At 43.3% G+C, this 72,089-nt stretch overlaps 1 protein-coding gene across 2 annotated transcripts; it reads right to left on the reverse strand.

Moving 5' to 3' along the window:
• Window positions 1-1,613: 1,613 nt before the first annotated feature.
• On the reverse strand, window positions 1,614-57,898 carry SLC16A14 (solute carrier family 16 member 14). Of its 2 annotated transcripts, none has more exons than XM_089683508.1 (5): window positions 57,590-57,898; window positions 22,785-23,052; window positions 19,487-19,630; window positions 16,749-17,708; window positions 1,614-7,549 (listed from the first exon to the last, which is right to left on the reverse strand). In XM_089683508.1, the coding sequence occupies exons 2-5, from the start codon at window positions 23,044-23,046 to the stop codon at window positions 7,398-7,400; spliced, it is 1,518 nt and encodes a 505-aa protein (XP_089539634.1). In that variant the 5' UTR covers window positions 23,047-23,052; window positions 57,590-57,898; the 3' UTR covers window positions 1,614-7,397. The 2 variants fall into 2 exon arrangements, with proteins under 2 accessions (XP_089539634.1, XP_089539633.1); XM_089683507.1 differs by lacking the exon at window positions 57,590-57,898 and adding an exon at window positions 41,042-41,063.
• Window positions 57,899-72,089: the final 14,191 nt, after the last annotated feature.

Here is a 72,089-nt window from a genome sequence, read left to right on the forward strand (position 1 = left end):
GGGGTCAGCGCATGATGAAGTGCACAGTGCACAGAAGTCACCAACTGTCTGCAGAGTCAAAAACTAAAGACCTCCAAACTTTGTGTTTCCTTCAGATTAGCACAACAACAGTGCGTAGGGAGCTTAAAAGATGAGTTTTCTTTGGCCGAACAGCTGCATCCAAGCCTTACATCACCAACTGCAATGCAAAGTGTCGGATGCAGTGGTGTAAAGCACGCTGCCACTGGACTCTACAGCAGTGGAGATGTGTTCTCTGGAGGGACGAATCATACAATTAACGTGTCTGGGTTTGGTGGTTTCCAGGAGAACGGTACTTGCCTGACTGCATTGTGCCAAATGTAAAGTTTGGTGGAGGGGGGATTATGATGTGGGGTTGTTTTTCAGGGTTTGGGCTTGGCCCCTTAGTTCCAGTGATGAGAACTCTTAAGGCGCTAGCATACAAAGACATTTTGGACAATTTTCATGCTCCCAACTTCATGGGAACAGTTTGGGGATGGTCCCTTCCTGTTCCAACATGACTGCGCACCAGTGCACAAAGCAAGGTCCATAAAGACATGGATGAGTGAGTTTGGGGTGGAGGAACTTGACTGGCCTGCGCAGAGTCCTGACCTCAACCCAATAGAACACCTTTGGTATGAATTAGAGTGGAGACTGTGAGCCAGGCCTTCTCATCCAACATCAGTGTCTGACCTCACAAATGTGCTTCTGGAAGAATGGTGAAACATTCCCATAGACACACTCCTAAACCTTGTGGACAACCTTCCCAGAAGACTTGAAGCTGTTATAGCTGCAAAGGGTGGGCCAACTCAATATTGAACCCTACAGACTAACACTGGGATGCCATTAAAGTTCATGTGCGTGTAAAGGCAGGAGTCCCAATACTTTTGACAATAAAGTGTATGAGTAGAGTACATCATAGATCTACCCCATGGCATCCTACACTTACATACAATACTGCAGAGACCAGCACTGATATCATCACATCATGTCATCACATTCAAGCTTATAGGCAGTAAAAAAATATACAGTATGTATTGAGACTTTGGGGACTAAAGGCTTAGCAGAATTGCCCTTAAAACCACCCAGATTGTTATTCAGTTAACAAATACATAATTGAAGGGTTTTTTTGCATTCTGGTTAATGCACCATTATGGAACATATATAAGTGCTTTCTGCAGTCACAGTAAAATAATGAAACAAAATTTACACATCTGTGTCTTGTCACAAAGGGGTTGATCTACTAAACTTGGAGCACTCAGAAACTGGGGCAGCTGTGCATGGCAGCCAATCAGCTTCTAACTTCAGCTTGTTCAGTTAAGCTTTGACAATAAAACCTGGAAGCTGATTGGTTTCTATTCAGAGCTCTACCAGATTTTGCACTCTCCAGATTCAGTAAATCTACCCTAAAGTGTCAATACATCAACCAGGAATATAGTATATGCAAGATAAGCAGTGATAGGATGACCCATAAATCTGCATCCCATCCAATATGAAATTCATTATTTTCTACTTTTGTCCCCTTGGCAATTTATATTGTAATAGTTTAGCTTTGCAATATAGTACATGCTGTTCACACATTGATTGGAGGCTCTACCTGGATGCAACTGGCAAGATTTAGTAACTTGGAATTTTATTGCAAAATATAATTGATGCATTTCCTTAAAAATGTATGCAATGTAACCTTTTGCTAGCAGGTATGCATAAGACAGAAGATAATAGAATGCTGCCATACTTATTTTAAAAGACGCTTGGCTTAGTATTCCTGCATAAAAGGTTACGTGTTCAAAAAAAGATAATTTTTTCTATGGGTTATAAACAACTGCCAGATTACTAATATAACAGTCATGAGCAAGCCACACTAATGCTATGGTCAGACGTACACTTTGTACATGAGATCTGTTTTGTATAATTTCTCTAGTTTTATTAATACATATGTTTTACACTGTCATCCGATAGTGCTTTAGAAAGGGGGGGGGGGGGTGTCAATGTATTCAGCATCTTAGTACACTGTTTCTGAATTTAATGGTAGGTGGTCTTGGGCCTCATGCACACTGGCATATGAGTTTATGCTCCAATTATACTGTTTTTTTTTTCTGGCAGAACTTGCAAAAAAAAATGCCTCTAATGTTGTCTATGTATGCTCATATGGTGTTGAGCGTAATTCCATTCTACTGGCCAGGATAATCATTTATTTTGGTAATTTGAATACATTTACCCTGATATGTACATATTTATACGCACTTATGCGTGTACATTATGCTCTAAAGATTCTCTCTGACTGCATCTTTGGTGCATTGTTTATGCCTCTAAATGCTACTCTTAAAATACTGATCTAAACAGAATAATATTATTATAATACAGAATTTATACAGCGCCAACAGTTTACGCAAAGCTTTACAATATAAGGGGGACAGTACAATTGCAATACAGTTTGATACAGAAGGGATTAGAGAGCCCTGCTCATGCAGCTTACAATCTAAAGGGAGCGGGAGGTGGTACAAAAGGTGATAGCTGCAGGGGATGATCTGATGGAGGTGATTCAAGTACAGTTCTTAGGTGGAGGTGGGGTAGGCTTCCCAGAATAAATGAGTTTTCAAGGACCATCTAAAGGCAGACAGGGTAGGAGCTAACCAGACATACTGGGGCAGAGAGTTCCAGAGGAGTAGAGAGAGCGTGGGAGGAGGTAACAAGGGAACTAGAGAGCAGGAGGTCTTGGGAGGAGTGGAGAGGATGGTTTGGGTGATCTCTGCAGATGAGGTTGGTGATATAGCTGGGGGCAATGTTGTGGATGGCCTTGTATGTTGTGGTATTATGAATTTTAAAGTTTGGGCTAGTGGAAGCCAGTGAAGAGATTGGCAGAGAGGGACAGCATTCACTGACTGGTTATAGCCTGTGTAGGGATAGGCCAGTGAGGAGGGAGTTGCAGTAGTCAAGGTGGGAAATAACGAAGGAGTGAAAAAACTGTTTTGTGGTGTTGTTAGTCAGGAAGGGGTGAATTTTGGAAATGTTGTGGAGGTTGAGGTGGCAAAATTTAGCCAGTGATTGGATGTGGAGGCTGAGGGAGAGGTCAGAGTCTAGGATTACACATAGCACCCTGGCATGTGGGAAGGGACCAATGGTCGTGTCTTTGATCTCAATATAACCTCCTCAGGAGTTGTGCTCAAGTTTTAGATGAACTCTGACTAATCCAGATCAACTTCCACTCTCCAATGTCCACCACACCTTGCTGCCCTCCTCAGACTGGTGTAGTCCAAACCCACTATAAAAGAACAAAGCGAGAGTGCGCCCGCTTAGAGGAAAACAGGTGATTATATTCACAAACCAAAAAAAAGGACATGCACATCAAAAATATCCAAACATAAAACTGCCAGAGCCGCTATATATACTGTACTTCTTACATCCTGGGCAGCTGCCACAAGGGTCTGGAGATGCTGATGTGAATCGAGGGGGAGCCCCTCTTTTTCAGAGCTCTCTCTTTGTTCCTCTTTTATAATAAATATTGTGTAAAGATAAAGCACTAGGCTGGGGCACCCTCACTTTATTCTTCTATATAACTGATCTAAACACCTGATGTACATGGCCACATAGGCTAACATAGGACTGTGTTTAGAGGCATAAAACTTTAAATAAATGTATGAATCTGAAAGCAGGGATTTGTATGTACGTGTGCATGAGTCCTTTAATAAGAGCTGTGTTATCCCAAGGCTATTACTTGTGTTTTTTTACCTGCACTAGACAGTTTGCTTTAAATTGACTAGATCAGGGGTGTCCAACCTTTTGACTTTCCTGGGCCACATTGAAAGAAGAGGAATTGTCTTGGGACACATAATAAAATAAAATAATAATACTAATAAGGATAGCTGATGAGCAGAAAAAGTCAGGAGATCACAGGTTAACGAGCTCTGATATAGATAATGTACCTATCTGAATATTAAAACTTCATTTTTTTGTAATATTTTTTATTATAAAAGTAAAAGTCCAAAGGAAATGTGTGATATTTGACACAATTTTTCATCAATATCTGCTTTGATGGAAATAGTAGTAATTCTCAATGAATTTTCAAGGTTCTCAGATATTTTGGTTCTAATTTTGCCCTTTGTGTGCTTCATCCTTGAACAAGGTTGCTCAGAAATATAGGTGCTGCTGAAAACTGATGACACAAAAAAGACATGATTGTGAAGAGTGGGATATTTTTTTTTGGGAAGATAAAACTTATAAAGGAACAGTAATGAGACACTATCACATTTTTCTTTGGCCGCATGTGTTAAGTGTAAGCACATTTTCACTAAAAAATTCTCAAAAACAAATCAACATTTATAAGTAAGTTTTTTGTTGTGATTTTGTGTTGGCTGCATTAATAGCCATCTTGGCCTGCATGTGGCTTGTGGGCTGTGGGTCAGACACCCCTGGACTAGATGTTGTAGAGAAACAGGGACTTCAGTTCTTTCAGGCCCTTCAATAAATGAAGCTACCAGCCATTTATGTAATGCCAGATGAGTTCAAAACTACACCAGGAAATTCTGCATGATCCACATTCATCTATTAATTTATATTCTGTAGTTGCCAGCTGACCTGTTAGAAATGTAGCAATAGCACCAGATTCTATTGTGTAATGTTTGAACTGTCTTAGCTGTAAGATGTTTCACAAGGGCTGGATGCAATCTCTTAGCTTTTTATAGGAGAAAAGGACACCTCTCAATTTGTCAATACAATCATTTTTTTATTCTGCAAGAACATACTTCCTAAACAGCCCTTTTATACTAGAAGATAGGTTTCTTAACAACTTGCGCACACATTTAACATTTTTTCCTCTTTATTCATGCTGGAATTGGAAAAAAATAGACCAATCTTAGAGATTTGGCCTTTTACCATTGGACATTTAAAGGGTTCTCTGTTCTCAAAAAACTCATGACCAACAATGCTGGTCAAGTTCCAGGCAGCATTCATTAAAGTAGAAGATTCTGAATTACTAAGAATTATTGAGCATCTGCCCAAAAGGTCACCCTCTGCTCAGTTTTAAGTGGTTGTTGGCAATCACATGCTAGTTTTATACAACCCTCAGTATCAGCCTTTCTGCCCCTTTCACACGGGCAGTCTGGTTGGGTCTGCCTGTTTTTTGTTTAGACGAACCCGACCGGACTCTCCATTCTCCTCTATGGGTAGCCAGATGTAAACAACCAGCTGACTCCGATCCCACAAAAACAGAAGGTGGATCTGTTTCCCTCAGTCTGGTCAGATCAGATTGGATGGCATTAAGGTGTAAACGGACAGCCGGGCCATTTACATCCAACTGCTCAAAGGGGAAGAGCGGGCTGTGCCCATGTCCGCTCTGCATAAGTGGAGTGGACACAGACCTCACCTGCCTGCTCAGCGGGGGATAAGCAGACAGATCTCCTGCTGAGCAAACAAAGATGTAAGGAAGGTCCTGAAAGCTTGCATCTTTAATAAATTAGGTTAGCCAATAAAAAGGCATCTAATTAACTGCCAAAACTGCATTAAACAATGGATAACACCTCAAATCAGCCCCAATAACTGCACTTTAATCCTCCGGTCAGCCCCAACGCCCGTGTTCTTGCAGTGCCCAGATATGAAGGGAACCCAATGCAGGCAGCTTAAACGTTTTGGAAACCCAGTGATAACATCTTTTTACAGTAGCTTTTGCCTCTGCTTCTTCCAAGGCCAGAACAAACATGTCTCACTCTTGCAGTGCATTCTGCATGATGTAGAGTCCATCAGAGGATTGTGACACCAGAACTAGGCTGGGTACTGCAGCCAAGCAGACTTGGGATTTCTATTAGGCATATCACTTTGGAAGTCTTAAGGAGGCTTAAGAAGCCAGCATGTGATTCTACTTGCTAGATACTGTGTATATTTATCATTTATATCTGTCTGCTAAGGATTTAAAATGCAGCACCCTAACAATCTTTGCTGTGCAGCATGAGAGGTGCCACAGAACAACTTTCCAAAATTTCTTAGTCCTGCACCCTGGAATATCCTCACCTCAAACTGCATTCACTTTAATGGGATCTTGCTTCATCTGCTTGAAAAAGTGTGAAAGAACCTTTTACTGAAGTTTTCTTACTGGAGTTTATGCACTGGGGATGAGGTGCAGGGCTAAACAGATTTTGCTTGGTGTCTCTACAAATTACCAGGGAGCTGAACTTTAGGTAAATGACCAAAATACTGGGACAGAAGGGGCCTGAGGAATACAACTTGCGCTAGAAGAGCTATCGTAAGTACTCTCCAGCGCCTCAGGATATGCACAGCCAAAAGGGAAGCCAAAGGAACCAGGACAGCGACAACCAAAGGAAATACCGTATTTTTCGCCATATAAGACACTCCGGAATATAAGATGCACCCAATTTTAAAAGGAGGAAAATCTAGAAAAAAAAGATTCTGAACCCAATACATATAGAAATTCATCCCCCATATAGTAATTCATCCCCCATAGAGTAATTCATCCCCCATAGAGTAATTCATCCCCCCTATAGTAATTAATCCCCCATATAGTAATTCATCCCCCATAGTAATTAATCCCCCATATAGTAATTCATCCCCCATAGTAATTAATCCCCCATATAGTAATTCATCCCCCATATAGTAATTCATCCCCCCTATAGTAATTCATCCCCCCTATAGTAATTAATTCCCCATATTGTGTCAATTCACTTACCTTTGCTCCGCGCGTTCCTCTCGCCGTGTTTCCGCGCCGTTCCGGTCTTCAGGGCTGATATACGAGCGGAGGGGGTGATGACGTCAGCGCGCACCGCCGGGTGTACTAAGATGGCTGACTGCTCCAGAGATAGGCCAAAGCCGCGGCCTTTCCTACGGCCGTGGCCACGCCTCACGGATTCTCTCTCTACTCGTCGTATAAGACGCACCAACTTTTCCCCCCCCAGTTTTGGGGAAGAAAAAGTGCGTTTTATACGGCGAAAAATACGGTACTTCAGGGGTGCAGCCCTCCTCAGATGGGGAGATCAGCCACTAGATAGAGAATAAACAGGTGGCGCACTAGAAGGGCACCCGCCATGCTTATTTATGACTGTTTCTATATTTACATATGACCCATTATGTGATTATCATCTACTGGCACTTGTAGATGTCTATAAAAACTGTATAGTTTTAGGTGGTCTTAAACCTTTTGAACAAACCAGTTTTTCTTTTTATATTTTAAGTCACCTTTACATTTTTTTAATTAGAAAAGTGCAGGAGACATAAATATAGGAAAGGCAACAAACGGCTGGGTGTGTGTAAAAGTACAGATCCTGACATGCCAAGCCAGGCAGGAAACAGCAGAACAAGTATTTGTACAAGGCTGACTAGCCATAGGATCTTATTTTCTATAATACGAGTTTCAGGGTACATGGCAAACGTCCTCAGACATCCTTATTGCATTTTCAGGATTCCGGGATGTCTGTAGTTTTCTTAGTGTTATTCTCCTTTGGTTGCAGACAGGGCTCCATAAGCAAACAGATCATTCCCATCATGTACAGCAAGCCACACACGTAGAAGGAGTAGTCATATTTCTGGGTAATGTCATAGATCCAGCCTGCAAGAGACAAGTGAAAGCTTAGAAGGGATCTATTACACAGGAAAATACCTGTATAGGATGCTTTAGGTGGAGCTGAATTCTAGGTAAATGACAAATTAGCAAAATACCTGTGTGGGAAGCTTTAGGTAAAAGCTGTAGTGTCCAAACGCATTTTGTTTCTTTTAGGGCCCATTCACAGTATTGTGTTGTGATAAAACATATTATTTGCATTGGCATGAAGCCATTCATTCTCAATAGCATCAAAGCACAACCTACCAATGGACATGTGTTTCAGTGCATGGGCAATGCACTAACACAGGGTTTCTCAGCTGGGGGTTTGCAGAACTCTAGATCCCAGGAATTCAGCCATAAATCAGCAATGTGGTGGATGTATATCTGCCCAATGTTGTTTTTGTGCTCTTTCCACTTCTCTTGGCACCGTTCACAGGGGCAGCAACTATAGAGGAAGCATTGGGTATTATAGCGCACTGACAGTACTCACTGTCAGTGGAATCTAAAAACAACATTGGGTGGATATACAGTACTGATTTGCGGTGAAACCCCTGGATACTTCTCCTGGAACCCAGATTGAGAAACCCTGATTTAATGCTATTTCTACAATAATTGTTGTTATTTCTATAGATCGCTGATGACATTCAAAGTTCCATGAGCTGTAGATCTGAAAATTGCTTTCAGGGGTTCGCCGAATCTCAAACTGCTAAGGGTTCCTCCAAGGTAAAAAGGTTGAGAAACCCCGTACTAACATATGTTGTGCCAAAGTTCACTGCCAGAAATTGGTACATGCATCTTTTTTGATGCATTATGAATGGACTGTCTTAATGTAACGCATGTTAGAATGCAGCATAACATGTACTACAACAGTGTGAATGGGTTTTTATTGGCTTTTGTCACCCACCATCATATTTTTGCATATCTGTCAATGACTGCCAGCTGGTCTCTTCATGAGTCCCCAGATCATCCTTATCCCACCATTATCAGCAGATGTGACTTTTTCTGCTGGATCCTTTACATTACAGACAGTACATTAATGTGGGACTCCGAAAATATTTTTTTTTACCAGAAACCAGTGAAAACATTTTAATAGGGTTAGTGGTTTAATCTTTATCACATGGTCTCTTTTAAGAAAGACAAAACCACAGGGACTTTTCAGATGTTACTTAGAAGTATACAACATATACTGTATACCCAAGTATTTCTCAAACATATCTTCATTATCACAAGAGCTTTCCCATTAAAAAAATCTCATTGTGTTAAAATTGCAGGACTGTCAGATACGGTTAAAAAACGTACCTAACAGGATTGCAAAAAGTTTTTACACATTGTCTGTTGAAGAGTTATGCTTATTGTGTAAAAACGATTTGCAAATCTGTTGAATAGGGGTTGATAAATGTACCGAATACTCCTGCAATTTTAACACAAGAATTTTTAATGGAAGCATTTTGTGTGAAAATAAAAAAGAGAATCTGAAACGTTTTTCTGCTGCAGGGCTTATACACCTGAGTAGAGGTTAGGCCTTTCTGCAAGTCCTGTGGGTGGGGAACCTTGCTACTGCCAAAAATGAGGGTTGTGGAATCGGTATGTACTAATGCTTAGAAGTGATATGTCATGAATAGAGCCTAACCCTTCAATGACATATAAAACATACTATACATTCTGTACATACCTGTACATACACATATTCTTTACATAGAGTCCACAATTATATTAATTTGTCAGTTGTGCAATTTTTTTATTTGTACGGTATAACAAAGTTTGCCTTCTAAATGTGGGGCACTGTGCTTTATAAGATGGTTTGCTTTCAGGTTTGCAGTCTGGTACTCTCATATGGTTTTATACAGTAAGGCACTGTTTCTCAACCTTTCTTCAGTCAAGCACGCTTTAATCAGCAATGCCTTCCACTCCACCAAGAGAGCCTGACACCAACCAACACCACAGCACCGTCCGAAACAGCCTTCCACTAACACCCACCAAAAGCTCCCCACACCTGGCCGAGTGCCTTCCACAACCCCCCCCCCCCAGCCAAGAGAGCCTACCACTACCACCACCCCCATAAACACCCCTCCCCCCCCGGTGAGAGAGAATAAGGCTCCTTGTACACAATCCTACCCTGACCGCCAGCCACGGGAAAACGCAAAACACGGTAACCGCAGTACCACGATTTTGCGTATTCCCACAGTCGGCGGTCAAAACATTCCTATCCTGAATGCGATTCTTCCGCATTCAGGAGAGAGGTTTAACCTCACCTAAACGTGGCATCTCCTAAACTCTGCTAACAGCCTATGTGTACGTGGACGCATAGGCTTTTATGGAGTTGAGTTTAGGAGCTTTGGCAAACAAATGCCAAAAGCTCCTAAACTCGAGTTTAGTAGCTGCTCGTGTACATGAAGACAGAGACACTCACCTTCAGAGCTCCAAAAATCCCCAGGAGAGTTCAAGAGAGTGCTCTGCATATACCATCAAGCAGTTTGCAGTCTCTCTCGGATCCCACCTGGTTTACATACCGCGTATGTCCCTTCTTTTGGGGGGCAGCGCCGCCCCCTTGAAAAATGCTGCCCTAGGCATAGGCCTTGTTTGCCTTGCAGTAACTTTAAATCATGCATGAAAAGTAATCATAATATAACAAAAAATAAAAGCAAAAATGTGATCCCCTGCAAATACACATTGAATTAGTATGTGGGTAATATGTCGACTCACCCAAGTTGAAGGGCGGTGTCCTCAGGACCAAAACATGCAGTGAAAAATAGAACCCATGAGTAAAGAACTCACTGCAAAAGAAGTCCTCAAGAGATCAAAACTGTGGCTTAAAACACAATATTTATTGAAAATGATATGGCGAGTACAAAAACTGACAATGCCCTCCACCCTGCACAATAAAATCATGACATCGTTGCCATATACCCAGGCACCCAGGTCCACACAGCACACACATGCACGCACTCAGCCCACTCATTGGCCGATATAATGAGGAACCATGAAACCCTAAGGGTCATATGACATCATATAGGGATCAAGGGAAGATCAAAAATTGTATGGAAAAGATAGTAATGATGTGACTACGGAAGTCAATGGGACAAAGTGCAAATTGTGGCAGGATCAAACTTCTAAATAGTGAGACAAGTTCAATCAGTCCTCATGTATACCGTGTATATGTATGAGGTGAGCAATTGCAATTGATGGGGATTTCCCCAATATGTTGATGCCTTGATGCAGGAACAATGTCCACTCACCCGTGCCATCGTCCATAATGATCTCTTCCTGCTGCTGAGTTGAAGATGCGGAGGCATGCCATGTGGTTGTCCAGGGATGGGAGGTCTTCCAGATGGTCAGTTGTGAGGTGCATTGCGGTCAGATGGTAGAGCCGCATGGAGGGACGTGGGTTCTGGGGACGCGGGCATCACGAAGCTGTGACGTCAGCGCGTTTCGCCCACTGAGTCACGTGAGCTTCTTCAGGATGATCCTGCCTCAATTTGCATTTTGTCCCATTGACTTCCGTGGTCACATCATTACTATCTTTTCCATATAATTTATGATTTTCCCTTGATCCCTATTTGATGTCATATGACCCTCAGGGTTTCATGGTTCCTCATTGTATCGGCCAATGAGTGTGTGTGTGTGTGCTGTGTGGACCTGGGTGTCCGGGTGGGTTTTTCTCTATGTAGCAACGTTGTCATGATTTTATTGTGCAGAGTGGAGGGCATGTCATTTTCAATAAATATTGTGTTTTAAGCCACAGTTTTGTTCTCCTGAGGACTTCTTTTGCAGTGAGTTCTTTACTCATGGGTTCTATTTTTCATAAAAAGTAATCATACCTAGTTCAGAGTTATCCTGGCATTATATCTACAGCACACAGGTACTCTTCATGCTTGTTCAGACCTGTATAACTACAAGACAAAATTGTCTCTGAACCACTGCTTCACACGTATTGATATTGGGTCATGGTAAATCTTAGATTATGTCGCTTAACTTTTACTTTTCTCGCTATCCTGTAAAACTGTGTGTCCCATAAAACCTTTCCCTAATATTTGCCTTGCAGGAAATACGCCCTGCTTGAGGCACCCATTAAAATTATGGACAGTCTTAAATAAAAGGATACTGCACTATGGAAGGTTTCTTGCTTTATACCCTATATATGCAATCTTGAGTGGAGGTGGAGCAGGGGCGGACTGACCATTTGGAAACTTGGGCATTGCCCGAGGGCCCGGGGTCAGTATGGGGCCCCATGAGATGCCCCTGGTACCTTTTTCATAGGCTTTTTGAGTTTGGGCAAGGAAACAGGGGCCCCATGATCCCCTATTGCCCGGGGGCCCCATGAGTTGTCAGTCCGCCACTGAGGTGGAGTGAATAAGGTGCACTGGACAGAGGTCTTTACCCTATTCCAAAGTCCCTGTGATGAGGAGTGGAGTGGAGAGGATCTGTTACTATTAATTATAGCCCTGTGGCCCTGCGCGGGTCGATGTGTGGAGGTGAGCAGGCATTGCTGCCATTTGAGGATTTCTGTTTAATTTTCACTGGAGTGAAGATCACATCAGCACGGTTTCACTTGCATGGACTTTATGTTTTTAAATAACACAGATATAATTTGATTTGTTTGCTGTTTGGTCACATACAGTGTGTTTTTTAGAGATTGATATATAGCACTGGATGTTTTTTTCTCTTTAAAGAATCACTTCACTACTATTTGTATTATGTCACCATAATAAGGTTATGTTTCACTTCTATATTTGTTGAATGAGATGTATTTGTTTGCAATCATTTTTCATTGAGCACCATTGTGTTTGCATGGCAAGCAATATTTAACACTAATTTACTTATTAGATAGATTTTGTTTATAGCGCTGCACTATTCACAGTTATTTTGCAATATTACTTATTGGTTTAAGTCAAGTGGCAGCAGCTTTAGTTTAGGTTTGTGACTTCCGCAATAAACGCAGGAGGATATTTACTGTTATGACTGACAGTCACTGTTTTCTGCTGGGAGGAGACCAAGAACTGAGCAATCAGTGGGCATGTGATTATTTGGTTCTTGTAAAGGCTCAAGGTTTTTTTACCTTCATGCTTATTATGCATGAAGGTAAAAAACCTTCTGTGTGCAGCAGTGCCTCCCCCCCCAATACTCACCTGAGCCCCATTGAGATCCAGCGAAGTGCATGACAGCCTCGGCTGTCCCAGGTCTCTGGAGAGAGAGGGGGTGGGGCCAAGCTACGGCTCCATATGTGAATGGACACATGAAGCGGCGGGTGCCCCCATAGCAAGCTGCTTGCTATGGGGGCACCCAACAGAAAGGCGGAGCCAGGAGAGCCTGCGGGGGACCCGAGAAGAGGAGGATCCAGGCTGCTCTGTGCAAAACCACTGCACACAGTACGTACGTATAGACATGTTTGTTATTTTATAAGAAAAAAAAAAAGAACCTTTAGTAATGGGCAGCACAGTGGATAAATGGTATAGCACTTCTACCTGGCAGTACTAGGGTCGTTGGTTCAAATTCCAACCACGGCACCACCTGCCTGGAGTTTGCATGTTCTCCCTGTGCCAGCGTGGGTTGACTCCCGGTACTCCGGTTTCCTCCCACACTCCAAAGATATGCCGGTAGCTTAATTGAATCATGTCTAAATTGTCCCTAGTATGTGTATGTATGAATATCAGTTAGGGACCTTAGATTGTACGCCCCTTAAGGGTTAGAGACTGATGTGAATGTACTATATACATGTAAAGCTCTGCATAAATTGATGGCGCTATATAAGTATCTGTAATAAATAAATATTGCTTTAAGCTGTTATGGGACAGCTGCATCTTGACACTAATACTACAGCATAGAGATATGTATGAAAGTGTGTTTTTGTTATCCCATACTTCTGGTTTAATCATTACAGACCTGCCTTCATTTGCCATTTTATATCTGCCTAGTGTTCAGCTTTAGCTCATGCATATAAAGTAATCATACCTAGCTCAGTGTTATCTTGGCTTTGTATCTACAGCACACAGTTACTTTTCATGCTTGTTCAGACCTGTATAATTTCAAGCCAAAAATGTCTCTGAACACTGGCCAATCAAAGAACATCCGGGCTGCAGAATGTACACACAAGATCAGGTGATTTTTCAGGTGAGAAATTTCACAGTGAGAACTGTGAAAATGTGGAATAGACTCCCTCAAGAGTTGGTTCTGGCCAGCTCAGTGGATTGCTTCAAAAAAGTCCTGGATTGTTTCTTAGATACATAGAATATAACTGGATACTAACATTTATAGGTAAAGTTGATCCAGGGAATATCCGATTGCCTCTGGGGATCAGGAAGGAATTTGTTTCCCAGCAGGAGCAAATTGGATCATGCTTTGCTGGGGTTTTTTTTGCTTTCCTCTGGATCGACTGTGTGTGTAGGATTATAACTTTTTTTTTTATGGTTGAACTGGATGAACTTTTGTCTTTTTTTGGCCTGACTAACTATGTAACTATATAAAGCCTTTCCCTATTCAGATACCTTCCAACATGTTTCTCTTGTCATTTAAAAAATAAAAAAATAAATAAATAAATAAACTTCCTTCTAAAAATCTATGTGAGAAAATAATAAAATGTATGTTGGGTGCTGTAATAAGGAACAACTGAAGATTGGTTAAAGTTGGCTGCACTCATTTCTGTACTCAGCCTAATGAATGCTGTCAGTGCTTGACTCTCCAGCGTTAATAATGAAAATCGCCTTGCATATACAAAATCAAGGAACAGCGGGAGACATGCAGAAACAGCAGCCACGATGGATTAGTTTTAACCTCCTGCAGGATAAACATGGTTGGGGCTTCTAATTCTCACAAATGTTCATGAAATGACCTCAAATGATCAGCTTCTAAGATCAGGTGAATAGAGATCAGTTCATATTAGTTCTGTACTGAACAAGCATAGGCAGTACATGTCATGCCACTTTCTCAGTGGTAGAATTTGAGTGTACACAGCAGATCAAATGCTTTCCGATTACCTGACAGCCTCCCCTCTAATCATTAATAAAAATGTAAAATCTGTATAAAACAGCACACCCACATACATGGAAACATGTGCAACCAAGATGTAGTAAAGCAGTAATAAACACCCCTTTGTGACTTATAACAAAGCTTACCTGTAGGTACAAGGAATATCTCCTAAACGTGCACTGTTTAGGAGATATTCACTATTTCTGCAGCTGGTGACGTCACTGGCCCATGCAAACTGCGCTCTAAAGGGACAGCATACTGAGTGTGCCGTCCCTTCAGAACGCTGTGCTGCAATCGTGGCTCCTATGTGCCATAACACCATGATGTCATTGTGGATCAGCCATTTAAATGGCCAGAGACCACAAACCCAGAAAAAAGACCAGATGAAGATGGAAGTCCTGTCAGTGGTGACAGAGCTCCGCTGGAGGGCTTCTTTTTAAAGTGTTACTGAACCCACAACAGTAAAATCAGTCTGTATATGCAGTAAAGCATGCTTGTTATACTCACTGTGGAACCTAAGGGGTTAATCCTCCTCATTGTGTAAAAACGCTGTTTGATCCTGACTTCTCTGATCCTCTCCTTCTTCTACTGCCCCCCTGTTATCTCCTGATAACACATATCTTGTGGAGACACTCTGCACATGCTCAGTTTTGGTGTGCATTGCTAGAGAGGATTTTTTTTGTCTTTTGAGAGTGCATGTGATCAGCACAGGGCCAATCAGCACTGTCCAGACAGAGGTCAGGGGTTCTGCATCCTCCTAGAGAAAAATGAAAACTCCTCCTACACGCTTTAACCAGTGCTCTGCTGGACATGAATAGAAGTCACATGACTGCTCTAACTGATGAGAAAAGGTATTTAGCAGTTTATATTTACTAAAATAATTGCATTTCCATGTTCTGTGTACTGTGGGAGACCAGATATAGTGAATGCAGTGTCCTGGGTTTAGTAACACTTTAAGGTAAGTCTTTCTCGTGCTAGGAAAGAGCTAGATGAAGCTGGACATCCACCTGCCAGAAAATGAGAAGGGCACTGTCTGAATTGCTGCAGCTTCTAATGCACACTGTAAAAAGCTTGCATGGTGTAGTAAAATCAAAGTAAGCAATTTCAATGGAGGTGAGGAGCCTATACAACTTTGCATGACTGCAGGTATGGCTGGAGTTCAGCTGTAGTTTTTTTTAAAGGTATAAAAATAGACCAACAGAAGCAAATATCTATACACATTGGGTGATTCAGACTAGTACAATGAAAAACAAATTAAATGAGAGCAGATGCTCATAACAGATTTGGTTTGATTAGCAAAACAATAAAAAAGAAACCCTTTTGGATCGGAAGAAATGTCTTAAAGTGGTTTTAAACCACATACAGTCTCGTGACATCTATCAGTGTTCTGTAGAGCACTGGTTAAAGCTTGTAGAAGGAGTTCTCTTTCTTCTGTAGGAGGATGCAAAACCCCTGACCTCTGTATAGACAGTGCTGATTGGTAGATTGGTGATTGGTGATCACATGCACTCTCCAAAGAAAAAAAAACTCTTTTGTAATACACACTAAATTGAGGATGTGCAAAATGGGTAAGGTTCAGTCTGTTTTACCAGGAGATAACACATGGACATTTGAACAAGAGGAGGAGCAGAGAAGTCATAATCAAACAGCGTTTTTACACAATGCAGAGGATTAACCCCTTAGGTTCCACAGTGAGTACAACAAGCATGCTTTCCTGCATATACAGACTGATTTTACTGTTGTGGGTTTAGTAACACTTTAATCTCTGTGTATCATCTGAGGCTATTCACTTCACTGAGTATATGAGAGGGTTTACAGCCATTTTAAGGATCAGAAGTGACTTGTACAGATAGCAGAGGGAAGAAAGAGCAGACAGAAATCACACTAAGTGATCTGGATTGAGGCAAGTGCACAATATAGAAGGATATTTTTTGTTAATTTTTATTACAGAAGTGTACAATCCAGGGGCGGACTGACAACTCATGGGGCCCCCGGGCAATAGGGGAGCATGGGGCCCCTGTGTTCTTGCCCAAACTCAAAAAATCCTATGAAAAAGGTACCAGGAGCATCTCATGGGGCCCCCTACTGTCCCCGGGGCCCTCGGGTAGTGCCCGAGTTTCCAAATGGTCAGTCCGCCCCTGGTACAATCACTTTCATTTTGGTCCAGGTTTCTATCTTTTTTTTGTAAATCAGCCCCATGGTATATAAAGGTTGAGCTAGCTTTAGTGTCATGTTACTGTACCTGCAAATGGAGGTCCCAGAAGCGCTGATATTCCATTGGCACATATGATGATCCCATAAGCATTTGCCAGCTGCTTGATGCCCACTAAATCTTCTGTAACAACAGGCATAAGGGAGAAGTAGCCACTGGAGAACCCTATAAGAGCACAGATCACAGCCAAGGCAGCGTATACTTGCATAAGTGGGAGGATCAGAATGCAGATACCCATGGTAAAGTTGGAAGCAAGGAAGACATTCCAGGCACTGACACATGACAAGTCACCAATATAACCCAGGAAAATTTTCCCAAATATGTGCACAATGGCAATAACTGAGGTGAGTGGAAAGATGTTGTTTTGCTCTTCCATGCCGTAAAGCTCCACAATCTCTGGGAGGTGTATAAAGGGAATTACAAAGCTGCAGTAGGCCAGAAGTGCCCACACCACAAATGCTACAAAGACCTTGTTGGTGAAGAGGGAAGCTGCCCCAAAGTAGCTAGAGTACCAGGCCCAAAATCCACATCTCACAGTCACAGTCAGGCGGGTCAATGACTTCAGGATTCCCAGTTTGGTGATATCTTTCTTGACAGTACCATTGCTGGAGTCTTCCTTACACCACGGTACTGCAGTGTCTTCTCCCTCCTCAGGTAGGGTAGTGTTTGCTTTCCCAACATCAGCCTCCAGCAGGGAAACTTCTTTAGCTGTTTTGTGAACACCAGTCTTCTCCATGCTGCATTTTTCTATATGGTCCAGTGGTCTCATGAGGGCTCCACACACACACAGGTTTAGTGTAATAGCTCCCTGGATTATCATGGCATTCCTCCAGCCAAACTCTGCACACAAGTACTTCAACAGCACCGTAATCAGGAATGTCCCGAACCCTGTCCCAGTGGTGCTCAGTCCCTGTGCCAGTGCACGGTGCTTCTGAAAATACTGACCCACAATTACCACTGCAGGTAGGTACACCATCCCACTGCCGATACCTGAAAAAAGAACAGGCACGCACAATAACCTTCATGTGTCTATGTTAAAACAAACATCTCTATGTGTATGCAGGATTGAATTGTATTTGGAATGAAAAAGATACACTGGGCTCAAAATTCTATGGCTGGGCATTAGATTGGTCAGAATATTCTGATCAGCACGGCAGCCATTTGCTGCATCTGCTGATTGTATAAAAATTTTCCAACAGTCCCCTTCACCAGAAGTCAATCTTCTGTTGAGATAGAACGGCCATAGATGGATCAAAATTTGGCTGCACCGGTCAAATTTCAATCCATCTATGGCCAACTTGAGACACACACACAAACAGACACAGAGGCACTGGCTGCGCTGATCGTCATCTGGTATTCTTTCAGACACCACCAAGTGGTGACTGATGAAATGGTGGTCAAGGACAATACAAATAGAGACTTCAAAGGCCAGTGTAAATTTTCAGAAAAAGAACCAAGCGTCATGATGTCAAGACTCGCACCCACCCAGAGCCCACATGAACCTACTTGATCCTGCCCCAAGCCTGATCCCATTCCAAGTTCAAGCACCATTTGGCTGGCTTCAGAACTGAGCTTATGACCCAACTTTTTCACAGGCAATGCTTGCCATTTCCAGGCATTTATGGACAGGGTATAAATCGGCTGATTTTTAAAAATTGCCCAAAAGTTTATGGGCGGTTGTCAACCCTGGCTCAAAGTCAACAATATGCTTTCAACTGGAGGGAGGAGAAGGCAGAAACTGCCCCTATTTAGTCCAGTTATTCAGGTCATTTGTAAGCTTCAAATTTCCAGTAATGGATTAATAATCACATATAACTCACATCCCAAACCTATGCTGCCTTTTCATTCTTTGACTGAGTTGCTTTAGATAATAGGATTCAGCTGCTGTTCAGTCACTTCAGTTTGCTGGATGCCATTTGGTTATACTTCACAATTAGTTTACAAATAACAATTAGATGATTGCTGTTTAATACCCACAATGGTGAGAATTTTAAATTGTGAGTAAAGGAATTTTTAGCTGCTTCACTGTTCTCTACTTAGTGTAAGGATAACAGGTTGACATATTTGTATTCATTTTATTCTCATATGACATGCACTGATAAGATGTCAGGAGATCTTATCTAAAACTGTATGTCCTGTTCAGCGAAATTTTCCTTTCTCCCCTCTCTGCTTCTGTACACTGGACATCATTGAATATATTTGCATGATGATCTCTCTAAAACAACAGAGCATTATATTATCACAAGCGGAAAGCATGGGATCTAAACAGCCCAGAATTGGATATGGTTAGTTTGTGTGAATTTTCCTGTTCATATTGTAGAATAGCCTCTAAAAGGGCCTTTCTCAACAAGGGTTCTGTGGAAGCCCAGGGTTCCTCCAGAGGATGTTAGGGGTTCCTTCAGATGAGAGCAGTGGAAGATTCATCTCCTGCTTACACTGACCATTGATGTGAGGGGTCATTTCTACACTGACCACCAAAGTAAGGGGTCACTTTTACACTCATCACAGACCATCAATGTAGAATGTCCACTTACCCTGATCATTGATGTATGTGGTCACTGACCAGCAGTTTACCACGTCACTACAATTTTCTTTGCCAATGTCTCTTTTCTGGCCATTATTAATACTGATCACACTAATGTACCACAAGCTGTAGGTCTAAAAATTTTAGTGGGGGATCTCTTAAGACATGGAAACTATTTTAAGGGTTCCTACGTGGTTAAAGGTTTGAGAAAGTATGTTTTAAATGATGACAATATTGCACTCACCAGCCATCACTCCAAATGTAAAGAACAGAAAATGGACATTGGTGGCAAAAGCACTCAGCACCCATCCAAGTGATGTCAGGAACCCTCCAATCATGGCAGTCTTCCGACATCCACAGGTGTTAATGAACAAGCCAATAAAAGGACCTGGAGAATAAAAAAAAAAGCATGACAACTAGGTAATTTCAAGCAAGAAAACTGTTTCCTGTTGTCTTATATGAGATGTTTAGCTCTGATGGAGTTGTTTTCAAACAACACAATGTTGCTTGAGCTACTATACTGTAATATAAATGATGTTTATTAAATTAAGCTATAAAAAATATAAAATTAATTACAAAAAAAGGAGCTTATTTGTATTATAAGAACGGCCCCTGGCTGCACCATACAGCTCTTCATGAGATGTTCTGAATTTAAAAAAAGAACTGCCTTTGATACATTACAGGTCATTGTAGGCTGGTACCTGGTAAGATTTATGTACGTATTGCTAAGTAGTAGCTGTAAAAGCTATTGGTGAGCAGTGGGAGGCAAGCCCACATACTCTATATCCAAGATCTATTTATGCTGGGCTCAAGTTCCCACTGGCAGAGGAACAAAAAACAAATGGTAAGTCCAGTTGGGCTGGATATTCTGCAAAAATTATTAACTTTATCTGTTAACTCCAAAGGTAAAACTTCACAAAAGGTTTAAGTGCCCGTTTACATATAAGCAGATTGGATGAGGTTTGAACCGCATCCAATCCGCATGACATATGAAAAAACATTGTTACCTATGGTGCCTGTTCACATACAGTGGGGATCAAAAGTTTTGGCACCCCAGCTAAAAATTTGTATTAATGTGCATAAAGAAGCCAAGGAAAGATGGAAAAATCTCCAAAAGGCATCAAATTACAGATTAGACATTCTTATAATATGTCAACAAAAGTTAGATTTTATTTCCATCATTTACACTTTCAAAATAACAGAAAACAAAAAAATGGCGTCTGCAAAAGTTTGGGCACCCTGCACAGTTAATATCTTGTACTGCCCCCTTTGGCAAGTATCACAGCTTGTAAACGCTTTTTGTAGCCAGCCAAAGAGTCTTTCAATTCTTGTTTGAGGTATCTTTGCCCATTCTTCCTTACAAAAGTCTTCCAGTTCTTTGAGATTTCTGGGCTGTCTGTCAGGCACTGCTCTTTTAAGGTCTATCCATAGATTTTCAATTATGTTGAGGTCAGGAGATTGTGAAGGCCATGGCAAAACCTTCAGTTTACACCTCTTGATGTAATCCCCCGTGGATTTCGAGGTGTGTTTAGGATCATTATCCATTTGTAGAAGCCATCCTCTCTTTAACTTCAGCTTTTTCACAGATGGCATCAAGTTACCATCCAAAATTTGCTGAAATTTTATTGAATCCATTTTTTCTTCTACTCGTGAGATGTTCCCTGTGCCACTGGCTGCAGCACAACCCCATGCTTAACAGTTGGACAGAGGTTCTTTTCATTAAATTCTGTGCCCCTTCTCCAAACGTACCTTTGCTCATTCCGGCCAAAAAGTTCAATTTTAACCTCATCGGTCCACAGAACTTGTTTCCAAAATGCATCAGGCTTGTCTATATGTTCATTTGCAAAGTTCAAACGATGATTTTTGTGGTGAGGACGTAGAAGAGGTTTTCTTCTGATGACTCTTCCATGAAGACCATATTTGTACAAGTATCTCTTTATAGTGGAATAGTGTACAACTCTAGTGTCTGCCAGATCTTTCTGGAGGGATCGTGCAGTCAAACGTGGGTTTTGAATTGTTTTTCTCACAATCCTGCGAGCTGTTCTGTCTGATATTTTTCTTGGTCTTCCAGATCTAGCTTTAACTTCCACTGTTCCTGATGACTGCCATTTCTAAATTACATTCCGAACAGAGGATATTGACATCCGAAAACTCTTTGCTATCTTCTTATAGCCTTCTCCAGCTTTGTGAGCGTCAACTATTTTCAGTTTCAGTTTTCTAGACAACTGCTTAGAAGAACCCATGGTGCTGATTGTTGGGGCAAGGTCAGATGAGTCTGGGCATTTAAAACCTTTGAGATTGACATAACCTGGTCTTCCCAGGTGATGATTGAGAACAATCAAAGGGGCAGTGCATGCTATAAATTCTGCAGGGTGCCCAAACTTTTGCAGACGCCATTTTTTTGTTTTCTGTTATTTTGAAAGTGTAAATGATGGAAATAATATCTAACTTTTGTTGACATATTATAAGAATGTCTAATCTGTAATTTGATGCCTTTTGGAGATTTTTCCATCTTTCCTTGGCTTCTTTATGCACATTAATACAATTTTTTTAGCTGGGGTGCCCAAAGTTTCGATCCCCACTGTGTGTCTGGTGCACCAGCGGTGTAGATTCAGTGTGGTTTCTAAAAAGAGTCATGTGCAATTTCTGAGCAGTGTGGTCTGGTTCAGGTGCAGATTACAGGCTATTGACCTCTATGGGAACCGTGTGAACAAGATAAAATCCTGAGCTAACCCTGTCCTGAACCTGACGTAAACCTGACATGAACCGCCAAACAAATACTGTATCAATTAGCTGTGAAACCTGAGCTTCAATCCGCACAGCATATGTGTGAATCAGCTCTGATTAAATCTTTGATTCAAGTAGGAAACCACTTTAAGCAGCTTGTTTTTTAAACTGTAACTGAAGTTGAAATACTTTATCATGTCGAGATGTTAATTGTTTAATCCTAGAAAAGGGGGTGACTCGACATCCATTGATAGAACACTGTTAGAAAGAGTTGTCATATGTGCTTATTGTGTATTCACAGTATGTTAGAAATTAGCTCTGTTTAATGCATACCAAATGAATTTGAGCCAGGACTTGCACATGCAGAGTATCCAAGTAGAATTTAACTGTGAAAATGTCCTTTGCCTCCCTTCTATGTGTACAGTGTATGTGTGTATGTACTGCTTTGTCAGTGTACATATTCTGTGGGAAGAAGAACAGCACTTCTGTTTATATATCCTTGAGTGCATTTAGACATAGGATATAGGTATACTCTGGTACTTTTGAAAGCAGAGTTATTCATAGACACAAATACTGGGCTGAGCAAAGCCATGAAAATAGCAAAATGCAGAGTAATGTTTGGGCTTTTCATCTTAGGGGAGATACAGTAAATAGTGATTGAGAGCATGTTTTGTAATGTGTCCAACTAACAGTGCCCCCAATAGGGGTCAGCCAGATCAAGCAATTGTAATGTTATCTCCATGAGTGGCTTCAGACAAAATTGTACAGTTGTAATTGATACAAAAGAAGCAGATCCTTCTAGTGCAACTTCATACCTACGATCAGAGTGATGCCCATTGTCAGGGAGCTGACCCAAGCTGTCAGACCTCTGCTTTGATTGAACTCTTCCAGCCATTCCATGTTGAGAATGCCCAGTGCCATCTGTGATCCCATAACCAGCAAGTGGACAAGGAAAGAAGACAAGACCACCATCCATGCCCAGCCTCCATCAATATTCGTGTTCCCCTTCTGTGTGTCTACCCGGCCCTTTAGCTTCCTGTCCAATTCCTTCTCCATATCTGCGCCTTCACTGCACATCCTGGCCTGTATTAAAGAGTCATTAAAAGAAACAGGTTAAAGTATAAACACATTTCAGCAGCATACTTCTTTACAAAGAACTATGTCCATGCTGGGGAGATATGCCCTTTCTATTTATCATGTTGACCGTTGTCACCAAAACACAGTGATGGAAACCTCAAAATATTACAATTGTCTGCAGAACTGAAATAGAGAATTATTACAATGGGCACACCTGTTCCGGTGACAACTGTCTAAGCGGAGATTTTTCTTCAAGTTGGAAATATATTCTTCTCACTTGCTTTTTGGGAAGGGAAGGGAAGGGAAGGAAAATCTGCCCAATGAGATACAGGCAAAAAAAAAGAATGGATGAAGGTTCTAAGCATTTGTTACTCTACCCAAACCTAAAACAAAAAGTATTCTGTATCCTGTTTGTCTTTATTCAGCAGTATTTTCTGGATCTTATTTAACATATCCCTGTCCACTGCGTCCATAAATATGTGAAGCTAAACTAGACAAACATGAAGCATGCCAACATTATTAGCATCTTTGCTCTCAGATGGATAGGTCACAATCATTTCTGATAACATTACATGATTTAATAGTGCTTACAAAAGTAAATGCAAGATTAAACAAAGAAAATCTTTGTCACTGAATAAAATACTATACTATATAATAGAAAAGTTAAATATGGAATAAAAAAATGATTGACAGTATTACCGATACCAGGATTTGTTACAGTAAGATTTATCAGTCCTTTGTTACTATGTTTTTGTGCTGCCTTGAAGCATGTTCTCACAATTCTGTTTGTGTATTTAATGAGCAAAGCTGAAAAGAACATATAGAATGTGGCTGACAATGATCAGATGAGAAAGATAGATGGTAAAAGACAAATGCAAAGCAAGCATATCTTGTTCTAGGATATTGTGAGTCATAGCCAACCAGACCAGAGGCAGCTGACAACAACCACTTCTAGAAACTGGTTACAAGTTACTATAACATGACAAAAAACCTTTTTCTATCTCAGAAATTATGTTTACTCTAACATGGGAGAATGTTTGTTACAAATTCTCTATTTAGACTACAGAACAAAATGCAGTACATAACAATTGAAAAAATCTTGGGTACACAATTTTTTGTCCCTTATAAACATTGTGAGAGAGTGGAGACTTTAAGCTCCAGATGAAAAATGAATGTAAAAAAGCATTAGACATATCAATCTATAAGGGCACTTAGAAAAGAGGCTACCATTTTTAAGAACAGTTCAGTCTTGCAGGAATTGCCTGATGAGTTTAAAGTCTTTGGCATGCATTTTTTTACTTGGGGTGTAAGTGTGTATGAGTGGAAGGTTTATGCGAAGGGCAGGAGCTTGAGAAATATGTGGTTAAGTTACACTTTTGGGCTATGGGGGAACTGTCAACAGTAAAAGGGGAAATGGAAAGAATGGTGAGGGGGAGGGAGAAATAGTACAGAGGAGTGTAGGTGGGGGTACAGATGTCACTTGGTTCACAGAATGGAGGAGATAGTGGTAATTTTAGGTAACGCTGAGCATTACGGCTTTACCTTCTTCCAAGAATGTGAAGTCATTGCAGAAAACCACATTTGAAGATATGTTTGTGGATTGTTTTGGGAAGAAAGAATGAGGTCCACCATCTTTCTGATCTCCTCAACCTTATTAAGCCACATACTGTAGATGTCATCGGTGAGGAAGAGTCTTTCCATTTCGTGGGAATGCAGGCCTTTACCACGTTCAGTAGATGTCTTAGAATCATTCTGCAATATGATTTGAAGGGGGTTCTGGAGCTTTGTAGGAAGAAGAAGGCAGGGTCCTCTGGGATCAAGTAGTCTGTACATTTTTTAACTATACTTCTAACTCTTTTCCAGAAGGTTTCTAATGTTGGACATGTGCAGAATATATGGTAAAGAATTTGCAGCGCCAGCATAATTCTGAGACTGTAGAGTAAAAGTTATGTAAGGTGGATGGGGTCCTTTACCATCTAGTTATAATTTTTAAATTTGTCTCTTGGAAGTTTGAAGACTGCAAATTAAGGATGTTACCAAGAAATGTATAATCCTTTGACACTGTTCTGGCATAAAAGAGACATTTATATCCCATTCCCCTTGGGTCAAGTAGGAGGATGTGAAGTCTCATGCTGGTAGTACAAGTTGAGTGCAGAGTATGGAAAAGGAGTGTCTTAATAGACCTGTACCAGTGCATAACTGTACAAAAAGGGACAGGAGCTGTCTGAGCTAGAGTGTTTTCCAGAGGTTGAGGCTATATACGGTTGTCTCATTTTGTGACTTCCGCTATGGTAAGCCAACAACATGCAAGTATGAGATATGAGGCCCCAATTATTTCTTTTTGTGAAAAGGGGACACAATGAGCTGGTAAGGGAGCCAAGGATGAACCTTGGAGTGTCCACAATGGGGAATAGGGGGGTTCACTTGAGAAAATAGTATGTTTTAATAAGGGTTGTAGAACATGTACCAACTGATAGTCCAGTAGTAGGATGCTATTTTAGGACAAGGGGAATGTGGTGTGCACATCAAGATAACTTGTTAAGGGGGAAGTCAAAAGAGTTTGTTTGTAATTTATCCATTGTTTAAAGTTGTCTGCACCAACAAAGTAGCCTTACCAGGTGACAGGCAACACGATATGTAGTTATTCTTTAAACATGTCATAATTGCTAGCATTAGATGATGGCTAATGTATACAGTGCCTTGAAAAAGTATTCATAACCCTTGAAATTTTTCATATTTTGTCACGTTACTACCAAAAATGTAAATGTATTTTATTGGGATTTTATGTGATAGACCAACACAAAGTGACACATAATTGTGAAGTGGAAGGAAAATGATAAATGGTTTCCAAAATTTTTTACAAATAAATATCTGAAAATTGTGGCGTGCATTTGTGTTCAGCCCCCCTGAGTCAATACTTTGTAGAACCACCTTTTGCTGCAATTACAGCTTCAAGTCTTTTTGGCGATGTCTCTACCAGCTTTGCACATCTAGAGAGGGACATTTTGCCCATTCTTTTTTGCAAAATAGCTCAAGCTCTGTCAGATTGGATGGGGAGCGTCTGTGTACATCAATTTTCAAGTCTTGCACAGATTCTCAATTGGATTTAGGTCTGGACTTTGACTGGGCCATTCTAACACATGAATATGCTTTGATCTAAACCATTCCATTGTAGCTCTGGCTGTATGTTTAGAGTTGTTGTCCTGCTGGAAGATGAACCTCCGCCCCAGTCTCAGGTTTTCTTCTAAGATTGCCCTGTATTTGGCTCCATCCATCTTCTCATCAACTGTGACCAGCTTCCCTGTCCCTGCTGAAGAAAAGCATACTCACAACATGATGCTGCCACCACCATGTTTCACAGTGGGGATGGTGTGCGCAGGGTGACATGCAGTGTTAGTTTTCTGCCACACATAGCATTTTGCTTTTAGACCAAAAAGTTCAATTTTGGTCTCATCTGACTAGAGCACCTTCTTCCACAAGTTTGCTGTGTCCCCCACATGGCTTCTCACAAACTGCAAACGGAACTTCTTATGGCTTTCTTTCAATAATTGCTTTCTTCTTGTCACTCTTCCATAAAGGCCAGATTTGTGGAGTGTACGACTAATACTTGTCCTGTGGACAGATTCTCCCACCTGAGCTGTGGGTCTCCACAGCACCTCCAGGGTTACCATGGGCCCCTTGGCTGCTTCTCTGATTAATGCTGATGATGGATTGAACAGTGCTCTGTGAGATGTTCAAAGCTTAGGATATTTTTTTATAACTTAACCCTGCTTTAAACTTCTCCACAACTTTATCCCTGACCTGTGTGGTGTGTTTCTTGGCTTTCATGATGCTGTTTGTCCACTAATACTCTCTAGCAAACCTCTGAGGGCTTCACAGAACAGCTGTATTTATACTGAGATTAAATTACACACTGGTGGTCTCTATTTACTAATTAGGTGACTTCTACAGGCAATTGGCTCCATTAGATTTTAGTTAGGGGTATCAGAGTAAAGGGGGATGAATACACATGCCCGCCACACTTTTCAGATATATATTTGTAAAAAATGTTGAAAAACATTTATCATTTTCCTTCCACTTCACAATTATGTGCCACTTTGTGTTGGTCTATTCCGGGGGTCTGCAACCTTTAAGACATAAAGAGCCACTTGGACCCGTTTTCGAGAGGGAAAAAAAGACTGGGAGCCGCAAAACCATTGCAACATTTAAAACAAATCCGACACTGCATATATTGCAAAAAGCGCTCTGGTCATGAAGGGGGTTTAAGGGCCCAGTAAGCAAAGGGTTAATCAGGGCCACAGTGTATCGTCATAATCACAATCATAGCCTTAGGTCAGTGGTGGGCAACCTTTTTTTTCAACTGAGCCAAATCTCGCCAAAACCACGATTGAAATTTATTTTGAGAGCCACATTTTTTAAACTGAAAATACATCCCCCATATAGTAATTCATCCCCCATAGTAATTCATCCCCCATATAGTAATTCATCCCCCATAGTAATTCATCCCCCATAGTAATTCATCCCCCATATAGTAATTCATCCCCCATAGTAATTCATCCCCCATATAGTAATTCATCCCCCATAGTAATTCATCCACCATAGTAATTCATCCCCCATAGTAATTCATCCCCCATATAGTAATTCATCCCCCATAGTAATTCATCCCCCATATAGTAATTCATCCCCCATAGTAATTCATCCCCCATATAGTAATTCATCCCCCCTATAGTAATTCATCCCCCATATTAATTCATCCCCCATATTAAGTCCCCAAGTCCCCCCTGTGTCAATTCACTTACCTTTGCTCCGCGCGTTCCTCTCGCCGTGCTCCCGCGCTGTTCCGGTGTAGCATGAAAATCTGTCTCCTATGAGGATCTGTCCCCCTCGACGTATCTGCGCATGTGCCAGTTTCAGGCATTAGCAGCCGATCGGCGATCTCCGGCACATGCGCAGATACGTCGAGGGGGACAGATCCTCATAGGAGACAGATTTTCATGCTACACCGGTCTTCAGGGCGGACTGTGAGAGGAGCCTAGCTCCGCGGGCCGGATTAAAAGGTCCGCCGGGCCGTAGTTTGCCCATTGTTGCCCTATTGCCTGTCACCTGTTGGGCAGTGTGCTCCGGAGCCGCAGCCACGGTGAAAAAGAGCCGCATGCGGCTCTGGAGCCGCGGGTTGCCGACACCCGGTCTATTCCATAAATCTCCAATAAAAAATATTTACATTTTTGGTTGTAACATGACAAAATATGGAAAATTTCAAGGTGTATGAATACTTTTTCAAGGCACTGTAAACATGCCAACAGCAGTGTACTGTAGAGGACATGAAAATCAAAATATCTATTTTTGAGCAGTTTCAGATAATAAGGCAAACTTACTGTTACAAGTCACTTTTTTAATTTGGGAATTGTACTATGCCTTTTGTGTGCAAGCCAGCTTTATCTACAATCCAATGATAAATATTAAATGTTTCACCCTATAAAGTGTAACTTTCACTGGGCAAAAGCATACAACCGGAACATTAATAATTCATCAAAAATACTTATTTGCCTATTTAAAGTTTTTTTTTTACTGTCAAGTAATTAACATCTTTAACCACCAATTTCCAGCTTTCAGCGCTGTCACACTTTGATGACAATTGCGCGGTCATGCAACACTGTACCCACATGAAATTTTTATCATTTTTTTGAGACAGATAGAGCTCTCTTTTGGTGGTATTTAATCACCTCGGGGTTTTTTATTTTTTGCTAAACAATCCAATGGAAAATTTTGAAAATAAAATGTTTTTTTCTTAGTTTCTGTTATAAAAGTTTGTAAATAAGTGACTTCTCTCCTTCACTGATGTGTGATAATGAGGCAGCAGTGATGGGCACTGATAGGCTGCACTGATGGGCACTGATAGGTGGCACTGATGAGGAGGCACTGGTAGGTGGCACTGATGGGCATTGACAGGCATCACTGATGGGCACTTAAAGGCAGCACTCATATATGGCACTGACAGGCAACACTGATAGGCGGCACTGACTGGCACTGTTAGGTGGCACTGTTTGGTGGCACTGATATTCAGTACTGACAGGCACTGATAGGCGGCACTGACTGGCACTGATAGGTGGCACTTATTGGCTGCACTGATAGGTGGTACTGACTGGCACTGATAGGTGGCACTGATTGGCAGCACTAATAGGTGGCACTGACTGGCATTGATAGGTGGCACTGACTGGGGCACTAATAGGTGGCACTGAAAGGCAACTCAGATGGGCACTGATATGCGGCATTGATGTGCACTGGTAGGCACTGATATGTGGCATTGATGTGGCACTGACAGGTGGCACTGATGGGGCACACTGATCATCAGTACCCTGATGATCAGTGTACATGTCCCCTCCGAAGAATGCCGATTACCAGCTCTCCTCTCCTCATGAGCTATCAGCGTCACAGCTCGTGAAAAGAGAAATGCTGATAATCGGCATTTCCTTTACTTACATGTGATCAGCTGTGATTGCACACAGCTGATCACATGACAGAGCCGACATCTTCGGCTCTTTCTGTTGATCGGTGATTCCCTGTGTCCGAGGGACACAGCGCACCATCAATCGCCATGCTGGGCGCTCCTGGAGCTGCACACGTGCAGTTAGAGTGGGAGGATGTCATATGATGTCCTCCCAGAACAAGAGAACCGCCTTGCGTCCATCATTTCCTTATAAGGTGGGCGGGAGGCGGTTAAAGTGGTATGAAACCCGAAAGCAAACATTTATTATCTTACAGCTTACCAATTTTTAGATGTGATGGCTGCATTTGTTTTCGTTTTTTAGGTTTTCATCTAGTGATCTGACCAGTAAGTCTGTTATGTTTCAGCTCCCACCCCCCTTTCCTGCCCAAGCACAGGGAGAACAAGCAAACTAACAGTGCTAACCATTTGGCCACTGTGTGCTGTCCTTTAGTTTTCATAGTGTTAATAGTAGAATAGCATGGGATGGCTTTCTAGGTCTGCTGTAGCCCAATAAAATGCTGATATTTGTGTAGAGATTTGTGATGCTGGCCATACCTTATATAACATTCACAAACATTGCTTTTTTGATCTTAAGACCTATGGCGCCCTTGTGCTATTTCCAAGCCATATTTGTTCATTATATTTTTAGGTTCCACCTGATGCTTTCCAGTGCTGCACAATGATTGTGCTTTACTGTTCCTTTTCACAAGGCAAGTCTATGAATTAAGAACATTGCACTGTACAGATGATACTGTATCTTACCCAGGGGTGGATTGACAACTGATGGGGCCCCCGGGCAATAGGGGATCATGGGGCCCATGTCCTTGCCCAAACTCAAAAAAGCCTATGAAAAAGGTACCAGGGGCATCTCATGGGGCCCCCTACTGACCCCAGGCCCTCAGGCAGTGCCCTAGTTTCCAAATGGTCAGTCCGCCCCTGATCTTACCCCAACAACTGTCAAGGCAACCTTTTTATCCAACAAAGTTTACAGATTCAGATCACCATATATGAATTATTCAACCATAAAACATACTAGGTTAAAATCCATTAACCTAAACTCTGCTCCAGTCTGTCCCCGAACAGAATGTTTACAGAAATTATACCATTGACAAGGGTTACCAATGCCAAAATATTAAATAAATAACATATAGACCGCGCTTGGGCTGTGCAAACAATAAACTTAGTGACAATAAATAAATATTTGGTGATATCAAAAAAACATAAATTATACTGGTAATAATACTCAGTCCCAGAATGTGAATAAAGTGCAATGGTGCTCAATCCTTGTTTGTGAACTCCATATTAAAGTGACAAGTGCTCCACTGCGCTCAGACTGGTGCCCCACATGAATTTGCAGTCACGGTCATCCCATGACCACCTATCTCTAGGATGGTCATATGCGCTTTTGGGGCTATCCCAGTGTGCAACGTGGTAATAGTAACTGATGTTCCTTCATAAACCTTAAGCAGTGTTGCTAATGGTAACCGGTAAACCTCCACAGGGGCTATATCAATACCACAAATCCTCCTCTCCTCCACAAGAAGAATTCAAGTATTCAGCATTAAAATAAAAACAAAAAAAGACATCCCATAGTGTAAAACTGTAAAAGCTTTAATGGTGGGGACAGACTGTAAAAATGTGACTCACAGAAAAAGTGTCCAAAACCTGGCACTAGGTGTATTCAGCCTTCCTATTGATCGAAACGTGTTGAGGTTTGATGACGCAACTTCTGCCGACGTCACTTCCGCCCTCTGGAATGCACACTGGAATGCGGCGGCCATTGTAACTTCCATTCATATACTACAAGGCTGAACACACCTAGTGCCAGGCTTTGGCCACTTTTTTTGTGACTTGCATTTTTTATTACATTACATTACATTACATTGAGTTTATATAGCGCCAAAGGGTTTGCTCAGCGCTGTACAATAGAGGGGGGGACAATACATGAAACATTACAGCAGCTACGAACAGCACACGAGGGGTAAGAGGGCCCTACTCTTTCGAGCTTACAATCTGGGAGGGAGGGGGTAGTGGTACAGGAGGAAGTGGCTGTGGGGGATGGAGTGGTAGGAGGAATGAAGGAGAGCAGCAGTTAGGTGAGGGTGGGGTAGGCTTCCCTGAAGAGGTGGGTTTTCAGGGAGCGCCTGAAGGTGAGAAGGGAAGGTGACAGTCTGATGGATTGGGGTAGTGAGTTCCAGAGGATGGGGGAGGACCTGGAGAAGTCTTGCAGACGTGCGTGTGAGGAGGAGACCAGGGAGCAAGATAGAAGGAGGTCCTGTGAAGAGCGAAGGGTACGGGTAGGGTGGTACTTGGGAATCAGGTCGGTGAGGTAGTTAGGGGCAGTGTTGTGAATGGCTTTGTAGGTCAGAGTGAGTAGTTTGAATTTGATGCGTTGGGCGATAGGGAGCCAGTGGAGGGAGAGGCAGAGGGGGGTGGCAGAGGTGGAGCGGCTGGTGAGGTGGATGAGTCTGGCAGCTGAGTTCAGGATGGTCTGAAGCGGGGAGAGTTTGCACTGGGGTAGGCCGGTGAGGAGGGAGTTGCAGTAGTCAAGGCGTGAGATAATCAGGGAGTGTACGAGTAGTTTAGCGGTGTCTGGGGTAAGGAAGGTGCGTATTTTGGCGATATTGCGGAGGTGGAGCCTGCATGTGTTTGTCAGTGATTTGACATGAGGTTGGAAGGAGAGGTTAGAGTCCAGAATGACCCCAAGGACTTTGGCTTGCGGGGCGGGATTGATGGTGGTGATGTTAGTAGTGATGGATAGGATGGGGGGGGGGGGCACGGGCAGGAGGGAAGACGAGAAGCTCGGTTTTGGAGAGGTTGAGTTTGAGGAAATGGAGCGACATCCAGTCAGAGATGTCGTTTAGGAGGTGAGTGATGCGGGCGGAGAAAGTGGAGGTGAGGTGAGGGGTGGAGAGGTAAATTTGAGTGTCATCAGCATAGAGATGGTAGTTGAAGCCGTGGGAGTGTATGAGTTTGCCAAGGGAGGAGGTGTAGATGGAGAAGAGAAGGGGTCCAAGGACAGAGCCCTGGGGGACCCCAACAGAGAGGGGGAGGGAAGGGGAGGTGGCACCATTGTAGGAAACGCTGAAGGAGCGTCGGGATAGGTAAGAGGAGAACCAGGAGAGAGCGGTGTCTCTGATGCCAAGGGAATTTATAGTCTGTCCCCACCATTAAAGCTTTTACCAAACATTTATTTATTGTCACTAAGTTTATTGTTTGCACAGCCCAGGCGCGGTCTATATGGTATTTATTTAATATTTTGTCATTGGTAACCCTTGTCAATGGTATAATTTCTGTAAACATTCTGTAGCCTTCTGTGGATGTCTGTGGTGTTGCTACAAACTGGTATTTGGTATTTTTACCTTTATTGCTAAGCACAGCAGCATTCTTTCTTTCACTTTAATGACAAAATATTGTCTGTTGTCAATGGTGTCATCTCTATTAACATTATGTAGCCTTCTGTGGATGTTGAACAACCTGCAACCCTCCTTTGCCAAGCACTCAGAGACAGCAGGTTGTTTCTGCTTGGAACTCATTATTTACCTGTAATGAGAAGAGTTCAGCTTTAAACTGTATCTTTTGTGGAAGGAAGGAGTGTGTTTGAAACACTTTTATGAAGGTGTAACTATTCTTGGCAAATGGAAAAGTTCACTTTCGGCCTCATTAACAGGGGTGTATTTATCCATGTTAATGGGTGTCTTTGCCTACAGGAGATGCACTGGTTTTCCGTGCTTCTTTGTGCAGGCAGTCCCAATCATGTGCTTTGGGATGCAGTAGGTGTATGGACACAGCTACTGTCCCCAGTTTGACAGATATGCAGATGTGTGTATCCAAAAGCAGACAATTTGAGTTTGGAAACTTGCACACACACATTTGTCATATTGGGACCAGCAGTTGTGTCAGTAAAATACTCCAAGAATTGCTTTAACCACTTTATTACTGTTATTCATCTAAAAAGAGCAAAGTGGCGCACAGTTCACTTACCCAGTTCCATTTATAAATGGCACTGGTCAGAGCACAGCTGTATGACCACTGCACCAATTAATGCGTATGAAGTGAGGTGTTGTTAAACTGCTCAGTTAGCAGGCTGATCAGAATGGCTCTGTACCTTGGGATCACTGTGATTGGTCTTAGAGACACAGATGTAATCAATGTAGTATTTATATCTGTGAGCCCATTCTTGCAACAGGGGAGGAAACAAGAACTAAAGAATGAATGAATGAATGATTCATTCATTAGTTCTGAGTACTGTACATATCAGGGGAGCAACAACTGTAAATAGAGTTTATAGCTTTAACCCCCTCCCCTACATTAGTGATCTCCAGTCTGTCTCTTAGTGATCTGTATATTAATCCCTCCTGCACACCTGCACATTACCACTTTATCTCTATCCCCCACTGCATGTAAGCTGCACATTAACCCCTTCACCACTTTGCCCCTCTGTATATGACCTGTATGTTCTATATGGAGTGCACCAATGCCTAGCTCCATGTTTTAACTCCCTCAGTACCACCATGTTTCTTGTTTCCCAAACAATTGTGTATAAAAATGAGATAACCTTGAATTGTCTACTTTCCTAAAAGGGGTAATTTTTGGGGTGCTTGTACTGTCTTGTACAGTTACTAAATAGCACCAAAACATAGCTGTACCTGATGAATGGAGTACAGTGTTGCATGACCGAATAATTGTCAAAGTATCATAGCACTTGAAAGTGGTCAAGATGAAATTCACCACAATAACTCCAAATGTTTAACCCTGAGCTAAATCATCTTCGTCTAAAAAAAACAACCAAACTGTCATATTCACTCCTCCCAAGTTGTCTTTTTCTCTAGTCCATCACCTCCTCCCATGCTTATCTGCAGAGCTTCTCCAGACCCTCTCCCATCCTCTTGAACTCCTGGAAAACCAATGTGTTTGGCTATCTTTTCCTTTTGCCTTTAAGCAATCCCTGAAAGCCCATCTCTTCAAGGAACCCTGACTAAACTGTATTTTACTTCATCCATTAACATATCCTTTAGGCACCTTTACAAAGCCATTCTCATCAGGTCCGCCTGTCAGTTTTTCAGGGGAACCTGATTGGAAGGCCCATTCGTCTCTATGGGCAGGCAATTATAAACGGACTTGTGTCCATTTACAACCGCCTACCTTTGGGTCCAATTGGCTCAGCTAAAAAAAAAACAGAAGGGGATCCATCCTCTTCCATTTCGGCAGAGCGGATCAGAGGGTAATTGTGTGTAAACAGACAGTGGAGTTTGTTTGCTCCCGGCCAGCCCATAAAGCAGAGCAGGCTCCATCCACGTCTTGCATAAACTGAGAAGACAGGATGGGCGAGATTTACTAAGATTGGTGCATACAGGAGCTGGCGCACCTGTGCATAGCAACCAATCAGCTTCTAGGTTTTATTGGCAAAGCTTAATTGAACAATCTGAAGTTAGAAGCTGATTGGTTACTATGCACACCTGTACCAGATTCTGTGTGCACCTATTTTAGTAAATCTCACCCGATGTGTCATCTGCCTGCTTTGCTCTGATCAGTAGGGGGGTCTGTGAGCTGATCAGAATGGAATCTGCCCCGTCATTACCTTCTGTATCACTTGAACTACACTTTCAGATTGTAAACGTTCACAAAAAGTACCCTCTGATCCCTCTTGTATTGTAACTGTACTGTCTGCCTTAATTTTGTAAAGTGCTGTGCAAACTGTTGGTGCTATAAAAATCCTATATAATAGAGATGATACTAGGAATAATAATATAATAATGTGATCATTCTCCTTACAGAAATGGTATCGTTTTAGAAAAATAGTGTTGGGAAGAAGATTCTGAGCTGGATCCAGCACCTGCAGAAACCTCCGATGCAGAAGTTGTTACAGGCACTAAGCCATCTGTTTAACATATAAATCATAATTCTAGACAGATCTGCCTGTTTCTGGCCAACGCAAGTATTACACAGTCCTATAAACTTGTGTTCTTATCAACATCCAATCAGGTTAATGGAGGATTTCTTCTGTTCAATCTCCATTTGGATGGAAAAAGTGGATGGTGGTTTGTATAACTAGGTTAATTGTCCTGTACATCCACACAAGAACATTGAGACCAAATAAAACCATTGTGATATGTCCTTTTGGATAGCAATTCTCTTCAAGAATGATAATCCCTGTTATATTTACAAGACAACAAACAGTTGGAACAATGCCAGCTATAGAACTATGTGCAAATAGTCTAAAAGTGAACAGGATAAAGTCCATAGAGCTGCAGTCAGTCACCTATTAATTTCTGCCAGCTCGACATTCTTATAGGTCCATATATATACCTCTGCACGCATACATATCATACGTACAGTGTCGCTCATGCAACTCATCTCTTCCAAAAAGTACAGCAACATATTCAGATTAGCAAAGTAACCAAAGTACAAAAAAATACACGGTATGCAAACTGACACAACAAATGTATAATATAGCATGCAAAGCGATACAAAGTATCTGTGCATAGATACACATAGATATATTAAAGACAGGAAAAAAGAAAGATAAACTATAGGAAGACTTTTGTAAAAGAAAGGCTATTATAACAGAATAATTTGTTTTTCTTAATGTCAGCAACATTGATACATTTTGTAATGATGCAATAGTAAACTGGAACAATTTGTGCATGCGATGGCTACTAGAGGTTGTTCATTCAAACTATGTAAGTCCTTTTACTGTCCCAGTGCCATATCTGGCTGGCTTTGGAGCAAGTGGAACATAACTTGCAACATAGGACATAGAATTACTTCAGAATGTTACCCTCCAGCCCTGTCCAGTTGGCCTCTTTATTTCTGCTTTGTGCAAAGCCTGGGATTGCAGAAAAACACTGGGAGCTTATTTGATTTAAGCTTATCATACACTAGAATTTTGTTTGAAAAATGTTGTTCTAAGAATGTTCATTTGATTTTCCAATTATTAGTAGGGCCATATCGGCATGCGTTTTCAACCGCAACAATGAGAACATTGGAAGGAGCAGGGTGGAATTTTTTTTTTCTTAAATGAAAGAATTTTTAACAGTGAATATTGTTTTCATTCAGTCCATTCATTCCAAAGTCGAATGTCAAAAGCAAACAAATGCCTTCAAATGACATTTGTCAAGTCATCAAATGTACTGAGAATTTTTGTGTATAATGTTTGTATATGTATGCAAATGTTTGTTCGAAAACTTACTAGTGTATGGCCAGCTCTAGGGTCAGTTCACACTAGTATACATTGTAGGAAAGCTACGATCTGTGTGCATTTCCCACACCATGTTTAAACCACTTGGTAACCACGCAATAGCTGAAAGAATGCTACAGCGTGGTTACGCTGTTCTGGCAGGGCGTCATATGAAGTCCTTCCAGAACGCGCCCTCCCGCGCGCCCCCAGGGGCGCACACCCGGCGATCTCCGTGATCACTGTGTCCTACGGACAGAGCTGATCACGTGATAAGGGAAAAGGCCAATCACATCGGCCTTTTACCACGTGATCAGCTGTCTCCAATGACACAGCAGATCACGGAGTGAATACATTTGATGGTTATCAGCAGCACTTTCTGTCAAGCATGAGGAAAGTACTGCCAATGCCCTGATGATCAGTGCCCTGCAATGCCACCCACCAGTGCCTAGCAGTGCCTCCCACTAGTGCCCAGCAGTGCCACCCATCAGTACCCCCCAGCAGTGCCACCCAGCAGTTGTGCCCATCAGTGCCGCCAGTCAGTGGTGTCAGTCAGGGCTGTCAGTCAGTACAGTTAGTCAGCGTCGCCCATCAGTACTCATCAGTGCCCATCAGTGCCGTCTATCAGTGACCATCATTTCAGCATATCAGTGCAGCATCATAAGTGCCTCCTCATCAATGCCAACCAGTGCCGCCTCATCAGGTCCACCTTATCAGTGCAGCCTATCAGTTCCCATCAGTGCTGCCTATCCATACCACCTCATCAGTGCCCATCAGCGCTGCCTATCAGTTTCCATCAGTGTTGCCTATCAGTGCCACCTCATCAATGCCTATCAGTGAAGGATAAAAATTACCTGTTTGCCACATTTTATAATAGAAACAAAGAAAAACATTTTTTTCAAATTGTTTGCTCTTTTTTTGTTTATAGTGCAAAAAATAAAACACCCAGTGGTGATTAAATACTGTCAAAAGAAAGCTTTATTTGTGTGAAAAAAATGCTAAAAATTTCATATGGGTACAGTGTTGCATGACCGTGCAATTATCATTCAAAGTGTGACAGCGCTGAGAGCTGGAAATTGGCCTGGGCAGGAAGGGGGTATAAATGCCCTGTAGGCAAGGGGTTAAAATGCACTGCAGTTGTGATCTGCTGCAGGTGTCAATGTTAAGTTAACACCGCAAATGTAGGTTGCCAATGCAGTGTTTGCTTGCACCAAATCGCATGCTGTACATGTTCCATGCAATCCAGATTACAGTGCACTGTGATGCAGTGTGATTTGAGCCCATTCCAAATGAACAGGCTCAAATCGCACTGCACTGAATTGCATGTGTATTGAACAGGAACACGCTGTGCATTTCCGTGTGATTCATATTGTGAACTGAGCCTAAGGCTGTGTTCCTACAGGATTGGAGAGCTGCCAGAGCGCTTTATTGGTCCGTCTTTTTTTTTTGTAAAACCAGTATTTGAAGTGTATAAAACACACACTTCATTCATGGCAATGTACAGCAGCACAATGAGCTGCACTGCTGTACATTGCCATGCGATTTGGCATGGTGCACTGTGATAAAATGCAGCATAATCTGCAGCACAGCCATAGGCAGTGTAAATGGAACACATAGAAAACAATTATTTCCTGTGTGTCCTTGCAGTAACAGATGATTTACAATACAGGAAAACGTTTGTCACTGCACTTAGTGTCATTTAGCCTCAAGACATTGCTCTATGGCACAGCCACCAGTGTTGTTCTGCAATCCTGGGCTGTCTTTTTTCCAGTGTATAGAGCAGGAAGAGCTACAACAGACAACATTGGGAAACCAATTGCAGACGAAACAGAGCAAACAAGAAAGAATGAGTCAAAAGAAATTCCAAACTGCCAACATTTAGCTAAAGACAGCCACCTTCCATTACATTTTTCATCTCATTGGACTTTAAAGGGAACCTGTCATCTTGCACTTATCTTGCTCCAAAACCTGTGACCACAACGATACTGATCCTGAGACCAGTTCTGGGACGGCCTCTTCCGTCACAGTGAAGCTGAACTCTAGTATGCAGTAACCGACAGCAACAATGTATCCCATTTCAATTTCATCAAGGCAGTAATCAATAAAAGACATTGTTCCTACAGGTTACTGCTCTTTGTTTCCTTAAATATGAACATGTAATATATTGTGGCTTACAATCCTTAAATGCGGTGGCTGCATTTGTATTCTTTTTTAGGTTTCTTTTCCTTTATTTCCACCTGGTGATTCAATCAGTAACACAGTTCCAGCCTATGCCTGGTTCACAATAGCACACAGTCACTGTTGTGCGTCTGGATGACAGAAGTCCCAATGCGCTGAATGTGGCACATCATACCGTGTACTTTTCTTTTCATGAACTAAAATGTTACACAGTGACATTTCATTAGGTGGTGTGAGGCACTGGAATGCCTTGCTCTACACTACAATGAAAACATTACTGCATGCTGCACTGCAACGCGGTGGTGTGAACCAGCCAGATAGGAGACGAGGCATCTTGTCTTGACTTGCAGTGGGACTGCAATTGAATAGCCAGCCAATGCAGTCCTACCGCACCTGATGTGAATAGGCCCTTCCAAGGTATCTCTACTTTGGATGGAGGGGCAACACAGACACCATTGGACAGCAGCATTGGTAATCTGAGGAGAAGGTATTGTTACATGGACTAGCAGATTTAGACTTCACTAACAAATTAAAGCTGAACTCCAGCTAACACTTATTAGGCAGCTAAAGCAACGTTTTTTCTTTCCTTTAACCTCTTCACGCCGGCCGCACACAAATGTGCAGCCTCTCAGCATCTGGGCCTTGACGCTGAGCGGCCGCACATTTGCGTGCAATTAACAAAAACATATGTGCTGAGAGCGCGCGCCCTGCGTGCTCCCAGCACACATGTCCGGTACTCACAGAAAGGTCCCGATCTCCTCTTTCGATTGGGACCTTTCCCGATCATGTGACCGCCGTGACGGTGAATCACGGCGGTCACATGACCTTACAACCCCGCCCTGCCTCCCCTCTTCTGAAACCCTTAAAGGGCCGGCGCCAAGGGGTTAAGTATAAAGGTTACATGTGATGAATAATAGCTGACCATAGTAAGTGGTTTGTCTCATCCCTCTAACTGACACTTTTACACAAAAAACTGGTCAGTTAGAGGAGGTTGAAAAATAACAGACTTGCTGGCTGGATCAACAGGTGAAAAGAAAGGCTAAAAGCTTAAAAAAAGATAACAAATTATTCCACCACATCTAAGAATTAGTAAGCTGCAATGTAAAATAGTTTTGGTTTTGAGTTTAATATAGCTTTAAACTTCAAACTTTCCTTTTTCATCAATGCTTAGCATGGCACAACATACTACTTCTGCTCTAAGTCCTGGAAGAGTAAATATAATATATATATATCCTAGAAGAGTATATAGTATATCCTAGAAGAGTAAATATTATATATATATATATATATCCTAGAATAGTATATAATATATCCTACAAGAGTAATTATAATGTGTATATATATATATATATATCCTAGAAGAGTATATAATATATCCTACAAGAGTAATTATAATGTATATATATATATATATATATATATATATATATATATATCTATCCTAGAAGAGTATATAATATATCCTAGAAGAGTATATATATATATATATATATATATATATATATATACTAGAAGAGTAAATATAATATATATATCCTAGAAGAGTATATAATATATCCTACAAGAGTAATTATAATGTATATATATATATATATATATATCTATCCTAGAAGAGTATATATATATATATATATATATATATATATATATATATCCTAGAAGAGTAAATATAATATATATATCCTAGAAGAGTATATAATATATCCTAGAGGAGTAAACATAATATATATATCCTAGAAGAGTAAATATAACTACATATTATACATCCTTGCACAATATGTCAGCAACCTCTTAAATAATTTTATTATACAGGATTCATATAGTGCTGTATATAGCAGTGTACTTTGAATTATGGAAATGCTGCCTATATGAAACCGAACAACTATGTAAATCCAATAATCCAACAATAGATCAAACGCTTTCCATGAAATACTACCACCTATACTGACCTTCGTACAGACAATTATCACTCTGGATGATGTCATGCATTCTTGTAGCACTGTGTACACTATATGCAAATAAGTGTCATCCTGGACAGAGCAGATGCCGCCAACAGAGATTGGACCTGGTGCTCTTTTTCTATTGAACCACAAACAAATACAGTACTATTACCACTGATAGCAATAGAACATTTCTGACCGATGACTTCTTACCTGAACCTGCATAATATGGAATGAGCTTGGAGGCTGGCCTGGTCATCTTACATGTACTTATTGAACAGTGAGCAGCTTGAGATGAAGTATGTCAGAATCCTCCCAGTTTTGGGATGGACATGGACAATAGTTGACACAAGGCATTCTGCTGGAATTTACACATTGTATAATATGTCTGAGGAAGCAGTACCGGGGTGTAGAAATTAATGCTAGCCAGGCAACGTCAGCAAGATGCAAAGTCCACAGTAATAGTCTTAAATGTTGGCATTTTAATGTTCAATCTCCCACCTGACAAAGGGAAATGAATTGTGTCTTCACAGGATCATCTCTATAAAAGATAAGGTATTGATAATGAATTCCTAAACTTTTATGTGTCTAAATGACTTTATGGTCTCTTATCTCTGGGGATAGACTGCATTCAGGCACCTTGTATTGAAATGTATAGCTTGAAGGCCTCTCTATAGAGAAACTGATCTAATCTGGAACCTGCCATCTGATAAAAATATTTTGTACAAAATAATAAATGAACAAGTCATAGATCTCAGAAAATAACATAAAGGGGGTACACAGCTGTTCCCAAACGCAAGTATCACAGTAACCACTGCAAACGCTCCAGAAAGCCACTAATTAGTCTTTATCCTGAGACATCATACTCTTCCGCTTGGGCAAAAGTTATCTTGACTTAAATAATTTCATGAATGTAGGTAACATATAGTTAGTCTGGCTGAAAAAAGACAGAAGTCCATCCAGTTCAACCAAAAAAAAAGTTATAATCCTATACCCACAGTTGATCCAGAGGAAGGCAGAAAAATCCAGCAAAGCACGATCCAATTTGCTCATGCTGGGAACAAAATTCCTTCCTGATCCCCTGAGAGGCAATCGGATATTCCCTGGATCAAAGTTACCTATAAATGTTAGTATCCAGTTCAGGGGCAGACTGACAACTCATGGGGCCCCCGGGCAATAGGGGATCATGAGGCCCCTGTGTCCTTGCCCAAACTCAAAAAAGCCTATGATAAAGGTACCAGGGGCATCTCATGGGGCCCCCTACTGACCCCGGGCCCTCGGGCAATGCCTGAGTTTCCAAATGGTCAGTTCGCCCCTGATCCAGTTATATTCGGTGTATCTAAGAAACAATCCAGGCCAACCCAGCTCTCACTGTGAAAGTGACATTATTGGCAAAGCATGATTTTTCTCTTTTTTTTTTTCTTTTAAGGTAGCATACTGCTTTCAGGTATATCTGCTACTAGAAATCAACCATCCCCCAACCATTACCCACACCAGATCCTTCGAGATCTCCTCTCCCAACCACAAATCTGCTTAGCTCCCTCTTGTACCCAAGCTTTTTTTCTCTCTTTTTGCAGTCTCCTTACTTTCTGATTGCTAGACAGGCAGCTGTGGTTTCCTTCTGCAGTTTTCTGTGCCATCTATGTTGTACATGTTGTTCTTTCCTACCATCACTCTTCATATTATTGCCACAGATTAATCCACTCTTAGTAAAAATGGTTTAATTAGAGTATTGCTGTCTATGATGGTCATTGCCTACAATGAAATGAGTACAAGCCTCTTTTTCGGCTTTGTATTATATATCTTGATGTGAGCTGTCAGGGTAATACTATCAACTGGACCTGTCAAGCTGTACTATAACTTCCATTGAAAAGCAATCTATGAATGGAGGACAGGTGGATGCAAGGTCTGCCTCCTCCATTCATAGATAGCTTTTTATTGATGGAAGCTATTGTAGAGCCTCTATGAAAAGAAGAAAGAGATGGAAAGGGTGGGTATAACCTACACCAGGGGGTCTCAACCTTTTGAAGAGTGAAGGCCACTTAAGTGATTTGGTAACCAGTCATGGGCCACAATGAAATAAAATGGTTCAGAATTTCAGTTTTTTTATTTAGAATATCATAATGAACATTTTCCTCCTGCAGCCGCTGAATGCTGGTGGGCAGGAGAGAAGGAGAAGGTAGGTTGCATGGGTTCCCTGCAGCATGGGGGAGGGTCACCATACTGACCCCTGACACTACACCAGTTTTTGGGCTTGTGTGGTAAAAACACATCTCAAACATGGGGTTTTACTGCCAAAAAGCGCAAATGTTAACGAGCCCTTACTGTCCTGAGCCACCTATAAGGCTGTTTTCACACTGATGTGCTGCAGTTTACCCATAACGTGGCAGTGCATTTGTGGCTTTCCTGTAGGTTAGCTGTACTCTGCAATAGACTTCAATTATATCTTGAGGATATGGTGCACTTTCTGAAAGCGCACCATAACTTCTGCATTCAGGAGTTTTGGTATGCTTTCAGAAAGCGCACCAAACCTGCAGGATATAAAAGAAGTGTGCTTCCCTGGTTTGAGGCCGAGGGCCACATCAAAGGGCTCTGAGGACTACAGGTTGAGCACCCATGGTCTACACTCTTGACAAGTACCTATGACAAGTCTAGTGGCTGTAATAACACCTGCAGCATTGGAATATTACCGCTGGGTGGTGGGGTGGGGGGCAGTGGTGTATTTTGGTTTTGTGCTGCCCTAGGCAAGACTAAAATCGGGCATCCCCCCCCAGCATCTAAATTTGTCCCCCCTTTCATCTGTAAACTCTACCCCTTCCTCTATAGGCTCCACCTCTTCCTATTAGAGCTCTGCCCACTGACAACGATGGGCCGCTATTCCTCCCACTGATACCAATGATGGGGCACGATTCCTCCAACTGATACCAATGATGGGGCACTATTCTTCCCAATGACACTAATGATGAAGTACTATTCCTCACACTGACACTAATGATGGGACACTATTCCTCCCACTGATACCAATGATGGTGCCCCATCATTAGTGTCAGTGTGAGAAATAGTACTCCATCATTAGTGTCATTGGGAAGAATCGTGCCCCATCATTAGTGTCAGTGGGAGGAATCGTGCCCCATCATTGGTGTCAGTGGGAGGAATCGTGCCCCATCATTGGTGTCAGTTGGAGGAATCGTGCCCCATCATTGGTGTCAGTGGGAGGAATCTTGCCCCATCACTGGTGTCATTGGGAGGAATCGTGCCCCATCATTGGTGTCAGTGGGAGGAATCTTGCCCCATCACTGGTGTCATTGGGAGGAATCGTGCCCCATCATTGGTGTCAGTGGGAGGAATCGTGCCCCATCATTGGTGTCAGAGGGAGGAATCGTGCCCCATCATTGGTATCAGTGGGAGGAAGTGCCCCATCATTGGTGTCAGTGGGAGGAATAGTGCCCCATCTTTGGTGTCAGTGGGAGGAAGTGCCCCATCATTGGTGTCAGTGGGAGGGAATACTGCCCCATCATTGGTGTCAGTGGGAGGCATAGTGTCCCATCATTGGTGTCACGTGGAGGAATAGTGTCCCATCATTGGTGTCAGTGGGAGGAATAGTGCCCCATCATTGGTGTCAGTGGGAGTAAAAGTGCCCCCTCATTGGTGTCAGTGACACCAATGAGGGGGCACTATTCCTCCCACACTGACACTAATGATGGGGCACTATTACTCCCACTGACACCAATTATACTTACATCGCTGTGCTGACCCCTGCTCCAGCCCGGGCTCCCTCCTTCAGGCACAGACACTTACCCATCAGCTATCTTCCTTCTCCAGCCGCCCTCCTCCTCTTCACCGGCTCCAGCTGCTCCCTCACTCGATCTTCAATCTTCGCGCTGCTGCTCAGCTCCTCCTCTCCAAGCTCCGCCTCCTCGCCTGTGATTGGCTGCCTGTATGCCTTTTCTGAGCTACAGATCTGGCGGCCAATCTCCGGCTAGGAGGCGGAGCTTGCAGAGGGAGGGGAAGGCTGCCCAGTGATCCCAGGGGTGTGGCCAGATTTGAGGGGCGGCTTGTCATCCCGCCCACATTGCGATCAAGATATAGGAAGATGAAGACACCGGACGGACACCCTCTGCACCCCTCCTCCAGCAGCGCCTTGTGGCCCGGATTGACGTGGGACATGGAGTCACGGACACAGGTAAGACACAGCAGCTCCTGTCCCTTTCCCACGGAAGTGTCCCTTCTGTGGTTAAGGGGGAGGACGGCACTTCCGCCGTGCTGCCCCCCTGAAAAGTGCCGCCCTAGGCAAATGCCTTGTTTGTCCAGCAAATACGCCCCTGGTGGGGGGGGCAGGGGGCAAGAGGCAGAAGAATGATGATTTCTACTAGTACAGCTGGCAGCAGCACAAGGGACACGCCTCACTAAACGTATGCACTATCCCTTGTGCTGATTTAAAAAAAAAAACATTATATCCAAACTTAGGCTTTAAAGACCAACCTCAGGTAGTCCCATATATTGTATATACAGTGTATTATACTATCTCTTATAGAAGACAGCAATGTTCAATGTTTAATGCATACCTGCAATCCAGCGTCCAATGATTGACCCTTACAAACTTTCCCAGATAATCATTTATTACTGTTTATAACACAATTTAAAGTAGAAAAACAAAGCTGACCTTTCACACACTTTTCTAGTATCTAGTACTTTGATGAGACAGATGGGACAGGACACATTACCACAGACTCAGCAACTCAAAGGGCCAACTTAACTGTGCAAACAGATTCTTTCCCTATTCATTTCTTCCTGATCCATCTGCAGGGTATTAAGGCAAGTTACAGTCAGAATATATGGATTTTCCAGTATATGATCATTTTAGGAAAGTGTTTGCAGCAGGATTTCTGTAACCTGAGCCTGCAGTCCTGGGCAGACAACTGTGACAGTTATGCAGAGATTTGAGTCCCCAGCAGATGGGGAAATACATCATTCACATGTAGTAAACCTGCTTTATAATCTACTGTATCTCCGTTTTGTACTGCAACAGCAAGACTGATAAATCTCCCGTAACCAAAGCATTTTGGAGCATGGAGGACAGTTGATATATAAGATCTGTCACATTTTGCATGTGCTCCAAGCCACAGTGCCTACAATATGGTACAACTATTATAAATATGGACAGAAATGACTCTTGGTCCTGGACGATGCTACCATCGCCTTAACCACTTGCCTACTGGGCACTATTACCCCCTTCCTGCCCAGGCCAATTTTCAGGTTTCAGTGTTGTCACACTTTGAATGACAATTGTGCAGTCATGCAACACTGTACCCAAACAAACTAAGAACGACTGAAAAGTTTGAAAGAAAAAGTTTTTCCTCAGTTTCTGTTTTAAAATTTTGTAAATAAGTAATTTTTCTCCTTCACTGATGTGTGCTAATGAGGCTGCAGTGATGGGCACTGATAGGCGGAATTGATGAGGAGGCACTGGTAGGTGACACTGATGGGCACTGACAGGCATCACTGATGGGCACTGAAAGGCAGCACTCATATATGGCACTGATAGGTGGCACTGATAGGCAGCACTGACTGGCACTGATAGGTGGCACTGACTGGAACTGTTAGGCGACACTGATTGGCGGCACTGACTGGCACTGATAGGCGGCACTGACTGGCACTGATAGGCAGCACTGACTGGCACTGATAGGCGGCACTGACTGGCACTGATAGGCAGCACTGACTGGCACTGATAGGCGGCACTGACTGGCACTGATAGGCAGCACTGACTGGCACCGATAGGCGGCACTGACTGGCACTGACAGGCAGCACTGACTGGCACTTATGGGCACTGATAAGCGGTACTGACTGGCACTTATGGGCACTGATTGGCACTGATAGGCGGCACTGATTGGCAGCACTGACAGGCATCACTGACTGGCACTGATAGGCGGCACTGACTGGCACTGATAGTTGGCACTGAAAGGCAGCTCTGATGGGCACTGATATGTGGCATTGATATGCACTGGTAAGGCACTGATATGTGGCATTGAGAAATTGAGCCAGGTATAACTTTATCAAGCTCTTATTGCTGTTTTTGTCTTTGCTGTGGACATTCACCCCTATATTTGTTCTGTGACAATTGTCACAGTGACAGAAAGTGAAAGGAAATCCAAAACATTAGTGTGTCACCAGAACAATAAGTGAGAGCAAATCTTCCAAATGGGACAGTTTTAGTGAAAATGTCTAAGGGGAGAATTCCCATCCCTTACACAGTAACTTAAATCCAAGCAAATTATTCTTCCGGTAAACTTGTCATACCCTTGGGAATTCAAACTGAGCATATCCTAAGAGACCTTTCAAGCGGGTGTCCATTCCAGTCAGCAGAGTATCCCCCTGTGGAACAGGAGCAGAACAGTCTGCCCATAGACTGACACTGTGTGAAAGGGGCCTAAGACAGTGGATGAGCACAGGTAACGTTCCATAAAACCTTACATTCAAACAGTCAATCTGCAGACAGCTGATGTTATATGCAAATCTCAACTTTTCCTGCATAGGACATACTTGACTCCAATTCCCCTGCCTCTCTATTGGCCCTTTAATGCGATGGGTAACCTTACTGCAACCTTGTGATTGAGCACGAGATCATGTGAAACCCGTTAACAGGTCCAGTATACATGTCCTGGAGTTTTGTGTGTCCTATGGATCAATAAATATTCACTATAAATGGTAAAGGTATGTGAGCACACTAAGATGAGGGCAAAAAACAGCAGCTATGCACAAAGGTAACCAAGATAAAACCTCAATCAAACAATACAATAATGGTGCAACACTAAAAATATTAAGACCATAAAAACTGATAAAAGGGTAATGCATAAAAGTTTATAAATGAGCATAAAATGGTTAACAGTTGAAAGGTGACTTTCAGTGCTCCTAAAGTGCCTGTTTTCCTGGTGGGTGGGTGCTTGTGCAATAATTGTGGGAGAATTATCACCAGACACGCAATGTAAATGCGCCCATAAACATAAATCCAGATGTCATCAGGGTATCTTCAGGGTAAGTCAGGTACTGGGGTAACTTCCCTCTGAAGGGTGGAATGGTACATCAAATGGATCCTGGGGCTTTAAATGGTGATACAAAATCAGCCAGAGCTCCCCTTAAGGGATGAGTGGGTGCTCTTAGGATGTGCAGGAGGCTCCCTCTCTGGATACTGGGATGGATCTTGTGCAGGGTGTTGGAAATTTAATACTCCGTATTCCTTGCTTCAGCAGGCTTCCTCCATGCTATTTTACCAGTCAACCAACGCCTCTTCTCTAATGCTCCAGGCAGCGGTCATATAGTATCATCTTTAGGTACAATACAGGACCTGCATTCTACAAGAGGATGGCAAGAGTCTGCCCACAGATTTGAAGGAGAGCACTGAAGTCTGCTGGAGTGAGCCATATATTCACTATACTCATCAATCCTCCAGTGTGCGGCTGACCCTTCTTCCTATTGCATCGTGTGTGGTGGTGAGCCAGAGCCGGCACCTGTCGTGGATTGTTTGCCTGAGTGGTATACCTCTGTTCTTTGACCTCACTGACCAGTATCAAGGATTGATAAGCAGGAGGGAAGGCTTGAACTTTACATGAACAAGTCTAGATTTACATATTATTTTTGCTGCTTTTATATCCAGTTTCAGTTGCTCATGGTTGTTCAGGTTCACTTTAATACACCCAATTAAATAAACAGCCTGATAGATGATACTTTGGTTAAAAAATGTATAATCAGAGGGCCAATCTGGCAGTGCATGGGGTACAAAAATGTAAGCAAACCAGCTTTCCCTGTCCCAAAACATGACATGTTCAGCTTTACTAAATGTTTGTGCTTTTTTCTGTTTGGGGGGTCAGTGTAGCTGAACTGTAAGCATCACTAGTCACAAAGTGATGGGTTTAAAGTCAGATAACTCTGCCTTTATCAGTTTTGACTAGTCAAGTCTGTTGGGTAGGTACAGCATGGTGTGTCGGCAGTAAATACACAGAGGTCTAGAGTGCAGTAACCAATGTAATGAAGAACTTGCAAACAGTACAACAACCTGGTGGGGTAGCTCACTGATCTGGGAACTTACAGTCAATGCAGCAGAGAGGCAGCGGTAGTAGACCTGAACTGAAGGCAGCGCCTGCCAAGGGGGATGGAATGAGGCATGGCTGGTCCAGCCCAAAAGGGAGCTTGCTGAAGTGCAGACGTAGGCACTGAGCTGTCCCTACTCCTCTGGAACCTGTCCCTACCACTAGTGCTATCCCTGACAGATGGGTATGCTCTCTCTACAATAGCCATTTCACAAATGCGCACCAAAACCTAGTGGCAGGGTCTCTAAAAAGACCCAAGACATCTGCCACAGTTACCTGGATGCAATGTAGCCAACTGAAATGCTGCTCCAGGGAACCAAGGGAAACATAGAGAAACCAAGCTTCTCTTGACTTCTACCTCCAGCTGTACTGCTGCTCTGGCTGAGTGCCACTTACAGTGGAAAAACTAGACTGCACCTGCTTACAAGTCAATGATCAAATCTACAGTATGCAGTTTTCTAACCATTATCAGAACTAGGCCACAAAGCAATGGAAGCAGGTGGCCTGATTTGGTGAATTCAAGAATGGTTTGAGGAACACAACAACAAGTTCAAGGTGTTGCCTTGACCTTTAAATTCTCCAAATCCCAGTCCAGTTGAGCATCTGTGGGATGTGCTGGAAAGTCTGATCCATGGAGGACCCACCTCACAACTTAAAGGACTTTAACCCCTAGATGCCGAGCGCACACAAATATGTGGCCTTTCGGCATCTAGGCCTTGACGCCAAGGGGCTGCATATTTGCATACCATTTGAAAATACATATGTGCTGAGAGCGCGCGCCCTGCGTGCTCCTAGCACATATGTCAGTGACTCACGGAAAGGTCACGATCTCCCCTTGCGATCGGGACCTTTTTCGATCATGTGACTGCCGTGACAGCAAATCACGGCGGTCACATGACCCTAAAACTCCACCCTGCCTCCCCGCTTCTGAAACCTCTTAAAGGGCCAGGAGGTGCCGGTGCCAAGGGGTTAAGGATCTGCTACTGATGGCTTGGTGCCAGATACCACAGCATATCTTTGGAGGTGTAATGGATTCCATGCCTTGACAGGTTATGTAGATGGGAGATAATTAACCCACCAGCATGTCTTTGACATGTGGGACAAAACCCAGGGTATCCCAGGGAAACCCACAAAAAGCACAGGGGAAATACAAACTCCATGCAAATAGTGTCATGACCGGGATTCAAACTGGAGACCCCAGTGCTACATTACTGTTCAATTTCCTGTATCAACCTCTGACTATGTACACTCATTGGCCACTTTATTAGGTGCACCTGTTCAATTGCTTAATAACACATATTACTAATCAGCCAATCACATGGCAGCAACTCAATGCATTTAGGCATGAAGACATGGTGAAGACGACTTGCTGAAGTTCAAACCAAGCATCAGAATGGGGAAGAAAGGGGATTTAATTGACTTTGAATATAGCATGGCTGTTGGTGTCAAACAGGCTGGTCTGGGTATTTCAAAAACTGCTGATCTACTGGGATTTTCATGCACAACTGTCTCTAAGGTTTACAGAGAATGGTCCGAAAAGAGAAAATATCCAGTAGTTGTGTGGATGAAAATGCCTTGATGTCAGAGGTCAGAGGAGAATGGGCAGATTGGTTACTGCGACATTCAGATGGTAGGGTCAGAATTTGGCAAGAACAACATGAAAGCATGGATCCATCCTGCCTTGTATCAATGGTTCAGGCTGGTGGTGTAAAGGTGTGGGGGATATTTTCTTTGCACTGGATAGATGTACCTAATAATGTGGCCGGTGAGTGTATATTGTGTATGTTCTGTAAAAAAGAAAGAATTTAGAGACAATGTTAAATACAACAGTTAGTCAGTAACCAATTAACTGTTTTTTTCCTCAAATACTGGGCAGGATAGCCCTCAACAATGTGTTGACAGGTCTCACTCACAAGTGTCCCTAGCTGTTTAAATGTTCTCATTCTTCTTTTCCAGAAATACACTCATCTTCTACTTATTGGAGCTATAATATATTTTTCATGAAATCTTTTCTTTCTGTTTTTTTGACTCCTTGGAACATCTCTGTGAGTTCCCAAACCTCTCCTTTCCCCCTTCATTTCTATTTGTTTAGAATGAGCAGTGTATGTTATCTATGGTCATGTGCACTGCTCTATGCACACTACAAATCCCATAGTACATAGTCCATCTCGTGTATGAGCAAGCGGGGGTGGCTATGTTCCTACATACAGTGGGACCATGGAGGACGAAAATAGCCTCCCTCTAACAGGAAGTTGGATCCCAGCAACATAATAAAGCAGGGATAGGCAAACTTTTAGAGACTGATTTCTATCTGGAAAAGATGGAGGAAAGCAAAGATCCCGGGGGAGGGGGAGGGAGACCTTAAAAAGAAAAAAAGAACTACCAAGCCCTCAATAAAAACAATGCATAGTGTCATCTTCCCTCCTTCACATAACCATACGTAGTGTCCTCTGCCCCCCTCCCTAAGCAGTGTTTTCTGCCCCCTTCACATTACTCCCCCCCACTGTAGTGTCCTATGCCCCCCATAGTAGAGTCCTCTGTCCCTCTTCACATTACCCTCACTGCAGTGTCCTCTGGCATCCTCCCATAACAGTGTCCTCTGCCCTCCTCCCATAAAGGTGTCCTCTGCCCTCCTCCCATAAGAGTGTCCTCTGCCCTCCTCCCATAACAGTGTCCTCTGCCCTCCTCCCATAACAGTGTCCTCTGCCCTCCTCCGATAAAAGTGTCCTCTGCCCTCCTCCCATAACAGTGTCTTGTGTCCTCCTCCCATAAAAGTGTCCTCTGCTCTCCTTCCATAACAGTGTCCTGTGTCCTCCTCCCATAAAAGTGTCCTCTGCCCTCCTCCCATAACAGTGTCCTCTGCCCTCCTCCGCTAAAAGTGTCCTCTGCCCTCCTCCCATAACAGTGTCTTGTGTCCTCCTCCCATAAAAGTGTCCTCTGCTCTCCTTCCATAACAGTGTCCTGTGTCCTCCTACCATAAAAGTGTCCTCTGCTCTCCTCCCATAACAGTGTCCTCTGCCCTTCTCCCATAAAAGTGTCCTCTGCCATCCTCCCATACCAGTGTCCTGTGTCCTCCTCCCATAAAAGTGTCCTCTGCTCTCCTCCCATAACAGTGTCCTGTGTCCTCCTCCCATAAAAGTGTCCTCTGCCCTCCTCCCATAACAGTGTCCTGTGTCCTCCTCCCATAAAAGTGTCCTCTGCCCTCCTCCCATAACAGTGTTCTGTGTCCTCCTTCCATAAAAGTGTTCTCTGCTTTCCTCCCATAACATTGTCCTCTGCCCTCCTCCCATAAAAGTGTCCTCTGCCCTCCTCCCATAAAAGTGTCCTCTGCCATCCTCCCATAACAGTGTCCTCTGCCCTCTTCCCATAACAGTGTCCTCTGCTCTCCTCCCATAACAGTGTCCTCTGCCCTCCTCCCATAAAAGTATCATCTGCCCTCCTCCCATAACAGTGTCCTCTGCCCTCCTCCCATAAAAGTGTCATCTGCCCTCCTCCCATAAAAGTGTCCTCTGCCCTCCTCCCATAACAGTGTCCTCTGCCCTCCTCCCATAACAGTGTCCTCTGCCCTCCTCCCATAAAAGTGTTCTCTGCCCTCCTCCCATAACAGGGTCCTCTGCCCTCCTCCCATAACAGTGTCCTCTGCCCTCCTCCCATAAAAGTGTCCTCTGCCCTCCTCCCATAACAGTGTCCTGTGTCCTCCTCCCATAAAAGTGTCCTCTGCCCTCCTCCCATAACAGTGTCCTCTGCCCTCCTCCCATAACAGTGTCCTGTGTCCTCCTCCCATAACAGTGTCCTGTGTCCTCCTCCCATAAAAGTGTCCTCTGCCCTCCTCCCATAACAGTGTCTTGTGTCCTCCTCCTATAAAAGTGTCCTCTGCCACCCTCCCATAACATTGTCCTGTGTCCTCCTCCCATAAAAGTGTCCTCTGCCCTCCTCCCATAACAGTGTCCTCTGCCCTCCTCCCATAAAAGTGTCCTCTGCTCTCCTCCCATAACAGTGTCCTGTGTCCTCCTCCCATAACAGTGTCCTCTGCCCTCCTCCCATAAAAGTGTCCTCTGCCCTCCTCCCATAACAGTGTCCTCTGCCCTCCTCCCATAACAGTGTCCTCTGCCCTCCTCCCATAAAAGTGTCCTCTGCCCTCCTCCCATAACAGTGTCCTGTGCCCCCCCTGTAGTGTCCTCTACCCCCTTTACAACCTCCCCCCATGTAGTGGCCTCTACCTCCCAATAGCAGTGTCCTGTGCCCCACCTAAAGCAGCATTGTCTGCTCTCCCTTCACATCACCCCATCACTTCCCCAACTGTAGTGTCTTCTTCCCCTCTACACCCCCCCCACACACACACACACGCGCGCACACATGTACACACACATGCGCACTGTAGGTAGCAGTCTCCTACCTTACATTGGTGAACACTGTGCAGCTGAGCGAAGAGTGAGAGGTGTCACAGTACTGCATGGAGGGTGGGAGCGGGAGCTGCCAGAGTTAACTTCTCATGTGAACAAGCCGGTGATTGGTTGCTAAGACCGCCCAGCTTCCTAGCAACCAATAACCCGCTGGTTAATGTGAACAATTAACTCCAGCAGCTCCTGTCTGTACAGTGATATGTCCTGCTCTGCAGTGGGGGGCGGGGGGTGGCAGAAGGAGCAGAAGGACTGGGAAGGCAGGGGAGGACTGGCAAAGATTGGGATCGACGACTTGCCGACCCCTGCAATAAAAGAACTGAGAGACCTGGAGATGGCTGACAGCAATAGAAGGTACTTTTTTAAGTTAGGCCTGTTTCATACTAATGCGATTGCAGATGCGACTTGAGTCACCCAGAATCGCATGACAAGGGATATAACATTGTTTTCAATGGTGTCTGTTCACATCAATGCGACTCAGCATGGATCGATTTTGGAAAAGGTTCCTGTACTTCTTTGGTGCAATCCCAGTGTAATGCTGGCCACATAGAATATACAAAGCTTATCAAAGCTACATCAAACTCACATCCAAGCTACATCCAAGTTGCATTCAAATTGCACTACATAATTGCACCATAATTCGAATCTAAATCGTATTGCATTGAACCTAGTCTTAAAATGACACCAAACTCTAGTCATTGTTAATTCAAAAAATCCCCTACTATTGCTCTCAGTCTCCTCCAATTCTCCAATGTCCTTTTATTTTTCCCTGTAATCCAGATTCCTGTTAGAGAGTGGCTACATTCATTCTTGCTCTCACTGTATGTAGAATGTAGTCACTCTCTCTTCTCACTCTCAAGATAAACTATGAGATTTGTAGTGTAGAACAGTGCATGTGATTGCAACTAATGCACACTACTCAAATGAAAGTGAGGGGAAAAAGGAGAGGTTCAGAAGCACATGGAGGATGTTACAGGAGGCAGAAAAACACAGTAAGAAACAGTTTCATGAAAAATAGATTACAGGACCACAAATTAGTGTCACTTTATTGTGTTGTTCAAGAGTGCACATTGGGGGTTATTTACTAAATATGGAGAGTGCAAAATCTGATGCAGCTCTGCACAGAAACCAATCAGCTTCCAGGTTTTATTGCCAAAGCTTCACTGAATAAGCTGAAGTTAGAAATTGATTGGCTACCAGGCACAGCTGCACCAGATTCTGAGTGCTCCAGTAACTCCCCTCCAATGAGTCATAGAAACTTAGAAAAGTAACGGCAGAAAAAGACCAAGTGGTCCATTGAGTCTGCCCATTTTTGATTTGTTCTTTTATCTGTTTTTTGTTTTTGTTTTGGGTTTTTTTTGTTAACTTTTTTGTCTGAGTATAGATCTATGCTTGTCTCATGCATGTTTGATGCTATTTACTGTTGACTGACTCACTACCTCTGCTGGAAGTCTATTCTAAGCATCAACTACCCTTTCAGTAAAGTAATACTTTCTAAGATTAGTCTTGAACTTTCCTCCAGTTAGTATAAGGTCATGTCCCCGTGTTCTTGATTTTGGTTTCGTGTTGAAAATGCTGACCTCCTGAACCATATTCATCCCCTCGATGTATTTAAAGGTTTCAGTCATGTCTCCCCTTTCCTTTCTTTCCTCCACACTGTGCATGTTAAGTTCCTGAAGCCGCTCTCAATGTTTTATCCCGCAGACCTTTCACCATGTTTGATACCCGTCTCTGGACTTCTTCCATCCTACCAATCCGATTTTTGTGAGTCCTAAGCACCAAGTAATAAATGGGATAATAGGGCTATGTAACCATGTATTGCTGTAGGAGGGGGACATAGAGGCTGACAGCAGCTGCTGTTCGGTTTTCTCAGCTCACGAGGTAGCCATGACCTGGGATACAGGAGTCCTGGAGGTAAAGCCATGCACACAATAGAGCAGTGACAACCTGTCCTGGCCACAAAGAAAAGCATTTGTGCCAATCACATCTGAATCAAAGGCTTCCCTTAACCGACAGTAACCTCACACTGCTGTGCTCCTATTGGTGGAGAGCTCAGGGACTGGAGATACAGTCTACCTATAAGATCCAGCCTTCCACAATGTATATTATCTCAATCAGTCCACTCAATTCCAGCATCAGTCAGGGTGTATGGGGGAAGGAACCAGGGACCTGAACATCTCCCCCCAATACATCCCCATACAGTGCATAGATAGACCACCCAGCAATGAGCTGGAACAAAGGACCGCATTGTTCTGCTACCCAGAAGTGTCCTTTAGCTGTCAGTGTCCTCTTGCTGTACCTGTCGTTGTCCTCTTTCTGTACCTGTCAGTGTCCTCTTGCTGTACCTGTCAGTGTCCTCTTGCTGTACCTGTCGTTGTCCTCTTTCTGTACCTGTCAGTGTCGTCTTGCTGTACCTGTCAGTGTCCTCTTGCTGTACCTGTCAGTGTCCTCTTGCTGTACCTGTCAGTGTCCTCTTGCTGTACCTGTCAGTGTCCTCTTCTCGTACCTGTCAGTGTCGTCTTGCCGTACCTGTCATTGTCCTCTTGCCGTACCTGTCAGTGTCGTCTTGCCGTACCTGTCAGTGTCCTCTTGCCGTACCTGTCAGTGTCCTCTTGCCGTACCTGTCATTGTCCTCTTGCCGTACCTGTCAGTGTCCTCTTGCCGTAGCTGTCAGTGTTCTCTTGCCGTACCTGTCAGTGTCCTCTTGCCGTACCTGTCAGTGTCCTCTTGCCGTACCTGTCATTGTCCTCTTGCCGTACCTGTCATTGTCCTCTTGCCGTACCTGTAAGTGTCCTCTTGCCGTAGCTGTAAGTGTCGTCTTGCTGTACCTGTCATTGTCCTCTTGCCGTACCTGTCAATGTCCTCTTGCCATAGCTGTAAGTGTCCTCTTGCCGTACCTGTCATTGTCCTCTTGCCGTACCTGTCATTGTCCTCTTGCCGTAGCTGTAAGTGTCCTCTTGCCGTACCTGTCATTGTCCTCTTGCCGTACCTGTCAGTGTCCTCTTGCCATACCTGTCAGTGTCCTCTTGCCGTAGCTGTCAGTGTTCTCTTGCCGTACCTGTCAGTGTTCTCTTGCCGTACCTGTCAGTGTCCTCTTGCCGTACCTGTCAGTGTCCTCTTGCCGTACCTGTCATTGTCCTCTTGCCGTACCTGTCAGTGTCCTCTTGCTGTAGCTGTCAGTGTCCTCTTGCCGTACCTGTCAGTGTCCTCTTGCTGTAGCTGTCAGTGTCCTCTTGCTGTACCTGTCATTGTCCTCTTGCTGTAGCTGTAAGTGTCCTCTTGCTGTACCTGTCATTGTCCTCTTGCTGTACCTGTCATTGTCCTCTTGCTGTACCTGTCATTGTCCTCTTGCTGTACCTGTCATTGTCCTCTTGCTGTACCTGTCAGTGTTCTCTTGTCGTACCTGTCAGTGTCCTCTTGCTGTAGCTGTCAGTGTTCTCTTGTCGTACCTGTCAGTGTCGTCTTGCTGTAGCTGTCAGTGTCCTCTTGTCGTATCTGTCAGTGTCCTCTTGTCGTAGCTGTCAGTGTCGTCTTGCTGTACCTGTCAGTGTTCTCTTGTCGTACCTGTCAGTGTTCTCTTGTCGTACCTGTCCGTGTCCTCTTGCTGTAGCTGTCAGTGTCCTCTTGCTGTAGCTGTCAGTGTCCTCTTGCTGTAGCTGTCAGTGTCGTCTTGCTGTAGCTGTCAGTGTTCTCTTGTTGTACCTGTCAGTGTCGTCTTGCTGTAGCTGTCAGTGTCCTCTTGTCGTACCTGTCATGTCGTCTTGCTGTAGCTGTCAGTGTCGTCTTGCTGTAGCTGTCAGTGTCCTCTTGCTGTAGCTGTCAGTGTCGTCTTGCTGTAGCTGTCAGTGTTCTCTTGTCGTACCTGTCAGTGTCCTCTTGTCGTACCTGCCATGTCGTCTTGCTGTAGCTGTCAGTGTCGTCTTGCTGTAGCTGTCAGTGTCCTCTTGCTGTAGCTGTCAGTGTTCTCTTGTCGTACCTGTCAGTGTCCTCTTGTCGTACCTGTCATGTCGTCTTGCTGTAGCTGTCAGTGTGGTCTAGCTGCAGGATCAGAGAGAACAACATCCACATATTATTGGTAAACAACGTGCGGCACATCTGTGTACACATCACACTGAGCCTGCTAGACGAAGGGCCCTGAGAAGGCACAGATCCCCACAGAGGTGTGATTGCTGTACACATGTGTGCCCCCCAGGAACATGCAATGGCTGCCAGGCTCGGAGTCTACAATCACCTCCCCCCCCTCCTGACCCTGAACGTCACACGTCTGACAGCTGTACCTGGTCCCCGGTGCAGGGTCCGCTCTCCGTTCAGATGCTCGCCCATAGACAGCCTGTCCCCGTCCCCAGCATCTCCCTGGCTGCAGCCCCGGCTGCCCGGCTCCCTCTAGACGAGTCCATGGTGTGCGGGGGGCTGGAGAGCCGACACCACCGAAGGGGGCAGGAGAGCCGACACCACCGAAGGGGGCAGGAGAGCCGACACCGCCGCTGCAGCTCAGCCTCGTCCGCCCTCATTCCCGGATCGGCGGCTCCAGCTCCGCTCTGACAGCTCCGCACTCTCTCCCAGCCATACCGGCTCATTCTGGTTCCCAGAGAGGAAAATAGCTGAACGATGTGTGCAAACATCTCACAAGCACACTCTTGTGGCAGGATGGGGAGCCGGAGTCCAGGCTGCTGCTAGGGACACGGATACCAGGGACTGGGGTGTACCTATGTAATGTGTACTACACCTCCTACACCTGGGGCACACTGTAAATGAGTATTATCACATGTGTACACTGTACCGGAGTATTGTCACATGTGTACACTGTACCGGAGTATTGTCACATGTACACTGTACCAGAGTATTATCACATGTACACTGTACCAGAGTATTATCACATGTACACTGACCGGAGTATTATCACATGTGTACACTGTACCGGAGTATTATCACATGTGTACACTGTACCAGAGTATTATCACGTGTACACTGACCGGAGTATTATCACGTGTACACTGACCGGAGTATTATCACATGTACACTGTACCGGAGTATTATCACATGTGTACACTGTACCGGAGTATTATCACATGTGTACACTGTACCGGAGTATTATCACATGTACACTGTACCAGAGTATTATCACATGTACACTGTACCGGAGTATTATCACATGTACACTGTACCAGAGTATTATCACATGTACACTGTACCAGAGTATTATCACGTGTACACTGTACCAGAGTATTATCACATGTACACTGACCGGAGTATTATCACTTGTACACTGTACCGGAGTATTATCACATGTGTACACTGTACCAGAGTATTATCACGTGTACACTGACCGGAGTATTATCACGTGTACACTGACCGGAGTATTATCACATGTGTACACTGTACCGGAGTATTGTCACATGTACACTGTACCGGAGTATTGTCACATGTACACTGTACCGGAGTATTATCACATGTACACTGTACCAGAGTATTATCACGTGTACACTGTACCAGAGTATTATCACATGTACACTGTACCGGAGTATTATCACATGTACACTGTACCAGAGTATTATCACATGTACACTGTACCAGAGTATTATCACGTGTACACTGTACCAGAGTATTATCACATGTACACTGACCGGAGTATTATCACTTGTACACTGTACCGGAGTATTATCACATGTGTACACTGTACCAGAGTATTATCACGTGTACACTGACCGGAGTATTATCACGTGTACACTGACCGGAGTATTATCACGTGTACACTGACCGGAGTATTATCACTTGTACACTGTACCAGAGTATTATCACATGTACACTGACCGGAGTATTATCACTTGTACACTGTACCAGAGTATTGTCACATGTGTACACTGTAACGGAGTATTATCACATATCTACACTGCAAAGGAGTATTATCACGTGTACACTGTACTGGAGTATTATGTGTATACTGTACCAGAGTATTATCACGTGTACACCATGCCGGAGTATTATCACATATCTACACTGTACCAGAGTATGATCATGTGTACACTGTACCGGAGTATTATGTGTACACTGTACCGGAGTATTATCACTTGTACACCGTACCGGAGTATTATCACTTGTACACCGTACCGGAGTGTTATCACTTGTACACCGTACCGGAGTGTTATCACTTGTACACCGTACCGGAGTATTATCACGTGTACACTGACCGGAGTATTATCACATGTACACTGACCAGAGTATTATCACTTGTACACTGTACCGGAGTATTATCACATGTACACTGTACCAGAGTATTATCACGTGTACACTGACCGGAGTATTATCACATATCTACACTGTACCAGAGTATTATCACTTGTACACTGTACCAGAGTATTGTCACATGTGTACACTGTAACGGAGTATTATCACATATCTACACTGTAAATGAGTATTATCACATGTACACTGTACTGGAGTATTATGTGTATACTGTACCAGAGTATTATCACGTGTACACCATGCCGGAGTATTATCACATATCTACACTGTACCAGAGTATGATCATGTGTACACTGTACCGGAGTATTATGTGTACACTGTACCGGAGTATTATCACTTGTACACCATACCGGAGTATTATTACTTGTACACTGTACCGGAGTGTTATCACTTGTACACTGTACCGGAGTATTATCACGTGTACACTGTACCAGAGTATTATCACATATCTACACTGTACCGGAGTATTATCACTTGTACACTGTACCAGAGTATTGTCACATGTGTACACTGTAACGGAGTATTATCACATATCTACACTGCAAAGGAGTATTATCACGTGTACACTGTACTGGAGTATTATGTGTACACTGTACCGGAGTGTTATCACGTGTACACCGTACCAGAGTATTATCACGTGTACACCGTACCGGAGTATTATAACTTGTGCACTGTATCTGAGTATTATCACGTGTACACTGTACTGGAGTATTATGTGTATACTGTACCGGAGTATTATCACGTGTACACCATGCCGGAGTATTATCACATATCTACACTGTACCAGAGTATGATCATGTGTACACTGTACCGGAGTATTATCACGTGTACACCGTACCAGAGTATTATCACGTGTACACCGTACCAGAGTATTATCACGTGTACACCGTACCGGAGTATTATCACGTGTACACCGTATCTGAGTATTATCACGTGTACACTGTACCAGAGTATTATCACATGTACACTGTACCGGAGTATTATGTGTACACTGTTCTGGAGTATTATCATGTGTCCTCCTCATACTCCTCTCCTCCATCCCCAAAATCTCTTCTCTCTATCCCTCTGCTCCTCCCAAACAACTATACATTGCGCCGTCACTGCTTCCATCTCCCCTCTACGGCTCTCACCACCTCCTCCTGCTACTCCACTCTCCCACTGCCCCGAATGCCACCAATGGTAGACTCACACACTCTTGTACATCCCGCTCCCATGCCACCTTTCTTACCATTCTTCTCCTAACCGCGGGGGACATCTCCCTGAACCCTGGTCCTCCACCACCTCCCTCACCCACAAGGAACCCTCCTACTTCCACGAACTGCCGCAACCCCCTTAACCTAATACCGGTCCCCCTGCTCCCCAAAACCACCCCTCCATTTTCGTGTGCACTCTTGAACGCCCGTTCAGTTTGCAACAAACTTACTGCCATCCACGACCTCTTTGTCTCCCGCTCCCTCAACCTCCTGGATCCAAACCACCGACTCTACCTCCCCTGCGGCACTCTCCTATGGAGGTCTCACCTGGACCCACTCACCCAGACCCAGCAGTCGAAAAGGTGGTGGGGTTGGTCTGCTCCTGTCACCGCAGAGCACCTTCCAAGTCCTCCCAAATCCCCCTCTCTATCCTTCTCCTCCTTTGAGGCCCACTGCATCCAACTATTCTCTCCAATCCCCCTGAGGGTCGCAGTAATCTATCTGCCCCCTGGACCCGTGTCCCGCTTCCTCGATGACTTCTCCGCCTGGTTACCCTTCTTTCTCTCCTCCGAGCTGCTCACCATCATCCTTGGAGACTTCAACATCCCTACCAACATCAATAACCCGGCTACATCCCAACTCCTCCACCTAACCTCTTCTTTTGCACTCGCTCCTCCCTTGGCCAACTGATACACTCCCATGGCTTCAAGTACCATCTCTATGCCGATGACACTCAAATCTATCTCTCTACCCCTCGCCTCACCCCTTCAGTCTCCGCCCGAATCACTAGCCTTCTGAATGACATATCGGATTGGCTGTCACTCCACTTCCTCAAATTAAACCTTGCCAAAACCGAGCTCCTAGTTTTTCCCCCTGCCCGCGCCCCCCCCTCCCCCGACTTCTCCATCACGACCTACAACGCCACCATCAGCCCCACCCCGCAAACCACAGTACTAGGTGTCATTCTAGACTCCAATCTGTCTTTTCAGCCCCAGGTCCAGTCGCTGTCAAATTTATGTAGACTCCACCTCCGTAACATCTCCAAAATACGTTTGTTCCTAACTCCAGAAACTACAAAGCAACTCATTCACTCCCTCATCATATCACGACTTGACTACTGCAACTCCCTTCTCACTGGCCTACCCCAACACAGGCTATCCCCGCTTCCGTCTATCCTGAATACGGCGGCCAGACTCATCCACCTTACTAACCGCTCCGTATCCACCACCCCCCTCTGCCAATCCCTCCACTGGCTTCCGATTGCCCAATGGATAAAATTCAAAATGCTAACATTGATGTACAAAGCTGTCCATAGCACTGCCCCAAACTACATCACCGACCTGATATCCATCTACCACCCAAAACGCACTCTCCGCTCCTCACAAGACCTCCTACTCTCCAGTTCCCTGATCTCCTCCCCCCATGCCCGTCTCCAGGACTTCTCCAGGGCTTCCCCCATCCTCTGGAACTCACTACTCCAATCCATCAGACTGTCACCTACCCTCCTCACCTTTAGGCACACCCTGAAAACCCACCTCTTCAGGGAAGCCTACCCCACCCCCTGCTAATTGCCGATCTCCTCCACTCTTCCTACCACTCCGTCCCCCACAGCTATTTCCTCCTGTACCACTATCCCCTCCCTCCTAGATTGTAAGCTCCAAGGAGCAGGGCCCTCGAACCCCTTGTGTATTGCATTGTATTGTTACTGTACTGTCTTGTGTACTGTCTCCCATTGTAATGTACAGCACTGAGCAAACTGTTGGCGCTTTATAAATACTGTAAAATAATAATAATATAATACACTGTACCAGAGTATTATCACGTGTACACTGTACCAAAGTATTATCATGTGTACACTGTACTAAAGTATTATCACATGTCTACACTGTACCGGAGTACTGTCATGTGTACACTGTACCGGAGTATTATCATGTGTACACTGTATGGGAGTATTATCACATGTGCACACTGTACCAGAGTATTATCACATATGTACACTGTACCGGAGTATTAACATGTGTACACTGTATGGGAGTATTATCACATATGTACACTGTACCGAAGTATTATCACATATGTACACTGTACCGGAGTATTAACATGTGTACACTGTATGGGAGTATTATCACATATGTACACTGTACCGAAGTATTATCACATATGTACACTGTACCGGAGTATTATCATGTGTACACTGTATGGGAGTATTATCACATATGTACACTGTACCGGAGTATTATCATGTGTACACTGTATGGGAGTATTATCACATATGTACACTGTACCGGAGTATTATCATGTGTACACTGTATGGGAGTATTATCACATATGTACACCGTACCGAAGTATTATCATGTGTACACTGTACCAGAGTATCATAATGTGTACAATGTAGTTACTTAGTTACATTGTCTGGCTGAAAGAAGACAAAAGTCCATCCAGTTCAACCATAGAAAAAAAAAGTTATAATCCTACACCCACAGTTGATCCAGAGGAAGGCAAAAAAAAACCCAGCAAAGCATGATCCAATTTGCTCCTGCAGGGGAAAAAACTCCTTCCTGATCCCCCCGAGAGGCAATCGGATATTCCCTGGACAGGGGTAGACTGACAACTCAGGGGGCCCCCGGGCAATAGGGGATCATGGGGCCCCTGTGTCCTTGCCCACACTCAAAGCACACCCAAAAAAGCCTATAAAAAAGGTACTAGGGGCATTTCATGGGGCCCCCTACTAACCCCGGGCCCTCGGGCAGTGCCCGAGTGCTCGAATGGTCAGTCCGCCCCTGTCCCTGGATCAACGTTACCTATAAATGTTAGTATCCAGTGTTTAGGGATTTCACGGCTTTACACCTGAAATAAATAACCTTGCAGCACGAGAGTTCTGGATCATATATTTATTAGTGATAATACAATTGTATGGGAGCACCCATGCCTGCCCATCACATGCTCTCATTACATTGATTACACGCCACATTTTATAGGGTTTTTTATGGCTGGCTGCCCACCTTTATGCTTATCACTTACACTCCAGAATATCTGTCTGCTACACTCCAGAATATCTGTCTGCTACACTCCAGAATATCTGTCTGCTACACTTCAGAATATCTGTCTGCTACACTCCAGAATATCTGTCTGCTACACTTCAGAATATCTGTCTGCTACACTCCAGAATATCCGTCTGCTACACTCCAGAATATCCGTCTGCTACACTCCAGAATATCCGTCTGCTACACTCCAGAATATCCGTCCGCTACACTCCAGAATATCCGTCTGCTACACTCCAGAATATCCGTCTGCTACACTCCAGAATATCCGTCTGCTACACTCCAGAATATCCGTCTGCTACACTCCAGAATATCCGTCTGCTACACTTCAGAATATCCGTCTGCTACACTCCAGAATATCTGTCTGCTACACTTCAGAATATCTGTCTGCTACACCCCAGAATATCTGTCTGCTACACTTCAGAATATCCGTCTGCTACACTCCAGAATATCCGTCTGCTACACTCCAGAATATCCGTCTGCTACACTCCAGAATATCCGTCTGCTACACTCCAGAATATCCGTCTGCTACACTCCAGAATATCCGTCTGCTACACTCCAGAATATCCGTCTGCTACACTCCAGAATATCCGTCTGCTACACTCCAGAATATCCGTCTGCTACACTCCAGAATATCCGCCTGCTACACTCCAGAATATCCGTCTGCTACACTCCAGAATATCCGTCTGCTACACTCCAGAATATCCGCCTGCTACACTCCAGAATATCCGCCTGCTACACACCAGAATATCCGTCTGCTACACTCCAGAATATCCGTCTGCTACACTCCAGAATATCCGTCTGCTACACTCCAGAATATCCGCCTGCTACACTCCAGAATATCCGCCTGCTACACACCAGAATATCCGCCTGCTACACACCAGAATATCCGCCTGCTACACTCCAGAATATCCGTCTGCTACACTCCAGAATATCCGTCTGCTACACTCCAGAAAATCCGTCTGCTACACTCCAGAATATCCGTCTGCTACACTCCAGAATATCCGTCTGCTACACTCCAGAATATCCGTCTGCTACACACCAGAATATCCGCCTGCTACACACCAGAATATCCGTCTGCTACACACCAGAATATCTGTCTGCTACACTCCAGAATATCTGTCTGCTACACACCAGAATATCTTTCTGCTACACTCCAGAATATCTGTCTGCTACACTTCAGAATATGTCTGCTACACTCCAGAATATCTGTCTGCTACACTCCAGAATATATGTCTGCTACACTCCAGAATATATGTCTGCTACACTCCAGAATATATGTCTGCTACACTCCAGAATATATGTCTGCTACACTCCAGAATATCTGTCTGCTACACTCCAGAATATCTGTCTGCTACACTCCAGAATATCTGTCTAACAATTTATCGAGACACTTTATCAAACATTCATCATTATGCAGGCCATAGACGGGGAGAAAACCGGCCATTTTTAAAAAAACAAAAAAGAAAAATCGGCCGAAGTTACCACCATTGTTAAAAAAAGTTGGCTGATTTTCGTCCCGTCTACGGCCGGCAAATATAATAGTGGTGTCCCTGCAGAGAGCTCTGCTATTATATTTGACATTTAAAAGTTTAGCAAAGTTGCAACATTGTATCTATTTGTATCCATTTCGGATACAGATGTTTCTATTCGGATACTTTTAAATGTCAAATATAATAGCGGAGCTTTCTGCAGGGACACCACTATTATATGTGACATTTACAAGTATAGTGGTTGCAACATTGTATCTATTTGTATCCGAATAGAAACATCTGTATCTGAAATGGATACAAATAGATACAGATGTTCTTCTTTTTCTTTGTATTCATCTTCTTTTTCTTCTTTTCTTGCAGGTCACGGCTCATGTGCATTTTTTTAATCGGTAAAAAGATCGGCCAATTTGCCCATCATTGCCGTGAAAATCGACCAATGGACAAAATCGGCTGTTTTTTTCCAACATGACCGATTAAAAAAATGTGGCAAAATCACGAAAAAACGGCCAACCAATTCACCCACTAACGATCCAAAAATCGGCTGATTATTCTTTCGGACAAATGTTCGGCCGATTTTTGACCCATCTATGGTCTGCTATACTCAGCAGTTTTTAACAACTTACAAAAACATCATTTAATAAGCCATTTTAGCAGCAGATGGTTATATATATATATATCAATTTATTAAAATATGCTCGCAATAATAGCCGTGTCTCATTATAAAATACCTTATTTTAAAACACAAAATATATATTTATTAATTCAACTAATTATTTTAATTAATTATGATTTAGGAAACAATCCAGGCCTTTTTTGGAGCAATCCACTGAGCTGGCCAGAACCAACTCTTGAGTATTATCACATGTGTACACTGTACTGGAATATTATCACATGTCTATACCATAGTGGTATATTATCATGTGTACACTGTACCGGTATATTATCACATGTCTATACCATACCGGTATATTATCACGTGTACACTGCACCGGTATATTATCACATGTCTATACCATACCGGTATATTATCACGTGTTGACTGTACCGGTATATTATCACATGTCTATACTATACCGGTATATTGTCACGTGTACACTGTACTGGTATATTATCACATGTCTACACTGTACCGGTATATTATCACATGTCTATACCATACTGGTATATTATCATGTGTACATTGTACTGGTATATTATCACATGTCTACACTGTACCGGTATATTATCACATGTCTATACCATACTGGTATATTATCACGTGTACACTGTACTGGTATATTATCACTTGTCAATACCATACTGGTATATTATCACGTGTACACTGTACCGGTATATTATCACATGTCTATACCATACAGGTATATTATCATGTGTACATTGTACTGGTATATTATCACATGTCTACACTGTACCGGTATATTATCACATGTCTATACCATACTGGTATATTATCACGTGTACACTGTACCGGTATATTATCACATGTCTACACTGCACAGTACCTGTTTATGAAGCGGTGTAGATCACTTCCCCTAATGAGGAGAGAAGCGATCTACAAATGCTTTGAACTGTAGAAATTGGCTGCTGTTACTGTAATCTCGTGAGATATAGTGACATTACAGTAAGAGATCAGTCACACACACAGTTTACTAAGCAGCGGTAAATTACAGCTGCTTAATTGGCGGCTCTTTCAGAGGAGACCACTCAGTACCTCACTACACTGCGTACACTGCACATACACACACATATACACACGCACACACTCTGCACACATATATATATCCCCGGTTTCTAACTTGCTCTACCCCATCGGGGGTTGTGAAAGGCAGGGGGGCTTTTCCACTGTCTTGGGGGCATTGATTGAGGAAGAAGAAAGTCAATAATCTTCCATCTTCCTCCTCAGTTCTCCCGGGATTCACTCTTCTCTCCCCGATTCTCCACCTCCGGACTGGAAAATCCGGAGGGAGAATTTTCACACAGATCACCAGTGAAGGGCTGACATGGCTCCTTCATACACTGGCCGTCTGTGTGCCGAGATGATCAGCGTTGTTCTCTACTGATCATCCCTGTTTCATAAACCACTAATGTACTGACATCAGCAATGATCTACAGGATCGCCACTGAGCTTAGCTTCATAAATGGACACCTGTACTAATATATTATCACATGTGTACATTGTACTGAAGATCTTTAATACACTTTTATTGGACACAAAAGATACACACTGATGAATGCCATCAAGGGTCAGTGTAAGGGGTATTCTTCCCATTCACCATTGGTGTAAGGATATAAGGGGCATTCTTCCCACTGATCAGCAGTGTAAGCGGCATTCTTCCCACTGATCATCAGGGTAAGCGGCATTCTTCCCACTGATCATCAGTGTAAGCGGCATTCTTCCCACTGATCATCAGTGTAAGGGGCATTCTTCCCACTGACAGTATAATGGGCATTCTTTGCACTTATCATCATTGTAAGGGGTATTTTTCCCACTGATCGTTGGTGTAAGGGGCATTTTTCCCACTGGTCATAGGTGTAAGGGGCTTTCTTCCTACTGATCATCAGTGTAAGGGGCATTTTTCCCACTGATTGTCAGTGTAAGGGGCATTCTTCCCACTGGTCATAGGTGTAAGGGGCATTCTTCTTACTGGCCATCGGTGTAAGGGGCATTCTTTCCACTGATCATAGGTGCAAGGGGCATTCTTCTCACTAACCATCAGTGTAATTAGGGACATTCTCCAAACTGACTGTCGTCGTAAGGGGAATTTTTCCACTGATCATCAGTATAAGGGACATTTTTTCCATTGATCATCAGTGTAAGGGACATTTTTTCCACTGATCGTCTGTGTAAGTGGTGTTTTTTCCACTGATCATCAGTGTAAGGGACATTTTTTCCACTGATCGTCTGTGTAACGGGCATTCTTCCCACTGATCATAAGTGTAAGGGGCATTTTTCCCACTGACCATAAGTGTAAGGGGCATTCTTCCCACTGACCATAAGTGTAAGGGGCATTCTTCCCACTGATCATAAGTGTAAGGGGCATTCTTCCCACTGACCATAAGTGTAAGGGGCATTCTTCCCACTGATCATAAGTGTAAGGGGCATTCTTCCCACTGATCATAAGTGTAAGGGGCATTCTTCCCACTGATCATAAGTGTAAGGGGCATTCTTCCCACTGATCATCAGTGTAAGGGACATTCTTTCCACTGATCATCTGTGTAAGGGGCATTCTTCCCACTGACAATAAGTGTAAGGGGCATTCTTCCCACTGATCATCTGTGTAAGGGGCATTCTTCCCACTGATCATAAGTGTAAGGGGCATTCTTCCCACTGATCATCTGTGTAAGGGCATTCTTCCCACTGATCATAAGTGTAAGGGGCATTCTTCCCACTGATCATAAGTGTAAGGGGCATTCTTCCCACTGACCATAAGTGTAAGGGGCATTCTTCCCACTGACCATCAGACACCCCTGACACATTCCATTTGAGATAAAAAATCTGTGTCTTTTATTCTTCAGTATGTTAGCATATTATTCTTGAATTTCCCATTCTCTGACATTCCATATTGTTAATGTAATGCCAGTATATTGTTACCCTTCTCTGACATATATTCTGTTCGGGGTCAGTCACCTGGGTGAAGAACGGAATGTTTTGCCTCTCTGTACATGGATAGAGTACAAGGTGGGCTGCTGCCTGGGGAATGAAATACAATAATCTAGAAAAATAAACTAATGACTCAGTCAAATATTAGCAGAAAGATAATATTTTTTGGGTGGTTGTACTTGCTAGCACATGATAGATGAACTGTACAGAAAATAGCCTGTAGTGCATATGTGTCCTGTTAACTCCTGCCCCGTGAAGGGACAAGGGAGCTGGGAACCCATGGAGAAGTGAAGTCATACTGGCTGCACAGTACATTTAGGTTCCTCTGTTTTGGTGAAAAGGACACAAGGTTTTCTAAACATAGAATAAACACCAAGTTTGCCAAGAGAGCAATCACTGATACTGTTCCCATGCTCCTTGCTGACAACACAGGTCATTCATCATAACACCAATGACAGATCTGTATTGAAACTGTTTAGGTATTGATGAACCTCATCAATAAAAGATACTTAGAAAAACTGTGAAGGTGCGGCTAAGGGCAAAATATATAAACAAAAATGCCATATAGCTTGAGAAAGCTGGAAATGAAAAAATATATTTGCCACCAACAAGAATTCTGATATTTATTTCCTCAGTGGTTATAAAGGAAACCTGTTATGACTGGTCATTGAGGTTTCACAAAGAAAGTCATTATGTAAAATTTCACTCCAAATGACAGTGTTTGTGTCTGTTTTTCTCAGTGTTCAGTAAGGGTTCACAAACACATACCCAACACAGTCTATTATGTAAAAGGGGACACAACATATCAAGTCATTTTTCATAGTTTAAAGACGCCCCTTTCACATCTCTTTGGCATTCTCATAATTTCTCATGTAAAAAAAACAGAGTATCGGTACTAGAAATGCTTTGAATAAAGTACACATGTTAATGCATGTACAGACAGCTATTGACATAAAAATACTTTGAAATACACAAATTGAGCAACAGCCCATCTTTTTGTTTTTATTTTATTGCATCTGATAGGTTCCTTTGTTCCCCCTTAGTTAGTACAGTCTTTAGCTAGACCTTCCCTTTCTTTTTCTGCGTCTCAGTTGTTAGTTTCAATTTCCAAGCAGAGACAGATCTTAGGAAAGTTATTTTCTTCAGAAGACCTGTTTTCACCATTTGCGTTGGGCCCAGTGGTAGCGGGTCACACCACTGCATTAGGTGCATGTGGTAGTTGTCACTGTGATGAATAGAAGATAATGAAATGTCACTTGAAATCCATTTCCCTTTAGCTCATGCAAATAGGAGGGCATGCTTAGCTGAGAAAACCCTCCTCCAGATGAAAGATATAAAATGCCAATGAAGACTTTTACTAGGGCTAGCAGTATTACAAATAGTGAATGTTGATTGAGGGAATTTAGACTCTACATCTACTAAAGATCCTACTTATCTATACCTTGGTTATATCCTGCCTTGATTACTGCAACTCCCTCCTCACTGGTCTACTGTTACACAGGTTATCCCCCCTTCAGTCTGCAGAGCGGACACACACACAGCCCGCTGTCTTCTATGAGCTATCCCATCTGATCCGACGGACAGAGGGGGAATGGATCCCCACCCTTCTCTTTTTGGCAGATTGGATCAGATTGGATGTCGGCGGGTGTAAACGGACACATGTCCGTTTACACCCGCTGCTCCATAGAGGAGAATAGAGGTTCCGATCGGATCCGCCTGAAAAAAGACAGGTGGACCCATTCAGAACGTCTGTGTGAAAGGGTCCTTACTCTTTCTTTCTCAATTCCCTTTCTTTCTCTTTCTCAGAGTTTCTATACTGATTAGGAGTATATTAACTCTATAGTACACTATATACACTATAGTAACCCTGGGCCAATGGATAACCACCCATGGCTTCCAATACCTCCTCTATGCTGATCTATCTCTCCACTCCCCAGCTCACCCCCTCAATCTCCTCATATTACAAATCTACTAAGCAACATATCAATATGGATGTCACACCACTCCCTTAAGCTCAATCTTTCTAAAACCGAGCTTGTAATATTTTCTCCTCCCCGATCTCCCACTCTTGACTCTACCATTAAGATCAACAGCACAACCATTGGTTCTTCCCCTCATGCCAGGGTGCTAGGTGTAATCCTAGGCTCTGACCTCTCCTTCAGGCCCCACATCCAATAACTGGCTAAATCCTGCCTCCTCAATCTCTGCAATATTTCTATAATCTGTCTCTTTCTTACCAATGACACCACAAAACAACTTATCCACGCCTTGGTTATATCCCGCCTCGATTACTGCAACTCAATCCTTACTGGTCTACCGTTACACAGGTTATCCCCCCTTCAGTCTATTATGAATGTTGCTGCTAGATTTATACATCTTACCAACTGATCAGCGACTGCTGCCCCTCTCTGCCAATCCCTTCACTGGCTTCCACTAACCCAACGTATAAAATTCAAAATACTAACCACAACATACAAAGCCATCCACAACACTGCCCCTAGCTACATCATCAACCTCATCCACAGATGTCGTCCAAATCACCTGCCCCGCTCATCCCAAGACATCTGCTCTCTAGCTCCCTCGTCACCTCCTCCCATGCTCATATCCAGGACTTCTCCAGAGCCTCTCCCATCCTCTGGAACTCCCTACCGCAGTATGTCCGGTCAGCCCCCACCCTGTCTGTCTTTAGGCATTTTTTTTAAATTTACTTATTCAGGGTAGCCTACCCCACCTCCACCTAAGAACTGTACTTGAATCACCTCCATCACATCATCCCCTGCAGCTATCACCTTTTGTACCACCTCACCCTTCCTTTAGATTGTAAGCTCCAGGAGTAGGTCCCTCCTATTTCTTCTGTACTGAAATGTATTGTAATTGTACTGTCTCCCTTTATATTGTAAAGCACTGCGCAAACTGTTGGCGCTATATAAATCCTGCATAATAAAATAAAATAAAATTATAAACTCGTGTGCTGCTATACCATAAGTATAAAAGAAAAGAGAAGAGATTGCTGCACCCACTTCCCAAGTGTACTCTCACTCAAAAAGAAATAAATAAACAAAAATGTGGTGCGCTAACTGATTATTAAAATAAAATAAAAATTATGAGCAAACAATAAATATTGCAATCCTCAATCAATCAAATGTGAAAATGTAATAGTCCAATCCAACATGCAAAAAAATTCCTAGTAAGAACAGAACACCGAC

The sequence above is a fragment of the Staurois parvus genome, unplaced genomic scaffold, assembly GCF_062004578.1.
Source record: "Staurois parvus isolate SC_StPar_1 unplaced genomic scaffold, SC_StPar_1.0 ptg000312l, whole genome shotgun sequence".
NCBI classification, from domain to species: domain Eukaryota; kingdom Metazoa; phylum Chordata; class Amphibia; order Anura; family Ranidae; genus Staurois; species Staurois parvus.

Bases quoted from the DNA above. Each gene is read 5' to 3' on its own strand.
- SLC16A14 (XM_089683507.1), bottom strand. The intron at 17,709-19,486 runs GTGAGTGCAATA...TTCTTTTTTCAG, and splicing joins TACATTTGGAGTGATGGCTG to GTATCGGCAGTGGGATGGTG. The intron at 7,550-16,748 runs GTACAGTAACAT...TGTCTCTTGCAG, and splicing joins TCTGGGACCTCCATTTGCAG to GCTGGATCTATGACATTACC.